A 72,089-nucleotide genomic window follows, 5' to 3' on the forward strand; every position below is an offset into this window, starting at 1 on the left:
TCTTAGTAATTCTCAGGAAAAAATTGGAAGAATATCAAACTTTAGCTATATTTCTTGATAAATGGGAGAGCAAGCAGGAAGGAGATATTGCACTCATGTCCTATTTGTGGGTTTCCCACAAGCAGCTGGTTGGCCATTATATGGACAGAAGCCTGGTCTAGATGAACCCTTTGATCTGATCCAGCATGGCTCTTCCTATGTTCTTGCTCCTATTCACTTCTTGCCTCACATGTGATTACCAGACCTTAGTTCTACCTATCAGTCACAAGGCATTGTGAGAGTAAGGCCAGGCCAAAGCCGCGGTTCAACCTTTCTTGAAGCTGGGATTAGATCCAGAGAACCTTAATAATTAAGAGGGTGGATTCACATAATCAGGCTATTTACAAGACAATCAAGTTCTAAGAGCTTCCATTAAGTATGGAACTTCTCATTATCATACATATGTCATATTATGCTACCCAAGAATCAGTGATTATTTTTACATCTTCCAAACAATAAGCTTGAACACAGTTTACAAAATGAGCGCACAGAAACTACCATTAAATTATGTTATATTTTAACAGTGAATGTTAAAACAGAATTAACAATTTGTATGTTAACTTTGTATTAAAAACTTCGTTTCCAAAATGTTTAGACGTATGAGATGCTAGGAATACAATATTAAGGATTTCATTATCATGTGCTGTATTTTGGCATGAAGCATGTAAAATTTTCACGTCCACAAGTATCTCTTTTTGTGTGATAACACATTCTAAGGGCTTTTATCCACAAATACAGGTTGAATAGGTGTACACTGCCATCTAGACAAGGTTTTGAGAGCAGCATTGAAATTGAAAATAACTTGCAATCATCAATGCAATACATCTAATTCTTATTATTTTAAAATGCATCAAGATGTAGGTTATCTTCTTTAGAACCATGTGTTAGTAAGTAAAATGTAATGGTTCGAAGAGCTGAAATGAACCAATTTAGAAATGTTACTATTTTTCTTAACTAGATCTCAGATCACAGAAATATTTTTGTGACACTTTCCAATATATTAAAGACAAAAACCCCGAGTATTCTTAATTATACACATCCATAATTATGCCTCAAGGAACAAGGGAGAGTATTTTCCCAAAACAAATAGAGAAGTACTCCTTTTCCTGGACAGCAGAATCAGAAGGAGCATTTCAAGCCTTATACAAACCACTGGTACTTCAAACCAGGTCATCTGACATTTCCAAGATTACTAGTGTATTAGTTTTGACATATAGTGGCTGTGTTCATACATGCCAAGTCTAAAATCCTGATTAAACTAGGATATGCATGAGTGGCATGCATCCACACACTGCTACTTCGGCTCTCCGTTCACACAAATGGCAAAATAAGCATGATTTCAGCACTTCACCATGGATTCCTATGATGTGCAAACCTGGAACTATGGTCAAGTGCTTGCAAACAAGCCAGGATCAGAAGCCGGCTTTTTCACTACACTCTAGACATCCTCATACTTGACATATGTAGCCTGTCAGAGGCCTTTCCAATTCTAAAATACTTATCCTTTCTTAAAATCAAGACCCTAGTACCGTATTTCTTCGATTGTAAGACGCCATCGATTGTAAGACGCACAGTAATTTCAGTACCACCAACAGAAAAAAAAGCTTTGATTCTAAGAAATAATAATCGCACCCGCGATTCTAAGATGCACCCCGTTTTTAGAGATGTTTATATGGGGGAAAAAGTGTGTCTTAGAATTAAAGAAATACGGTACTTTTCATTTATTTTTGCCTATTTGAATCTGTCTCGAGTGTTACTTTCTGTTTGTTAGATGTTATATATAAGTGCTGTCACTTCCCATATTCCCTTACTATGTTCCCTGCTGCTGAATTTGAACTACTTCTATAGATTTCATTTTGAGTTAAGTCCTGTTCTCTGGTTCGGACTGTGTGTGTGTCTCTAGTCTCTGACTACTGCAATTCATCTTTCTCTCCACCTCTGTTTTTGTGGTGTGTGAGAGACTGATCCACACAAACACTATTCTTTATAGAGTGGTCATAAGAACTATTGTTAACTCACATCAAGTGTCTCTAACTATTTTATTTATGATAACCTGTAGCTACTGTCCTTCTGAAATGTTTTTAAGTTACTCAATTAGGGGCACCTCCACAATGTTCACATACAATTTTCCCACAAAACCATGTGTGAGAGGGCTCAAATCCCTTTTTATTCCTTCCCCCCGCCGCCCATTAACTTTAAAGGTACCTAGTACATAAAAACCCTGAACCCATCGTTCCGAATTTGCAAGCTATTGGTATGTATGCTATTTTTGCCCAACAGAACAGGTGGGTACTTACATTCTTTTTCTGATAACCCTGAAACTGGAATGGCTGCTCTTGCACAATCCCCCAAACCCACCCCGCACCTCTCTGTCTGGAATTTGGCAGGATTCATCACATCAGAAGAGGCTACTCTGTTTAAAAATGTTGTCTAATTTTATCTAAAAGCAAAGATGTTATAGGTGTTGGTTGATTTCCCAATGATGTTTGATGGGGAGGCACAAAACTTTGGATTTCATGAACTGAAGTTTTCATTCAGACCTGAGGCACATCAGGTGGCTTCTGAAGTGCTCCAAGCCAAATCAGGCTGCTTCCTGAATTGTGGAAACAGCATCTAAACTGAATCTTCGTTTAGTGCACATCCCTATTTTACATGCAGCAAATAACTGTAATAGTCAGCTCCCCAACTTATCTACATAGTGAAAGGAGTGGGGATTGTGTAACCACTATTTCAAGGCACCCTGTAAACCAAAGGTAGGGAGCTGAAGAGAGTTGGGGAGGCGCACTGAATACTCTGAGGGCCATACCCCTGCCCTGCCGCATAGGCTGCAACCGTAAGTGGCCACACAGCTGCATTCCCAGTCATTCTACTGAAATAAGGTGATTGGGGAACGTGTGTCTTGTTTTCCAGCAGAAAACAGCTGTTTCATGGGGCTTTGGGGAAGACAATTGTATTTATTTATTTATTTATTTATTTATTACATTTTTATACCGCCCAATAGCCGAAGCTCTCTGGGCGGTTCACAAAAATTAAAACCACAATAAAACACCCAACAGGTTAAAAACACAATTACGAAATACAGTATAAAAAGCGCAACCAGGATAAAACCACACAGCAAAATTGATATAAGACTAAAATACAGAGTTAAAACAGTAAAATTTAAATTTAAGTTAAAATTAAGTGTTAAAATACTGAGTGAATAAAAAGGTCTTCAGCTGGCGACGAAAGCAGTACAGTGTAGGCGCCAGGCGGACCTCTCTGGGGAGCTCGTTCCACAACCGGGGTGCCACAGCGGAGAAAGCCCTCCTCCTAGTAGCCACCTGCCTCACTTCCTTTGGCAGGGGCTCACGGAGAAGGGCCCCTGTAGATGATCTTAAGGTCCGGGTAGGTACATATGGGAGGAGGCGTTCCTTCAGATAACCTGGCCCCAAACCGTTTAGGGCTTTAAATGTCAATACCAGCTCTTTGAATTGGGCCCGGACCTGGACTGGCAGCCAATGAAGCTGGAAAAGGACTGGCATAATGTGATCTCGCCGGCCAGTCCCTGTTAATAACCTTGCTGCCCTATTTTGTACCAGCTAAAGCTTCCGGACCGTTTTCAAAGGCAGCCCCACGTATAACGCATTGTAGTAATCCAAGCGAGAGGTTATCAGAGCATGGATAACTGTATTCTTCTGGGAAACAAGGTACGTGCTCCCCACGTTGTCTTGGTTCCCAGCAGAATTGCTTGGAATCTGGCAATGCAGCACTAGTGTGAGTTGAGCCACAGTGGCAGTGTACCCAGTCCTCTGGGGGGCTGCATGGGCCACATGTCGTCCACGCCTGTCATGTACCTATTACATTTGTAATTTATGACGATCCTCATTAGTTGTGCCAGCTCCCATATACTTAAATAAGCTTTGAGCTAGCAATCTTACATAAAGACATTGGGATCACAGGTCGTTTTATAATTCCAACTTAAGTGTGTTGGATTTAAAAAACAATGTAACAGTTTATATCCACTGATCACTCAATGGTGTCTTAATGCCAAAGTGTACAACCACAGCCAGTTTTAGGTTAATATACATAGTAGGTTTATTGTGAAGTAATTGTAAACATACATTTATCAATTAAGGCAACAAAAAAAAGCAAAGCAAAGTCCTCTTGATTGCAGAATGTTTATTGAGTGCAACCAAAGGCTTAAATGTATCTGTTAAAGTATTTTAGCAGTCTCATTAACATGAAAAGTGCAGTGAAGGAGGGGGAAATCAGTCAATATTGTACAGCAATCACCTACCCAATCTTGATTCCACAGTTGGCAGAAATTTTGAGCTTTTGACGAATAGCCGAAATGAATATCCAGAATAATAAATCTGAGAAAATAATCTCACATAGTTCTTCTTTATAAAAAATAAAAAACCCAGTTTAATGCTAAAAGCTCCATTGATGGCAACTGCAATTTCTTCTTGTTCTTCTTACCTATGTAAAAACAGAAATAGAACATATTATTAGTGATTAGTAATTGCAGACCATAAAACATTTAAGTTGCATTCCTATGCATCCTTCCCTAAAAGTAACACCATTGAATACCCCTGATTGTGCAAGATATAACCTATGAGTAAAATGCATATAAGATTGAACTGTGTGTCTTACATTTCATATATACCACTGTATAAACATATGAAATCCTGTTCACCTTCACAGAACATTATATATATATAGTTTAATTTAATCCCGTGTTCTTGTAGAAATACCAGGTAACTCCAATTCTAGGTTCCTTTGTGGGGAAGTCTAACTTCACTGAAACATCCGTTCCCATAGCCAGAGAAACCAGGTGAAAAACTCTGCTCCTTCAAGCCTGCTGGTAAGATGTTGCTTGGTTAGATGTGCTTCTCATAGTTGCTTCAGTGTGCTCTGCTATGTAGCCAGCTGGTTATAAGCAGACCTCCATATGCTATGTGGCAATGAATCTATGTGCATCTAGTAAACTTACTTATCTATGTGTCTCTTGTCATTTTACCAGTTGATGCTTTTATCATGTTTTATTGGTTTGGTATCCTGCTTTGGGGTTATTTTATAACAAAAAGCAGGTAATAAATATTATAAATTTTAAAAAGGAAGGAATGGGCTGAAGTATGTTTTACAAAATTAAGCTACCATCATGGATGCATCCACTACCCTAGACCCTGAGAGTGAGATAAATAAATAGATATCCGCTTGTACAACAGGGCCTCCCCACTGCATCCCCCAAAAGCCACTCCTGAGGGTTGACAGACCCTCTGCATCTGCATGGGATGGGGCATGGTGGCTGCAGAATACAGAGATCAGAGGAATTTGGGATTGCTGACTTGCACAATCAGGGGTACTTTTCTGCTCACGCAAGATATTTTTCAATCCAAGCCATTGGCAACAACGGCCATAGCCAGACCAGGTCTATATCCTGGTATTGTCACAGGATCATCCCTGTGCATCCAAATGATGCTTGGACAAGTGGAGTTCACTCCAAATAAATCCAGCTGACAATACAGCAGTGCCATGACAAGATACCATATATGAGATATATCATTTTTAAAATGGCACACAATTAACTATTCAGTAAATTAACAGAATAAAAGATATGAATCACCATGGCTTGACAACGGGCAGCAAGGAAGGTTTTAAATGAAAACTAACATCAATATGATATATAAACAGTAATGATCCAAAAGGGAAATGTATTAGTTACTAAAAATGTCTTGATGTAGTAAGAAAGAATTCAGTGTATCAATTACCACAGCAGTCTGACCTAATTTTAATGGACAGCCAGAATAAAATAATTACAGATAGATTAAAATAATTACAATTTTGGCTCTAATTCAGGAACCAGAATCTCTTCCATAGCCACTTACCTACTTATATTTTTTCCTTAGCTCAAACGTTAAGAAATATTTGATGACTTTGCTCATTTGGCAATCCAATACTAAACATGTTTTCTAAACAGTTAGTCCGGCTGGATTCATTGAGACTTACTGCCTAGAAAGTTGGTTTCTGATTGCAATCTTAAACAATTTTTAGTTTTAAGAGATGGAAGGATTTAATCCTAACACTTTGTAGTCTTGCCCCAAAACTATCTCGACAGATACTTTCCCCCCCTCACCTGCATGATTAATACTTAATCATTTTCCGAAGTGCATCATAGCATTTCCATTTGTCTGGGATATAGAATGGCTCAAAGATGTGAGGAAATGGAGTATCATAACCACATATTCTTGAAATAGGAGCCTCCAGATTCAAGAAACACTCCTCCTGTTAATAATAATAAAAAGAACATGAGTAAATGTTAACAGTTTCAAAGGCCATTCTTCATATGTTAATACTTGCTGAACTATGCCAGTTTGGGAGTCGTGGGATTTGAAGCACACAATTAAGTGATGATGTCCTTGATGTGACCACTGGCTGGCTATTATGATATCCATTGCCACAAGATTCAGTGATAACCATTTGTTCAAATGGCCTTTAAAAACCACTTCATGGAGAAACAGATTAATGACTATTATAAAAAAAAACCTAATAATGGAACTTGCATATTCAAAACCAATACATTTTTTTAACCAGATGTTAAGAGCAAACCAAAGGCGGATGGCTACTGCCATCTTGCTTTGCTTGCAAGCTTCCAAGAACATCTGGCTAACTTTTGTTGGAGACAGAATTCTGGACTAGATAGAACTTGGGCCTGACCCAGGAAGGCAATTCTCACATTCTTATTCCTTACATCTGTGTTGTAGTAAAATATGAGCAGGTTTTACTTAGTATAACCAAACAAATAATCTGCCACTAAACAGATATTTCAGGAACAAACAATTTACATTCCTTATGATACATTTAAAGAACAAACACACGAGAGAGCATTATTGCATGGATACATTATATTATGGGATTATAATAGGATGCACTGAATATTAATTCTGAGCATTGCATTAGCTGAAGTTAGCATTCAAAATTAGTAAGATAAGCAGGTGCTAAATTTTTGTCTAGTTATGTACAATGATAATTTTTTTCTCCTGAATGGGTTAAGAAGTTAAGCAGAAGAACATAATTTATTGTTATTGCAGACAATTCATTTGTGTAATCACAAGGCATTGATCCACCTCTGAAGCTAACCAGCTTTGGAGAGGTCACTAACTGGCTGGAAGACTCCCCAGTAACTGCTCTACACTCACTAGAATGATAAAGAATGGGGTACAATTGAAACACAAGAGATTATTCCAGAATACTTACTTATGTTTTTGCTGGACCTATTCAGTGGAATTTTAAGATGTTTTTAGAACGTTTTTAGGATGTTTTAACAATGTATATTATGTCTTAATTCAGTTTTATGTATTTTATATTGACTGTTGTTCCCCGCCTCAATCAAAATGGAGAGGCAGGTAAGAAATTATTATTATTATTATTATTATTATTATTATTATTATTATTATTATTATTATTATTATTTTGTAAATCCATTATAAACTGACTTAAGACTTCATCTTTTAAGTGACTTCACCTTTTATTGCTTTCATTACTTTCATAAAGATTGTAAATGCCCCAAGGAATGCAATCATCTGATTTTGTTCTTCTTCCTATTTAATATTAATGTTAAAAAACATTAAAGTAATGCATGCAATGTCATTTCTATTGGCTTTGTTCCATATGGATTTACATATGCATCTAAACCCAACTGTATGTGTGTTATCATTTTTATCCTTTGCAATTACATACAGGGGAGGTTCAAAACTCACACTAAGCCAGGGTTCGTACAGGTACCTCTTCCATGGTTCCTCTGGATTCCTAGCTTACTATTGCTCGTAAATGCTGTCTGATCACTTAAAGCATGATGCGAAACTCGGGATCTCTGGTTTGTCTCTCACACAACAAAAAACCCAGTAACAAACCAGGGATTATTTCTTTAGTTTATTCGGGGAGAGAGAAGCCAGAAGTCCTGCTTTGCATGTCACACTTGCAGCAGGAATGATCAGGCAGTGTATATACACAGTTTCTCGCTTTCTCATAACATATTTGTTAGAAGACAAGCAATACTATACTGCAACCAGAAAAAATAGCAGATTATGCTCCCTGATATACCTATTATCCAGTTTATTAGCTTTCACCTTTTCAGTCTAACTACAGAAATTATCTTAAAATAGCTAATTTCATGCCTACAATATACCCACATCACATTTTAGTAGAGAATTTGTATTCCTCACATCAGAAAAGTCATAGCCCAGATAGTTGTTTATCAGTTATAACACCAGAGAAAGGCAGTAGGAACCATACATTCAAATGTCACATTTCGATGACAAAGAGATAGAAGTAGCTATATCTAGCTCCTTATTCAAATTCTTTTCATAGAATAAACTAAAGGAACTATAAAATGTACTTATAGTCCTTCATTTATTACAGGATGTACATGAAGAATGTTTATTTCATAATGCATATTATTAAATTATAGCTTGATAACTGCAAGTTATATTCTCTACCATACTGTAAATCTGGCTATAGGGGAAATATTCCTTTAAAAAAAATGAACACCAAGCATATGAGGGGATCAACAATTAAACTTTTTTTTATTATACTAATGCAATCTATCCAGAGGACCCTAGATAATCTGTAAGTCTATAAAAGGAAATCAGATAGTGACATATTTGAGACAATGTACACCTCTTTCTCAGAAGAACACAATGCACAGTAAGGTCCTGATGTTCACCTTAGGAGTACTAATAACAGAACATTTAGTGTTGCAACACCCGCCGTCTGGATCACACTTCCAACTGACATCAGACAGCTATCTAGAATTTTGGCATTTAGACATCTCTTTAAGACCTAAGCAGGCTTTCCCTGAGGTGTGGCCCAGCCAGTTACAGATTTATTGATAAGTAGAATGCTAATTATTTTTATATTTTAGTGTGAAGTAATTATGTTCACCACTTTCATAATATTGTTGGGAAGTGGTATATACAAATTCTGAAATAAATACAAAATATACAAATCATCAACATTATTCTGCCCTCTGGGAAGGGGGTGCCAATTTTGTGGAACAACCCATAAAATTATTTCCCACTTATGTAGCTGGGACATTCAATTGTTTCCCAGATTCACAGTAGCTGTTTACAGAGAAGCAATTCCCATACCACTGAGAGAAAGTCTAAAGAGCATCCAGGTATCTTCACTAAATATAGAAGTCTAAACAATAGGAATTATCAGTCAATTTAAGGTATTTGACCTTCAGAGCTACCCTGTTACATCCACTTCTCTTCTACCATTTCTTTCTTTGCTCAATGGCAGAGAATGTACAAAGACAGCAATAGCAAACTCATTTCTATCTGGGCTGGTGAAAATTATTATTTACCTGACACTATTAAGCCACCAGTTCTCCCATTTATGTCAGATGGGGAACAGAGTCTCTGTGCCTTGATAGGCTAAGGCAGGAGGCAATCCACAGGCAGTTCGTGCTGCTTGCATCTCCCACTTTTCACTATCTGAACATCAATTAGGATTTTAAGACACTCCAGTGAAAACGTATTGGATAGGTGTTGTTGTTTTTAAAATCCTTGCCAAGAAAGGTTAGGAAAGAGAGAAGACTCCAACATTCTTGGTGAAAATAAATGTACTAGCTGAGTGATGTCTTAAACCTCAAACTTTTTTTCAGCAAACAACCACAAGGACAAACAAAGAAAAGGTGGCAAATCAATGAGACAGACAGGGATGAGTGGAGGAACCAAGATGAAAAAAGTAGAGAGTCAACAAGCCACATGGAGAGAAGAGCACTGGCTTCCCATTCTTCAACTTCTGCTCAGTCATCAACCCTTGCCCCAGATCAGCCTTCTCTAATTTGATACTATTCAGCCGAGGGGCATGGCTAATTTAGCACTCCAAGACATTATGGGAAATTTTAAATTGTGGTTCATAGCTGCCCAGGGTGTGCAGGAGGTGGATGGTTAGGAAAGCATCAACCGTGGTGGGCCTACCAAGCTGCTGGGGCCCTGGGAGCTGCCCAAGGATGTCAAGATGCTAATGCTGTGTCTGCACAGCACACCATTACACTGAAGATTTCAGTTTAAGCAGATGTTTTTAGTGTGACCTCTTATACGGTACGTTCTTAGACTTTGTTCACACAAGAGTTTCTGAGCGTTCAATACATTATTTAGGACTAAACTAGAAGCACAGAAAACACCAAAAAATGAAAGTACCAGATTATTCCTTTGGTGTGTGTTGCACCATATTCTCTGATCCTCATTCTGTCATACAGAATAAGAGGAATCAGCACTCTTATCTTGTATGAACATAGGAACGGAACATCTGAGCATATGAACATGACCTTATGCTTAGGGCAAAACTTTCTTTTAACTTGATACAAAAGGAAGGGAGACCTTGCATTCCCATGTTACGCTCCTTCACAAAGAAATAAAAAAGTATCTATTTGAAATCATTTGTGCCTATGCTTAGCATTAATACAATGGCTTTAAATTACAGATTAATATAGAATTACACTTTCCTTAAATATTTTACCACTACTTTTTCCTTTCAAACAAATAAAAAAGCTTATAACACTATGCATTCTGCCAGTTTTTCTTTTAATTATTTTCGCTCTGCAGTTAATAAATCTATTCAATATGATTTTGGTTTTGCTTCAGTTTTAGAGCTATATTTTCTTTTAACCAATAATATCAATGTGAAACCCACATAAAACCAGTTCTGCTGACAAAGTGAAATGAAATTAGAAAGTAAATTGCTACTTGTATTTTTAAAGTATATAATGAAAATGAAATGTATAAAAAATCTAAAGTATTAATATCTGTTCGATATAATGCAGCATACCCATATAAAAAAGCAGTTCATCACCAAACTGTTTATCAAGGCTGCAATGCTACACAATTTCAACTAATGTTGGCTAATTTTAAATATACAGCATATTAACAAGGATAGATGGATGATCGAAGAAAATTAGAGGCTGAGAGAGTAAGCTGTGAACCAGGAGATACCTTGTTCCGATCATACTTCTGCAATGAAGTCAGAAGTTAGCTTTAGGCAAAACATCATCACAAAGGCTCAATCCCTCATTTAAAATGTGGAAATAACTGTTTCAAAGATAACTGAAAATATATATATGCAATACAAGAAACCCATCCTGCTGCAGCGCCCCACTCAACACGCTATTCTGTTCCTAAAGATCCCTTGCTGTAGAGAGAATGGAGAGTTGAAAAATGCACATTCATGGAACAAAAGTTACAATCTCATCATTGTATGTATGTGTGTAAGGGTACAGCTGCACAAATTTAGTGTTATTTTACAGGATATGGGAATTAAAATGTGCCCATAATTCCCATGAAAGACAAAGAACATTGTGTGGGAAATATGCAAAATTAGTACCAGTTTATAGAAGGTCATCCTCAACTGAAATGCTATCAATTAAAAAGATGGCTGTCAGTACATAGCAACATATACTCCTGCCCCTCTCAGAATGCATATTTATAGTGACATTACCTAGAATTTATTATCAAGTATTCACGATTGGTTTCACACAAACAAATAATGTTCCCTGATCTTGAAGAAATCACAACTTGTACAACTAGGGAAAAAAGATTAATACCTTCAGACAGGAGAAGGTAGCCTGGTGCTCTCCAGTTGTTTTGGACTGCAATTCCTTGACCATTGGCCATGATGGCTGGTGCAAATTGTGGTCCAAACATCTGGTGGACATCAGGTTGCCTGCTCCTGCCTTAGGAAAAAGAATAGCAGGAGATCAAATCAGAATAACTGATTTAAAGTTCAGCAGGATAGGTGTATAGTATTGGGAAAGAGCCAGTAATACCTAAACAAGCAGCAGTGGAGATGGGTGCTTGGCTCAGCTGACTATTGGTGTTAAAGCACACATTTCGGAGCAGGGATACATGGAAGGAATGGTCTACCATTGCATTAACTGACATGGTATTATTTGCAAGACCCACTCATCCAGCTGTTTAAACACTCCAGGCTGGATCCAGACATGCCATCCCGTGAAGAGAAGCACACCCTTCCATTCTTGGGACTCTGAACTGGCAAAGGTTATCTCTGAAAAATGGGCAGGAAACAATTTCTGTGATTCCTTCTATTCCATCTCCAACACTGTTCTAGAAGATCCTCAACCCTTTGAAGGATATTTTCAGGAAGTGTGCAATTCCACTGGTAGGACTTTCCCATAATTAGAACTCCACTCAGGAGAAGTCTAGATCCAAACATTATTTCTTTATTTACAATATTTATATACCACTCCCTATTCAGAATTTCGGAGGGGTGGACAAAATAAAAACGGAATAAAAACATATTAAAATATATATTTTTAAAAGAAACAAAGTATAAAATAAACCGTGGCTGGTCATTAAGGGAAGACTTCCTGGAACAATTACATTTTTAGAAGGTGCCAGAAGGAATACAAAGCTGGCGCCTGCCTGACCTTCAGAGGCACGGAATTCCACAGCCACCACACTGAAGGCTCTTCCCATGGTGAACTCCAATTGGACGATAGGTCTATGTGGAAGGTTAGTAAGGAAGAGTCTCTCAAACTGTCAGTTTCTCAAGTACTACATATTGTGTGTAAAGAATCCATGAAACATGGAAATGGTTAGGATAAAGGTGCCAGATTGAATCCTGTACAAGCTGAGGTTCAGTATATTTTAATTTAGCTCTTGTAAAAATTGTAACTCTAATTCATCTGAAAGCTCTGTCTATGTCCCTTTCTTATAATGATAATCAGGTTAAGTGTTGAAAGAGAAATCAACCATGCTAGAAAAAAAAAGTTCTTTCATGCTTTAGAGGCTAACCATAGCTCTACAGTGGAATTTGAATATTAGAACATTGATAGTTTACAGGCATCTGGTAATAGCTTTGTCAATTTAATATAGACCCACAGACAGTGGCATAAAGATTTTATGTATTTTCAATTTTAAACGAAAATGTATTTGTAGCAAAAGCTATGCTTTTACATAAACAGGCATATGGCATTCTAACATGCACATTTCTAAAATGAAATGTGATACTAGCCTCCTTTTAAGAATACACCATTCATTGCTACCCACCCAAGGGGCCTTCCAGGAATTAATTGCAGAAACTTGGGCTTGCAGATAGCTCCTTTGTGTGACAATACCAAACAGTAAAAGTTTGGCTGCATTCGGACAAAAGGCCAATCTTTAAATACTTCTAAGATTCATACATTTCAGCTTTCCAATAAAAGCATGGAGCTTTCAAATTACTTTCTTTTTTCAAATTCACCATCTGAATTGCACTTGGACTCTCCTATATGCAAGCTGTTTCTTGTATTCCTTTTGGATTTCACTGATGCTATACTTCAGCTGTCTTGTTGTAATAAATTATAAAACTTCCGACTTGAATTAAGGTGATTAAAATAAAATGAAAAGTTCAAAACTATTCATTTTCAGGTACATCTGAATCTAAATTCCTCGCAGTAATATTAAAAAAGTTACATACACTCAACATTTGTTTGCTTTATTTTTAAGTAATTGTTTCTTACTTTTATATAGGATACACTTTATTTCATAAAGAAGGCATTTTGAATAATTGTGAATTTATATATTTGTTAACAGTTTGCATTTATTTCTGAACAATAGTATGGTTTTAAATACTATAAAGATGAAAATGAAAAAAGACTGTGCATCTTTTGGAGTTGTTTTTAAGGGCATCTTGAGATAAATTTCCTTATGCTTCATATTTTCCCCCCTTGGGGAATCCCACTTTCTCACATCAAAAGGTTTATTTATGCAAACCAGATTTTGATTCAACATTATTTTCCTCAATGCTTTGATCAAATTTTCATTCTCTGGGGTAAAAGGAGAGAGAGAGAGAGCTTCAAATGTCAATTTACTGAATCTTCGATGAGTAAGTGCAACAGTGCCCATCCAAATGCATGTGTTCTAAAATGCAGAATAATATTCTTGCTAAGCTTTGATCATCATTTTCCGAGTCTTACAAATGGAAAAAAATGTTTACTTTAAAAAGTGATAGAACAATCAAGTCAGTAGGAGTTGTCTATACCAATAGTGTTTGTTATATGACATTTGATTTAAATATGTCTAATATACTTACATGATATTTAAATCCTAATACTTTTAAAGTTCTAAAAAATACATGGTATTGTTTTCTAGTACTAACTTGAACATATGAAAATAGTTAAATACACATAATAAATGTCTTTTATACCCTACCAAATAAAATCCTGGTAAAGAATGCAATGGAGGAACAGGAAAGGAATCTCTTTTTAGTATTAAGCAAAGCCATGAGGAAAACCTGTGTATGCACAATTAACGCTGAACTTCAGCATAGAAACTAGAAATTCACTTTTTCTTTAACTAATGACAAAAAATAAAATGCTAGACTGTAATCTGGTGCCCTATTACACACATTCCATTAGAATAAAAATCAATCAGACTAAACATGCAAAAGTGAATGCCTGAATTCAGTGTGAAATACCCTAATTTTCATGTGAAACTCTTTCTGAAATGCTTGAAACAATGGTTTGGAACGAAGCATTGGAAGCAATTTCCAAAGTTTGGAAACATGGTTTCTAAATTGATAAATTTGAGTCACAATCAAGTACATTACTAAGTGCAGGCACCTTCTAACAGCTTAAAAAAGACCTGATCCTTTGCTCAAACATTAAAAGATATGCAGTAATATATTCATTATTTTAGTCTTAACCTCTTTTGTGCAGGAGTATACAATTGTTGCAGATGTTTTAGAAAACAACGTTAAAATAAAACCAGTAAGATTAAAGTAGTTAAGCACAGACTATTAGAAAGACAATCAATAGTGACAATATTTGGTGTGTGATGTAACCGTAAAGTTGTTATTCTACTCACATCTACAGAATCATCACAGAATTATTTTAGAGTACTTTTTACAATCCCAAATTTATGATAAAGTAGTAAATCAATAAGCAATGGCATATTAATACAGCACGATATAAATCAAAGGAAGTTACTTAGAAACTAAACACAGAGCCAAAAAAGTGCCATGTAGAAGGTCTAGAAACTCACGTCCATCAAGAGGTTTTACTGTGAAACAAAGTACAAAAATAACAGTTGTGCAGCTGAAACATTTTTTACAACGTACTTGCATATTAGCACGCGCAAGATCATAAAAAATGTTTATTTAATGTGATTTATATTATTACTGATTAGTTTTCTATACCTAGCCACATAGAACATTCTTCTCTGCTTCACTGAATTTGTTAATATTGCCATAAATTATATACATCAGTTTGAGGGATGCCGGGGTCCTGTATTGACAGAACTTACCATTAACATAAGAAAGGGAATTTCAAACCTGCAAAAGGCTTTTTGAATTCCTTTTCTTCACATGATTAGACCTGACCAAGACTTAACGTCTTGATTTTCAAAAGACTTGCAATCCTGAACTGTGAAAACATCCTGCACAATCCATGTAGAGGTAACAGAGTTTGAACCTTACGTATAGCAAAACGAATATAGATTGAGCAAGAATAGAATGACATCATTTAATGTTTACTGCTAGACTGAAACTGATTGCAGAACAATTTTCTATTCTACATAGAAAAACTATCAAGCAACAAGTGGTTAACAGCTAGGGGCTTAAGAATACATTTTAAAGAGGATCTAAAGTGCTGAAACACAAGAACAAATCCAATTAAATTGCCAGTTGTCTTTTTTAAGGGGAAGTTGTGTACATATTTTAGCAAACGATTAAATTCATAATTAAAGCCTCAATCAATATTGTCAGGCGAAACCACCACTTCGAGCGCAAAAAACCCAAAACAAAACCCGCATTTAAAGCCTAGCTGCATTAGATTCCTTGTACATGTGTCTTAAATAAACCACATGAAAAACGAAATAAACTATGCTGAAGGGCAGGGAGGTCTTCATTTGTTAAAAAAAAAAAGTAAGCAGTTTTACTCTGATTATACCTTGCATTTATTTTAATCTACTATTCCCACAAAAGGTAGTTTAATCTGTTCCTGTAATCTCTGTAGTTCTCAAAATGTAAATTAAAGTTTCTCTGTTGACATAATCATAATTTTCATCTAACTTTTTTTATAACACAGATGCCTCAATGTGGATATTGCTACTTTTTCCTAACATACAGCATTTGAGTACATAGCCTGTTGACTGTATGCATGCAAAGATTGATACTATCTCTTTTTCTCAATTTCTGCACTAACTCTCAGTGCCCGTCAATCAAATATAAAGTTGCACTCTATTCTGTTTCATGTAAACATATTAAATTCAACACATTTTAAATTCTCATTACAGTAAATAAATATACTATTCTTTAGAAGGAGAGATGAAATTGTAATTATCATTACAGAAAGATAATGTACGAACAGACAAGGGTCAACAGGGGAGAATTTGTAAATTGAGATTCCTAACTGTGAATAGATCTGATTGTGGGTTGGACCCCAACATCATGTACATGTCAGAATCATACTACATGGGCACCAATGAAGATTCTCTTGATAGTTCTCCCTCCTCCACCACCAAAATGGAAAACTTCATTGAAGTAGTGGAGGATTAAAAAATAAATAAACTGGCTTTTGGCAATTAGAGGCAAAGTGGAAGCTAAGTTTTGAATAGTGATTTTCTTCTGAAAAATAATTTTTAAAAGGGGGTTATACCTCAAGAGCTCATAACACAGGCTACAGGTTCAATTAAAATTAAGTCAGCAGCTTTGTCAAATTCATATCTTACAAATTTAATCTTAGAAATTTAATGTTATGTTAGTATTATGATGAGCATCCTCACTTTGCATCATCCACATGCTTTTGAGAAAACTGCACTTTTTAAAATAAAGAGCTTTTATCATCATTTCTTCCAGTGTATGAAAAAAACTCTATAATTTCCCCAAAGTCCTAAAAATACTACGGCTGAATTGTTTATGTGCTGTTTTATTACAACTTATATTTTAGCTTGAAAAATAACACAGTATACTTCGTATACTTAGTATATGCGCAAACTGAAGAACCCAGGTCAAGACTAACAGCTATTTTCTGAAATTTGTCAATGCCCTTCCCGCATTCTTATTGAAGTTAGATTGTTGAAAGTTGCAAACAGAAGTCCAAAATGTTTCTCTCTTCTCATGCTGAGTGACACTCTCTATCAACTTGCCAGGAATTCCAAGTATATACCATCTGGACAAAAAAACTTATCAAACTATACTCAACCTCAATTTTATAGCCATTGTAATTACCAGGGCTGTTCATACAACACCATTTTCTCCTGCTCAAGGATGAAAAGCTAACCAACAGCTATCATAGCTTTAGGTTTCTATAAAACTGCCCATAGAATTATGTAAGAAGATATGAACGAAACAAACCATTATCTTTGGTAGCAAGTACGACCGCTGGCAGTTATCCACTTATCACTGTGATGGTTGAATGAATTACACGACGAGAGAAGTGCTGTGATTCATCTGATAAAGCATAGAACTACAAATATTTGCCATTTGATACAGACCAAATAATCTCAGAAACACTTAATCCACACAATTGAAAAAAAAGCATTGCTCCAGTCACTGACCTCTGTTTGTCAATATCAAATGACTTTGCCATCTCTCCTGGGCACTTATGAACATTCAATGATGTCACAGCAGCTCAAACAATCCAATGAGGGTAGGAAGAGAACTTACAGGAAATAGCCAAGTTAAAATATATTCTATTGTCTGGTGATCAGTGTTTTTGGAATAGTTGTGCTGTTATACAAAATCAGTTGTGAAACAGCTCTCATTAATGTCTTCAGAGGTAACTGGAGCTTCCTAATAATCCTTATGGTTAAACTCTTCACATGGTGTGTGCCAATATTTCTAAAAATCCACAGATCTTATAGATAAGTGACTAATGGAACAGAATTTTGGTAATTCCCTCTCCTGCACAAAATGCAATAAATCTTTGTCAATGACTGAAATGCATCTTTTCTCTGAATTACAAATTATTGAAATTACATCAGCCAACCTTTCCACACTCAGATATGCCCTTACGTAATTATAAAATCTATGAGTTCTTTTAATAATACTAAAAATTAACTACTTTCATATTGTGTGTGTGTTCGAGCCACTGACATTTGGCACCTACTTTGGAACAAAGATGTTTCTGTGAGTCAACTCTTTCTAATATTAATCCTCCATCCACTTTTAATCTGGCAAGATAAATGTAGTGGGTTTCCCCACCCCACCCTCCAAGTATGACTGAAGCCTATCTTTTTATATATGCTTCATGTCTGAAGGATATATATCTAAATTTAATATTTTGGATCTTTTGGCATTCCAAATGAACTCTCAGATTGTAAGGAACCAAAAACAGCATTTGCAAACACTGGTAGTAATTGTTGCCAATGCATTTCGTATTATTCTGCAGAATTTGGTATTATTCTGCAGCTCTGAATGTAGATAATAAGAATGTTACTTCTCACAACGTATCTTTAAACATTAGAACTGCACTCTCCAAGATACAACTAGAGCTCCCTATCAACCCACTGCTTCGTTAGGAAACTATCCCTTTTTTATGGTGTAAGATGATATCATGGGATGTTACCTTTCCAAACTGGCAGATTTAACACTAAATCCTTCAGTTTGGCATTTAAAGCCAATTCTATGTTTCGTTTTAAATAACACTGCCAAACAAAATAAAATATGCTTTTAAGCTTTACTTTTTAAACTTTGACATGTTAAATGAATGGTGTTTTAGGTTTTTACAGAACATTTTCACAGCAAAGTCCAGTCACATTCAATCTATGGCAAGTAAAAGTCTGAAGCCAATTAAAGTAACTTTTTTTTTCCTTTACAAAACTGGAATTAAACTTATATAACACAGTTTGTGTATGATTATCTAATATAAAATAAGACATTAACTATAAATGAATACTATAGTTGATAGGTCAATCTGAGGCTAAACTATCATTATTTGCGAATATTAACAAACTTTTATGTATTTTTGAAGATAAAAGGAAAATATATCACAGTTCATAAAACATGTGTTGTATGTTGAGAAATAGTATTTTGAACGAATATCTTCTAATTTATCTAGGTTAAATTTATGTCTAGAAGCATACTTCCAATCAAACTGGTTTGAATTGAAATTTTATTTTTGCAGCTGCACTTAAAAGTATAACCCAAAACACACTTTAGAGAGTGAGGTTTAACAGTAGGAGAGAGACATGCGCTAAACGAACTAAAAAAAAACCCCACACAATTAAATATGAAGATCTAAATTTATTAAATTTCAGCTTTGGTGGAACATTTTTTGGTACTCCTGAGAATTACTACACAGGTAGCCAAGAGTTATAAATCATAGTTGGTAAACATAAACTCAACAGTACGACAATACTTCTGCTTAAGACAAATAAAGCCTATGACAAACTAAATACCACGAGAGATATGTTTGCGGAAAATATCGGATGACTATAATTCACAATTTACACTCTATTGATCTATTCAGTAGCCAAAAAATGTAGCAAGGGGAGTCTGTGGGGACAGATGAGGACAACCATTGAGTTCACATTGTAGAGCAATACCCCTTAATGTTATTCTCACAAAAAAGCTCTTTCAAGCTCACAAAAGATTATGAAACAAAGTTACTTTCCAGTCCTCTAATAAGGATGCTAATTTCAGTAATTAGGTATATCTTTTTATTACAACAACTAACAATTTCACTGGTCTAGTCTGATCTAGGTGCACAATGTCCTATCGCAATGCATTATACATGGTGATGCTGTTGAAGATAACTGAGACGCTTCAACTGGTGTAGAATATGGACGCCAGAGTTTGGCTGGTATAGCCAGGTTGATGCATATTACACCCTGTATTAAAGGAACTTCACTGGCTGCCTATTTGCTTCTGGGCACAAAATGCTGTTACTTACCTTTAAAATTAAAATGCTTGGGTGCGCTAAAACATTGTTACTTAGCATCAGAAAGATTCTAACATGGCTGATAGGTGAGCTTCTATAATGAGGGCATTACATAGTCAGGGTGCCACTTTCCCTTGCTGACACATAGTGATAAAGGCATCTGAAGAATAGGGTGACCATATGAAAAGGATAGGCCTCCTGTATCTCTAACAGTTGTATAGAAAAGGGAATTTCAGCAGGTGTCATTTATACGCATGCAGCACCTGGTGAAAGTCCCTCTTCATCACAACAGTTAATGCTGCAGGAGCCTTGCCCTCTTTTGTATTTGGTCACTCTAGCTATACTATACTAGAGCTATACTAGAATGACCAGATGCAAAGGGTGAGATACTGGCCGTAGCCTGGATGACAGCCTTGTGTTATTGTATTATTGTGGAGTGTTGTTCGAGGAGGAAAGTAGGCCTGTTCTAATTTTAGGTTGCTGCTTCACTCTTTTACTGCCCTGTATGGATATATTCCAACGATACTCCTTTTATAAGTAAAAAGGGGAAGCAACAAATAGATACAAGACCTGGTTCTAAGAGTGAAAGAACATGTAAATTAACATGGGTTAGTCGTCAGATTTGCACCGCATTTAAGAAAATAGATGACGTATCAAAGGGAAACTCTGTTTAAATCAACCTTTTTTCTTGCTGATTTAAATCATGATTTAAAATGCCTTGATTTAAATCAATCCACTTCAACAGTGGCCCTGTTCTTGTTATTTCCATCCCAGAACAGGAAAGACGAGGGCTGTCAAGCAAGCATTGCACAGCTGGGATTTAAATGTCTAGGTTCAGAAATATGCAACTAAGCCCAGCAGAAAACACTGCACTAGGATGATTTTGGCAAACTTGCAAGTGCTCATCCCAACACCCTGGTATTACATGATACCAAATCTCAAAAAATACTGTTTGACAGCATTGATAATTTCACACATATTCCTATTATCTTCTACAAATAAGTATTCTGACCCAAATATATTCTTGTATATAAAGTCTTAACATTATGCTTTTAAGGGGCATCTTAATCAAAAGCAGTATTATCAACATGTAATTTTTATTTGGTTAATTTCTTCTGAGTTATCATCTCTCTAGCCACATTTTTCACACTGTCATAAGTTTTATGCTTTCCTATTTCCTTGTTTTCCATTTGGCTATTTCATCTTTCAAGCCTATTTTATTGTTCTACAGTTCATTAATTTTGTCTGCCAACTCAAGAACTCAACCTAATACTATGATCTATGGGAATGTGGCAATCTTTTAGAACTTGTGATTATTGCCAGCTGAACTGCAAGAGATTTTTAAAAAGTCAGGAAAATGGCTATATGGCAAATTTTGAATATCTGGTTATGTTTTAGAAATTAATATTTAAGAAATGTAATGTATTTCAAGTCATTCCGTGTCAAAAGAACTGAAAATCACTGATGATCAGAACAATTACCTTATCATGTCAACATAAAATTGTTGGCCAAGTCTATGAGAAGTACATACCAACAACAACCATTCTTTTAAAAACATTTGAAGAGTGAGAGGGAGTTATCAAACTCTTTCACAAACTGTAAAAAGCGGAGTCATTATCGCTTTCTATTCTAAAGTATCACAAACTGACATAATTATGTCCAGCGAATCCCCTTCTACCCTCAATGAACTGTGTGTTAAGTGCTGTCATACATGTGGAAAGAAATTTTAAAAAGTCTTGCCAGCCACAATGATCACACAAGTTATGGCTGATTATTACCTGTGTTCCATTAGTGCCTTTGACAGAGTGCTAGGACTGCTCACATGGACAAACGAAAAAGGTTATGTGGATTAGCTCTTAGCACCTACATTTGAAGCTTTATGAGATTATGGCTTTTTCAGCTGCTGCAACCTATTGGATAATTGTGTGAAGAAACTATTTTCTGCATCACTTATACAATGCATCATATTTCAGTCTAGAGGGCTTTGTTTTTTAATGACATGTTAATTTCTGTCTTTGTCGGGAGCTTCATTGAATAAAACCCAAAATTCTCCAGGACAAAACCATATGAAATAAAATGACAGAGCACAAGGAAAAACTCCTAAGTTGACAAGAAAAGAAAAGGTAGGCTTAGCATAGTTTCAAAAATCATACAATGCTATACTCACTTGCCTAGGAGTAAGTCCCACTGAACTGAATGAGACTTACGTCCAACTAAACATGCAAATGATTGCACAGTCAAGCATCTTTCGGTTAAGGTTCATTCTGATTGCATGTTCCTTTATGAATATAACACTATGAGATGCAAAATGATAACACCCTTATAATAACCTATATATTGTTATTCAGTTTCTTCTAGACCTCACAGTAAGGATGAAATAACTATGTGTAAATAGAAATTACCATCCATTCCAACTGGACTCCCTTTATTTAAGTTTTATTACTTCCATGTGCAAAAAGTAAAAGCCTGCTCTGATCTCTGAGATTTTTGGCATCCCACTATGAACTTAATCCAGCAAAAATGGATTGGGGGGGGGGGGTTGTTGTTTTATTTTCATGGTACAGACATGTCAAGTACTGAAACCTTTCTTTCACTGTGAAGTGAATATGTGTTTGAAATTAATAACAAAACTTAATCTTTTGTGTGCCTAAAGCAACATTCTTCCTACATTTCATAAATCACATCTTAAACAACATCTGATTTTACATACGAATTTTATGAAAAATGGGCTTGATGACGGTGAACAAGCTGAGATTAAAACCAGAGAAAACAGAGGGCTATAGAAAGCCTGACTCAGGGACTGGGATTCAACCTGTTCTCAATAGGGTCCCGGCTCAGTTTTACAGTTTGGAAGAACTCTTGGATCCTGTTCTGCCCTTAGAACTTCAGATGGCAGCAATGGTGAGGAGTGCATTTCCACAACTATGTCTAGTGCACCAGCTGTGACCATTCCCGAGTCAGTCTGATCTGAAAACACTTATGCCTGGGTTACATTAGTTAGACTATTGCAACGTGCTCTATGTGGGGCTACCCTGAAGAGCATCCAGAAGCTTCAGTTGGTGCAAAATGTAGCAGCTAGGTTGCTAATTGGTGCACAGTATTGTAATCATATCACTCCAATATTGAAAGATCTGCAGTGGTTGCCAAATGTTTTCCAGGCTCAGTTGGTGTTTAAAGCTCTAAAGGTGCAATCCTGTTTGCATCCCTCCAGCCAGCAACAGGAACCTCCTATCTTGATATGAACCTGCTCAGTTATTAAGATCAGCAGGAAAGGCCCTTTTGGAGACAACTTTGCTTGTGAAGGCCTGTTTGCCAGGTACATGGGGAACAACTTTCTCCTGTGTTGCTCCCAAACTCTGGAACACACTTCCGCTGGAGTTATGATTGGACTCAACTCCCTTTGCATCCAGGAAGGGGGTCAAGACACATCTTTTTAACCTGGCTTTTAAAATCATTGTAATGGTTTTTAATGCTTTGCTGTTTTTATTTGTCTACGGTTTTTATTTTTTGAACTCTTTGTTAACCACCTTTGTTAACCACCTTGATCTCAGACAGGCAATACAGAAATAAAATAAACAGGATTTTTTCACCGTAACAATTTTCACTGCCCTGGAAGAAGCTATTTTTAAGCTGAACAGCAACTTCTTCCTTTAGCAGTGGTGATGCTGCAATGAAAGCACAAAGTGCTGCATGGGTTCCTGACCCAACAAATATCAGTTTTAGAATCCAGCCTTATAGTGGCAGAGTTGTGGGAGAATTCTGGGAAATTGCTAACAAACAAAATCAAAGGTTTCACAATTTTTAAGACATGCAAGACAGCACAATTTCTCAAAATATAGTCTTGCATCCTCCAAAAGGGCACCTTAAATGCTGTCGGATCACTTAATTCACCAAAGCTTTCTTTTTTCTGAAGGTATTTTTTGTTAGAATTTGGAAGAGCAAGAAATTTTGATAACTTAGTATAAGTTCTGTATCCCACTAACGATGCTGTACAGGTGTCTTTCCATATGTCCCACGAGTTACCCTTTCAAACCCTAACTACCAGGCAAACCATCATTTTCAGCAAATAATCACCCCAACAGCTGAACTATTTTAATTTAAGAATAGAAAAGCACTTTACTCTCCCACTGAAATCAATGGCATTTTAAAAACTACTCAAACTTTGGCTGGTTCATACCCAATTTATTTTCAGTTTCAATTAATTTTTTTTAGTGTTAGTTTCAATTTAAATACAGGGGAACAATACAAATAAATGTTTCTAATCAAGCAGAAACTAAAGTAGAAACTAAAAACAATACATTTATATTTGCATTTATCAGCAAATACTGCACATTTTTGAGGGACTCTTTCAATTAAAATGCTTTATGCAAAATTTCCATCTGCAACTGCCATTAGAAAACAATTTGGATGCAGTATCTATTCTTTGATGAACAAAATTTATTAACATCGATCTCCACAAAAATGTTTTAGACTCTAGACAAGGGCTGTGATGTTAAGGTTACAACAATGTTAAACAGTGCTGTGCTTTGGATATTTGATTAGATATTTCTGGCAGGACGATGTGAGGGATCTAAACTGACATTAACTAAAGTCTACGAAAACAATTATAGAAGTTGTTTTACTCCCCCTCCTCTCACCCAGTCAACAGTTTAACTATAGTCAATGAAATACAGTTGGGAGATTACAGTTCAGTTTTTGAAAAACCATTCTTTAACACAGTAGATATTCTTCTAGAAAGCACTCAAATGTGATAGTATCAAAAACTGTATGTTACCTGAACTGTGGAGCTAATTTCAGATGCAAAACCTCCTGTAATAGGGGCTTCATGACTGATCAGCAATCTTCCAGTCTTTGCCACTGACTAAAAAGAGAAAATACTTTTTAGAACAAACTTTTTATATATATATATATATAAATTTTATATTGGGGTGGGAAATGCGTAGCCATCCAAGGACTGTTACTCCTATCAGCGCTTACCAGAATAGCCAATAGTAATGAAGTTGGGAATTGCAACCCAACAACATCTGAAGAGCCACATGTTCCCCATTCCCGACATACATAATATGCAATAATTTTTTGGCAAATACAGTATGCAAAATACACATATTTTAGTACAGAAATAGTATTAAAGACAAATTATTATTGCCAAAAATAGACCTTCATATCCAAAGTGTATCTGTCAACAGTTCAATTAAGAGTTATATGTAAATGTAACATGAACCTAATAGAACACAGAACAGAAAACCATGTAGATTTATCGGCATAATGTGTGACAATTTTAATTTTAAAATATACCTTCACACACATATGTTTTGGCCACTTCACCCAAGGCAACCCTATACATGTTTACAGAGAAATAAAATCCATGGGGTTCAATAGGTCTTACTCCCAGGGAAATGTGCACAGGATTGCAGCCCAAATATCCTACGTAATATGCACATTCATTCTTCTGTGCAAATGTGAGGCAGGAATATACCACCACTTGTAGCTTTCCACCATATATATGAATGGCAAAAACGGAGAAAGGGAATCAAAGTTGATAGATTTTTAAAGATTTCTTTTTTATTATTATTATTATTATTATTATTATTATTATTTGTAGTTCTGTGAGATGCTAGGTTTTTTCTTTTTTGCACATGCACACTATGGCTTTCCTACTTTCTATTTCAAATGCTATAGATAACATCCTTCAAATTTTCAGCAGGTTCTTCCTTCACATTTCCCAGTATGCTATTACAAATCACATGTTTAGCTGCACCGCCATGGAAACAACTGGTTCTGATTTCATTTGTTAGAGGAATTTAAGAACGTTGAAACAGAACCTGCTAATGTGGAAAGGGAAAGCAATCTCGGAAAGAAGGAATAAAATTCCTCAAGGAGGAATAACGACCCATCTGAATTAGCCAATGCAATAATACACTGACACCACATGTGGTTGCTGCTGCAAATATGTACTCTAAAATGTGCAATGAGCAACTGTATACAAGAAAAACAACAACCACAAGATTAATTGCTCATTAGAAGAGTAAAGTGTAGTAGCTGGACAGAGCTACAGCAATTAGTAACAGAACACATAGTTCTATACTTGGACAACTTTTACTTGCTGGTGTTTCCTAGTCCATTTATTTTCAAGCATCTGGAAACACATTCATTTTAAAATAAATAAATATTAATCATGAGGGACATCCCACAGCTGAAAAAGTCACACTCATTTGCTAAGTGCTGAGACTGAAATTCATAAGTGGTGGGACATATTTTTTAAAAAAAATCCTAATATTGGCCCAGCCCACACCTTTTCCATCATGGCTGACCCAAGCACAAAAACACAAATGTTCTTTGATCAGACCATAACACAACATAGACGATTCTACTCTCCAGCCCTAAGCCAAGCACATAAGATCTGAGTCTCACATTATTAAAACCTTTTTACAGGGCAAGAATTAAAATGGCACACATCTTCCATTTTTAGTCTAGATTAATAATCTAAAAGAACTATCTCCTCTTACTTTTCTACTCAGTGACTAGAATATATTCAAATCCCCACTGAAATGGTTTGCCTGTAGGTGCGAGCCCATTTTTCTATAATTCTGAGGATGTACGGTTTTGTTGAATCTATTCCATCTGTGTTTCACAGATTGTCAAGCGTCTTTAGTTCTGTTATCCATTCATTGAGGGAATCAGACTTTTTTAACCAGAATTTTGTTCTACTTCTCCTAATTTACTAAGAAACATTAATGCAAATTAATTCTATTTTTGGAGGTGGGAGATTTGCACTAATTTGCATTAGCACTGAAAAGGCGCTCCTCAACGGAATCCTCAGATCTGATTTGTAGAACTCCGAACTCATCTGAATCCATTGCAGATTTCTCCAGCATCCCTAATTCTAACCATGGAGATTGACAACCACACTGTAGAGTGTGTTAAGATACAACTAACGTACATTAAGGTGCCTTCTGGAAGCCCTGATTGAAAAGCTGCAATTTCCCCAATCTATTCTATCCACTATACCCAATTCCAGTATCACTTTCATAGTATTTAACATCATAAGCCACTATTCTTAAAGTTGCAATATCTATTCCTCTTGATTCTTTCCAGAGATACTTAGGTGGCAGATAGGGGATTGTATTATTGAATTCTCCCCCTGGCATAAAAATACCCCTGCCATCCACCCAAACCATTAAAAAGCAGTGCACAAAGAACCTTAGCCTAGACTTCTTCATAGCATGCAACCTTTTCTTCATGCTCACATGTTTTTCCCATGATATAATACTTCACACTTCTACAATTCATTTCAAATATTCAAGTAGATCCATAGTATTATGTCTATAATACACATCAGTTGCGCTTTGGGCAGAAAATATTGAATACTTAAATTTATAGTATAATATTTTATATCCATAAAATATTCAAAGACATGCCATGTCATGGCTTGTGCTGGGCACATTCCACAGTCTTTTTGAATATTCAACCCCTGATCAAGAGTTGCTACATGATATTTAAACTCAGACACTATAGATTAATAGTGTCTGGGTTTAATTAAACAACCCACAGTTAACCTAACTACTACTTGTGAGTTGTTTAACCCACCATTAACAAGGAAGCAGGATGTTAGCAGATCAGGATTTGCTTACTTCCTTGCTGCTGCAATAAGTGCAGAGATAGGCAGAAGCAGCAGCAGCAATGAGAGGAAAGGAAATCCCAAGCAGAGGAGGAAGAAGAGCAGGATGGTAAGGTAACCGCCCAGAGAGCTTCGACTATTGGGCGGTATAAAAAGGTAATAAATAAAATAAATAAAATAAGTGGCAGCAGCAGCAGAGTGGGGCAGAAGCAGCAGGCTTGAGGAGAAGAAAAAAAGAGAAGTGGGGCAAGAAAAGAGAGAATCCAGGGAGGGGGGCAATGCGTTTGAGAACCCTAGACTCTGGCTCGTCTTGTTACACATTCTCCCTTCAAGGAGCATCCATTCTATTAACACACACCAAGACTCTATGTTAACAATCCCAAGAAATGTTGTTTGGGTTTATGTGTGTATTACTACAGATAGATAACAGTACATTGGTTTTTGGAAGGTCGAAGGACATTCCTCAGTAAGATCAGTAACGTTGGTCAAGTTACCAAAAAGCAACTTGCCCATCACTATCCTTCTCCCCTTGTAAAATGCTGATGCAGGGGAGCACTGGGTAGTTCGAAATACATTCTGTTTCCCCAACGTGATGAGGCTCCATGAGCCTTATCAGAGCTGTTCTACATCCAAAAGGGAATCCATGGCAGACATACACAGAATCCTGAACAGACAGGTTGATGAGAAAATTATTCCTTGGAGGTAGAAAATTTGAAATCCACTGTACTATAAGATGTATACTAAAAGATGCATACTAAATAAACATTCAAACAAGTGGGGGGACTTTACAAAGATGCTTTAGATAGATGCTAGTTTATATGAAATTAAAACTTAACAGTTGAGCATCTATGCTATTGTTATTTTTACTGAAAGTCAGGGCAATCCAATACATTACACTCCCCCTATACAGAAAGAGACTGCCTGATGAAAGTACTTGTACCATACCACAAATCCATTCATACTTCAGAACTAAATATGCATTTCCCATATTAAGGTTATCTCCATTGAGCAAAAGCCTAACAGATGATGTGGCCCTTATTTTGCAAGCAGTGATGCGAATTTTCCAGAAGATTTCAACTGGAATTTTTTTCCAATGCAAATTAGGTTAATGAGAAAAAATTCAGGTTGCATCAGAATTTTTTGGGATGCCCTAGAGCAGTGGTTCCCAAAGTGAGCGGTACTGCCCCCTTGGGGGCGGTGGGATTGCATAGGGGGCGTTAAGAGGCAGGGGGCGCTAAGAGGCAAAGGGGGGCCTCAAGGTGGTCTTTTCCGTACCAGGAGTTTTGGTTACAGAAGGAAATTTCTGATTGCTATCCTGCACTATGGAGAGTGATTCAGAAGCTCCTGGTTGCATTTCCAACATCATATTTGGTGGAATGTGGTTTTAGTGTGGTCTGCCTACTTCTCTCCAAGCAAAGAAATAGACTCCAGATTACTAAACGTGGTGATTTAAGACTCATGTTAAGTGACTTTAAACCAGACATTGGGAAACTGGTATCACTTTAACAAGCCCATCCATCACATTAAGAATTTATAGAATAGTGAGGTACTCTACCCTAGTTACTAAATGTGATATCTAATATTCTTGCTAAATGACTATCAGACTTTGAAAACATGATATCACTGGATCAACTTCATCAATTATGTTTAATTGAATAAACTAAAATATGTAATTGGATTTTGAATAAATATTCAATTAATTGTTACTGATTTGAATTTAATTGTTATTATCTTCCTTAGTGGGTCGTTGGAAACCGCTATTCTGAATAATGATTTTTATAGTGTATGGTAGGGGGCACTGGGCATGAGTTTGTGGAACCAAGGGGGTGGTTACCTGAAAAGGTTTGGAAACCACTGCCCTAAAGAGATCTAATTTAGCATGTTTATTTTATTTGTATTTAGTAAACAACAAAAGTAAAAAAGTACTCCATGTAAATTTGTGGCCCAATACATAACAAGCATTTGACATTTTAGCAAACCAAAGAACAGTGCATAATATGCTGACAAACACTCATCTATCTCGAAGAGTTCAACTCTCTTTAAATAAGACTGTTGAGGCTTCAGTTGCACTATCACTACTTACTAGTTCTACTTCAATTGTGACATATATGTATTTAACATCTCCAATCTCAGAGGCTTCCACGTATCCAATGCCCTACTGGGCTGCTGCCAGAAGGGTGGGAGGAAGAACAGAGGCAATTTTCTTCCCTCTATCCTTCGAATTTATTTTCCTCTATATGGACACATCTATAGAAGGTATGTTGGTGGGGGGACTAGAGAGGCCACAGAATTTCTCGTATCCTGGACTTTCCTCTCCCCCTCCCCACCCACCAGAATGCCCCCTTTTCCTCCTTCCAAGGCCACATTTGTGACCTTGGGACGCAACCAGTATGGCTCTTCCCACAACAGCTGCAAGGTGGTGGGGGATTGGCATTTTCAGAGTCCCTCACCCGAGATCGTAACAGTGTCTATGACCTTGGGAGGGGGACTCCAAACAATCATATGGTTCCTGGAACGCTTTCCTAGGCACCATGGAATTCCTTTCTCAAGGACATATATTTATTCTCTCACATACTTGCTAGGGATAATCACCTGGAAAACATCCATTACAACTTTGAGGTTGCCAAGTTTACCTAACATTGTATTTGCAATTGGCATACAATCATCTTTTACTAATGAACTTATGAAATGGAATATTTTCCATATAAAAATAAAGCACTGGAAAAATTTCCACCCCCCTCATCACAATTCAAAACTGCAAATATCCAACAAGTTCATCCTTGCATAAGAATAGCTCCTTTGCTTCATGTTGCACACAGCTTCTGAAACTGCTGATTTTAAAAAGAAACTGGCTCAGTTCAGACAACACATTTTACAATGTTGGTTTTAGAACTCCACGGTGGTGTTTTTACACCACCGTTGAGAAATTTGTTGTCTGGCAGGAAAATTCCACACAGTTTTTTTGGGGGGGAAACACTCCATACAGAATATTCACGCTGCGCAGAAGAGAGTTCCTGCACAACCGTTGTGTTGCGTAGCGGGCTCTGTGGAGTTTTCCGTTGCATGTAGCGCCTAAAGTGTGGCGTAGTGGCAAAAGTGTTGGACTGAGAATTGGAAGATCTGGGTTCTAGTCCCCACTCGGCCATGAAAACCCACTTTGGGCCAGTCACAGACTCTCAGCCAGGCCTACCTCACAGGGTTGTCGTTGTGAGGATAAAATGGAGAGGATTATATATGCCACCTTGGGTTCCTTGGCGGAAAAAAGGCGGGATATAAACGCAATAATAATTCAATAATAATAATAATAATTGTTTTATGCTTTTTAACTTTTAGATTACATAGGAGATATTCATATTCTTGAGACTGTTATCTTTACTAATGATGGCTAGGAAGTCAACTTGTTTTAAACCTACTTTCCACTGGAGTAATCTACATTCAATTTGTATGAGAGAAATGCATTGGGATAACTGGATTTTTTGAACCTTTGCATTAGTTTGTGGGAGAGAACTGGAAAATGTGTCATAGAAGGAAGTATTGAGATTTTTATTCTTTTGAAAAAGTAGTCATTAAATGTGGAAAATATTCCATAAATAGCTTTCAATGAAATCAAACCAACGGTAATCTTCTTTCAAGTTTATATTGGAATAAGTATTTTGAGATCGGAATGTTATAATAGCTGTTACTAGCATTGGGAAATTTGAGTGGATACTCAAATTTGAGTTTTTGTATAATTTATTTCACGTTTTTCCTACTGAACAGCTTTCAGACTTTTGGAAAAAGACATTTGTTATGGCTTAAAACATGTACTATATAGCATATTTTTAAAATATTTTATGCATTCTAGTTTGCAACAGTTTTCCATCCATTGCAGTTTATAAAATTGGGTCTTGAAGGAGCCAATAATTCTTTCTATCTAGACATTTTATAGATACGAAAACTTAAAAGTGCTGAAATATCTGAGAGCATTTTTTAAATAAACCTCTGTAATATATGGTTTCCATCCATGTAGTTATCTTTATCAGCAAAATCTGAATTTTAAACGTGTCTGTATTCACGCACAACTTTATAATATAGGGCATTCTAGAGGCGGATGGATAAAGCAGGGTCAGACATTATTCAGCCAGGCTCTTAATCACTGTTCCAGCAACATCAAATCTGGTTTTTGTTTTTCCTGTTCCTTGGCACCTTCAGTATATAAGGTTGAAAAGCAGGGATATAAAAACTAAACATACATAGGTTACTTATTTATTTATTAAAACATTTATATCCTGCCCTATATCACAAGGATCTCAGGGCGGCATACAGATAAAATCATACATATAAAACAGAATAAATATACAATTCTAAAACAAATAAAACCATTAATATGTTAAAACCAATGTGAAATTTTAAAACAGTAAAAGCCAATTAAAACAAGACAGTGTGCAGGCTGGTGGATTTAGCCATCAAAGGCTTTGTTAAAAGGCTATGTCTTAACCTAGCATTGAAATAAAGCCAATATCAGCGCCAGTCAGGCCTCTGGGGGAGGGCATTCCACAGCTGGGGTGCCACAACAGAGAAAGCCCTCTCCCATGTCCCACCATAGCGTATATCTTGCGTTGGTGGGGCACAGAGAAGGGGTCCTCCGACAGATCTCAGGTCTTGGGCAGGCAGATATAGGGAGAGGCGCTCCCTCAAATATCGAGGTCCCAAGCCATTTAAGGCTTTAAACGTCATTACCAACACCTTGAATTCGGACCAAAAACGTATAGGGTTTTTACATCATAACTTGTCCCTCCTGTCCTTGATTTTCTTCTTTTTTAACATTGGAATGTAGCATTAACAGACTGCTGTGTTTCTGAGATGTAACCGTCAAATACATATCTAAGGTCTGTAAGGCCACTATCAATTAGTCAATTGACTAACTGAAACACCTGACTAACCGACAAAAAGCACTTATGGTAAACAAGCACAGAAAACAATGATAGCCTTAGTTGACCACAAAGCATCAAATGTATTAGAACCAAACCATAGGAATATGTGGAGTCTTTCCTTGTGGTATCTAGAATCAGGAATGCCATTATAACTACAAGGCATGGTAAGAATTCCAACTAATATGCACTGAGTAATCTAATATGCACAAAACTTGCAGTATTAATTGAAAGTAACAAAAGCTGACTTAATTGTCCGTATTCACTGTCTGAGATCCTGCACTTAAATTCTATGTATTTGTGTATACCTTTTAAGATGCAATCCTATACACACTTACCTGGGAAAAAGCCCCACTGAATACAATGGGACATACTTCTGAGTAAACATGTATAGGATTGCACTGTAAGTCTGAAAAGGTTTATCATTTCAGCTATGAAGTACAAAAGCAAAAGAAAACACTCAGACATCTCTAGACAATAAAAATAGTAGGGAAAGCAATAACCACCATTATAGTACATGTTCTAAGAGATCCATTTATTCCAAAAGTAATAGATTCATACCCATCCAAAAATGTCCAAGGTAAGAGAGAAAAATGCACGTGTTATTTTTATGAAAATGAACACAGTACTCTGAACACAGGCCGTAGGTACTGCCACAGTTAAGATCTCCAGACAGCCTTCTCACTACCATAATATTAAATTGAAAAGCAACTATTACCAACAACAGTTCAAAACATATTTACACAATTTCAAATTACTCAACAATAGAGATGACCAGCCCTTTCCATCCGGGTGCCTTCCAGATATTTTTGACTACAACTCCCATTGTATTTTACTATTGGCCATATTGTCAGGGGCTGATAATCCAAAACATCTGTAGGACATTACTTTAGGGAAGGCTGATGGATACTCAAATTATTTTGGAATGAAATGTAATTCTGCCTTCATAGGGCAATAATCTGTAAAGCAGAGCCAAAACTCAGTTCAACTTGAGCTAATAGAGGCCTCTAGTGTTGGCTATTCTGTAATGACATGTCAAATGGAAAATAGTACACAAATGACATCTAAAAATTCAGATTAACTAATTAATCATAAGACTTGTTTTTATTTGTCTTCCTGTTGTTTTTAAATCAAAGGGATTAAATTAAATTAAATACAGAATTATTGGACTGTGGCATTAATCTTTTTTCCTTGTACATTGTAATTTCATTTTACACAATTCATCCTATATATTGTATACTGCATAGAAATGGTCAAGTTGGTGTATGTATACTATATTAGCAAATGTATACTAGGAAATGTATACTATATTAGCAATCTTACAATATTAATATTAATATTCCTTGGGTTCTTTTCCCTCATGTAAGCTAGGAAAGCATAACCTTTTCTCTTGGTCCTTGTTATATTATATATTACCTTCGTTAACTCAATGCAGAAGTATATTAATGAAGCAACCTCAAAACAGTTATTAGTTATAACCCTTGCAGTACGTGAAAGGGTTGCTTGTGCATCAAAGACAAATTTTAGGCTGTGTCACCCAAAATGCTCCTTGCCACTCAAGAAGAAATGCATTTTTTTAAAAAAAAAATACTGAATATTACCCATGAGAAAGAAATGGCATCACATAAATGACAAGATACACTGGAAGAGATTCAAGGGCATCTGTTCATCTTCCCCCACCCCATTCCCTATTCCAAAGGGAGAATTTTGAAATTCCTTCTAAATATTTTTTTAAAGTAACATACCTGACTTGATTTTGGAGAATAAATACCTACTTTAAGATACATGTCATACGTACACAATGCATCTAACCAGTGCTTGAATGTTTTAAAGACTAGAGAACTCTGGAAGAAGTCCTATGCTTACAATTCATGTAATTTTCTTTTTGACCAGGCAAAAGATGGATCGGTCATCAATTAAAATCAAGTTTGTGTTAGCAGGGATGAAGTCTTTCATTTCGTTGTTCTGGAACTCCCTCCAGGGAAAATCTGAGAGGCCCACCCTCTTGCCATCTTCAAACATTTACTCTTTTAAATTTCACTAAGGGCAGAATCCAATGGGCCGTTATGGCTCCACCAATTTTTTTCCACCCCTCCAATTCCCTTCCGCAAGCAGTGGGACCCTGCCAATTGTGTTGTGCAAGTGGGACCCACTGCTTATGCAAGGAAGATTTAGTGCTTCCTAGGGAAAGCCCCGAAACAAGTGGAAATGCTCATTTCTGGAAGGAGGCAGGTCGGCAGACTTCCCTTAGGAGAGCTACACCAACCTGCCTCCTTCCAGAAATGAGCCTTTCTGCTCATTTTGGATTGCCCCCAAAATGCTAAATCACCATTACACAACCACTGGGGGTTACTTGCGGAATTCAATCAGCAAGACAGAAGAGAAGTGCCCAACTGGATTCTGCCCTAAGTATTTTGGACTGCAAACTTGTTCAACATACGTCTATTAAAATATAAACTAATATTACATAAGCAATTAAGTATATGCATGCCTAAACAAGTTATATGTACCTACCTTGCATACAGTCTCTGCATCCCAAGGCAGAATTGTTTTCAGATCAATTACTTCACAGGACACACCAAGCTTTTCTTGAGCCATAAGCGCTACCTCTTTGATAACGTGAACCTAAATATAGCAGGGAGAGGGGGAGACACATGTAATAGTATATTGCATGTACAGACTATTAAAAGTTGAGTTTCATCAACATTTTGGAAGGGGGCACATCTAAATATTCCTCATGCAACAAAATACTTTAGCGTTGTATCTGACGTCTTACATGCCCTAGAATTCTATGACCCTAGGATTATCTATAAATATTTACAATGTTTGGTTGGCCTTACTGACCAAGCCAGAAAGTGTAGTCCCTCCGCCCACCATTCCTGAAAGAAGGGCAGGGAGAACATGCTGACCAGTGCTTGGAGCAATTGAAGTCCCTTTGCTAAATCTGGATGCAACCCAGAATTTATGGTGTATGAATGCATCTATGCATAATTTTAAGGCATTCACTGCTGCTAAAACCCAAATGAACAGAAATATCAAAGCTTTACTTGTTATTACTTAAAGACAGCTCTTGCATGTTGGATCCACTGAAGTCATTGAGAAAAGTTAGCCATGAATTAATTTAAGTCCAATTGATTTCAGTAGAACCTCAGTGCAACTAAATCTGCATCCAATCCTGTCTATTTTTCCGCTCAGTTTGTGTTTCATTCTCATCACATTTTTCAGGAAATATTCTAATATAACATTTGCTTTAAAAATCCACCAGTATCTCACAAATCTTACTGACCTGGGTACCCCAAGCCACCAGTGTAACATCACTTCCATTCTGAAGCACTTCTGCTTGAGAAAGTGGAATGTAGTACGGTTCCACAGGGACTTGCTCCACTGAATGAATGCAAAGCAAAGAAATTGAGATTCTTAATTGTAACACATTTAGTCTTACAGACAACTAAACTCATGGAGCAAAGATATACCTATAACCCACCTTTCAATGGAGGTGATATAAAACCTTAACTGTCAAGACCTCAGCCTGAAACATCGCTGCATAAGACAGGTGCCTTAGTTCTATGAAACAAGATTCCTGATTACCTTAAGGTCTCACTAATGACAAGCCTTAGCAGACTCTAGTGGACCATCACATGCTACATTCCTGTCTGGTTACACTGTAATGTGAGCAGCATAGAAGAGAAGCTCTCAAGATGATAGGAGATACTCTTCCATTACACTTGCCCAAATTAAACATCCATAACTAGTACATTAAAGTAGGGTCTGATACTTAACGGGCAGACTAGGGCAGCTTATTTTCATCAAGTGAAAGTGAAATGCCTTATGAGTTGTATCCATTGGTGGCTTTCCCTTAGGTAGAAAACACTTAGGTAGACTCACCACATTTTTGCTGATTGCGCCAAGCACCCACTCAAGCCCCTTTCCTTTCCAAAATGTTGCTCCTGAGGATTGGGAGACCTTCCTGAATAAACTTATAATGTCACACTAATAGCCTAACAAGAATGTGTCACTGGAATAAATACAGTTATATTAATCTACCAGCAAACTGTATTTTGCTCCAACATAGTTTTCTCCCTATATGTATTTCTAGGATCCATACTATTCAAGCCCATTTGTAACAATTCTGTCAAATTGTGAAAATCAAAACAATCTTAAGCCTAGGTTTTCTACTCAAAATCTTATTGTTTATAGGTTAACTCTACAAAGGCAACACCAAAATTTCAAGGGAATAGTTATAGTTGGGGAAAGTATTTCCTAAAGAGAGATTTATCCTTGAATGGGTAAGTAGAAGGCTAAAGGAGAAATTCTGCCACCTTTCATATGTAAAAATTATCATGCACAAAGATTTAAGAGAAAGATGAGGCTATGATTTCAGATACACTTGCAAGTTTTTAGAAATGCCCAATATATGGTAAAGAGGTGGGCAAATAAGATTTCAAATGGTGGGTGGGAGAGCTTCAATATCCTACATAATTCCATGTCCCTTCCAACATACAATAAAAAACAGAATTATGCATAATAAATCAATGATTTATACAACAACAAAATTTGGATTGCATCAGAACAGTATTCTAACCTTTTTGTTCAGAATACACCCAGCCCAACCAATAAGGAACATTCTGCATCCCAGCTCTAAAAGCAGAATTTTATAAATGCTGTTGTTGTTGTTACAACAACTTCTGCCACTTTGCAGTATAGTTTTCAAAGCTACTGATAATCATATTAAAAACAGCAAAGTTAATTAAAAACAGTGCTAATAATAAGAGCATCCAATTGAATTAGACAAGAATATAACAGCAGCCCTGATCAGATCATAGGTCTAACTTGTTCCTGCAGTGGCCAACCAGCTGCTTGTGGGCATGGCTGTAATAGTACACTCCCAGTTATATTTCTCAGCAACTGGTATTCAAAGTCATAACACTTTCCAACGCCAAAGATAAAATAAAGTCATCATGACTAACAGCCATTGATATATCCTCCAAGAAATTTGTCTAAGCCCCCTTTAAAATCAACCAAGTTGGTGGCCAATACTACATCCTGCTGTATCAAATTCCATAATTTTAACTATGTGGTGTGTGAAGGACTTCCTTTTGACTCTCCTGAACTTCCCACCATTCAGTTTCATTAACTTTTGTAAACCGCCCAGAGAGCTTCAGCTATGGGGTGGTATATACATGTAATAAATAAATGACCCTGAGCTAAGAACTAAAAAATGTAAGAAGAGCCATGCTGGATCAATCCACTAGTCCAGCACTCTGTTAACACAGTGGCCAACCAGCTGTTGACCAGGGACGCATAAGCAGGACACGAGTGTTACAAGCACCCTCCCACCCATGTTTCCCAGCAACTGGTGTACATAGGCTTACTGCCTCAGATACTGGAGGTACCATAGAGACATCAGGACTAGTAGCCATTGATAGCCTCTTCCTCCAGGAATTTATCCAACCCCCCTTTAAAGCCATCCAAATTGGTGACCATCACCACATCTTGTGGTAGTGAATTCCATAGTTTAACTATGTGCTGTGTGAAGAAGCACTTTCTTTTATCTGTCCTGAATGTCCCACCAAACAGCTTCATGAGATGACCCTGGATTCTAATATTATGGGAGAGGGAGAAAAAGCTCTATTATTATGAGAAAGGATGAATGTTGGCTGGCATAAAATTTTAAAAGTTTCTTTTTGCCTCCAGACAAATTAGCTGAGAAAATATCCAGGGATTATTATTATTATTATTTTTTGCTGATGTATGTTTTATGGCAAGTAGAGAATTAGTAAATCATTATTCACACTTTCTTCCACTAGTATCATATATAGCATCAAATATTACCCATCTGTACTATCTTCATTTAACATCTTGACAGAATGTTATTTTCAATATTATAACACACAGTGAAATCAAAATTCAAAATTTTCTGGAAAACTGATATGACTGGTTAGGCTGAGAGATTGTGACTTGACAAAGGCCACCTAATCAATGTTGTTATACGAGAGTAATTTTCAGACAAATCTTTGGTGAAACATATTAATAGTAACAGCAGTTTATCAACAGAACCAACCACTGTGAGTGGTGGCCTCTCTCTGGCTAGACACCATGAAGCACAGGCTGGACAGCCATCTCTTTGAAATACTCCAGCTCTGGATTTCCTGCATGGAGCAAAGGGTTGGACTACATAGCCCACAAGGCCTCCTCCAATTCTGTAATGCTATGGACAATGACTCACACATTTTGCAAAGGAGGAGTTTTAATTTTGTTTACCATTAACTGCAATAGGAAAACATGTGTACAGCTGTGTGACAGTACATTTTGAACACTGATTAAAAACAACAAGTTTTTCCATTTTACCTGCCCTGTCACTATAACAACCACTGATGCAAATCATTTATTTCTACACTACTCCTGTCATATACGGTAGAATTAAATGGAACTGAAAAGGTCATAAGACATAAGAATAGATTTTCCACATGATAGTTAAACCCGATAATGTCAAGATGACTCATTTTTTCCTTTGAATTAGCACTATGTGCTTGACCCATCAAGGCAACACCTTTTTTAAAAAACACACACCAAAACCTCTATTTAAATTTCAATGTTTTCTTATAAACTCCCACGTTTTGAATAAAGTCAAACAGCATTCTAAATTTGCATGATCAAAATCAAGCTCTTTATGATCATCTTAGGACACAATACTAGGCATGTTGAGACAGAAAAAAGCCCTTCAATTCCCAGCATTCCCCAGCCAGCCGTGCTTAGTGTACATCATATTGCTTCCTCCCACAATTACACTTCCATTAACAATTCTCACTCAACAAAGAAAACCCTTTGTTATTCAAGAGTATTCAAGAGGGTATTCAAGTGTATTTTTACCATTACCATAAATTCTGCACCTTAATGTTAGAAAGCCAACAATACTCCCTTAACCTGCCCCTTCCCTTCTATTCCTCATTGTAAGCCTATGCGGCAGGGTCTTGCTATTTACTGTTTTACTCTGTACAGCACCATGTACATTGATGGTGCTATATAAATAAATAATAATAATAATAATAAAGCAAGAATATATTTTACCTGCTGCTCTGTACAGTATTTTAGGTTCAAAGAATATACAAGGATTTTTATCTTCTATGCATGATAGCAACAGTCCTTTAGCTTCAACAGGACCTCTTGGAACAACAATCTACAAAAATTGAATAAATTAACGATGAATAAAGAAAGCAATATTTTACTTATTAGGAGGCTACTAGTAGAAACAGGTCATCGTGGGTATCACCTTTTTGTTTCATTACAAATTTTAAGTATCACAATTATTCAGTCAAACCTAGCTCAGAAATAAGTGTCCAATAGTGTTTGTTTCCCCCCATTTCTGATATACATATCAAAAAATGAAAAAGTAACACTCTTGGATAAACTTGTCACAATACAGAGTAGTTGTTATATATATATATGCAAGTCGACCACACAGAGCAATTAGAAGTGTCTGCAGTTTTCTTTAAAGGAGAAAAATAATTAATGGCTCCAGCTACCTTTTAAACTCAAATGTAGCTTGTTGACAGAACTGGTGTGGCGCAAAACAAATTGCCAGTGTTTCAAGGAAGTGTGATGTAGTAGTGATGGAGGACTTCAATTACCCTGATAACTGTTGGGATACAAATACTGCCAAAATACTTGGCCCTTCCAAGAAATTCCTGACATGTATGGGTGGTAACTTTCTCCTACAGAAAGTGGAGAAGGAACTAAAGGATCGGCAATCCTTGACTTGATATTGACCAATAGGGATGACTTAGTGGATAAAGTGGCAGTTATGGGAACTCTGGGGGGAAGTGACCACGTCATACTTGAATTCTTGATTATGAAGGAGACAAAAGTCGAGCGTAGCCATACACGTACTCTGGATTTTAGGAAAGCTGATTTTAATAAACTCAGAACTATGATAAGAAAGGTCCCGTGGCAAGTGAGCCTAATGAGAAAAGGAGTGCAGGATGGGTGGGAGTATTTAAAAAAGGAAATTTTAAAGGCACAGTTACAAACAATTCCAACAAGGAGAAAAGATAGAAGACAACAGAGGAAACCAATGTGGCTCCACAAAAAGCTTAGAGATGACCTGAAAACAAAAAAGGATACATATAGGAAGTGGAAGGAAGGCCAGGCTACAAAAGAAGAGTACAGACAGGTGGCACAGAAGTGCCGAAATGGCATCAGGAAGGTTAAAGCTGTGAATGAGCTGAGATTAGCGAGGGATGCTAAAAGCAATAAAAAGGCTTTCTTCAGATACATGAGTAGTAAAAGACAGAGGAAAGAAATGGTGGTTCAACAGCTTAATGAGGATGGCAAATTGATAACAGATGACAAAGAAAAGGCTGAAGTGCTCAATTCCTACTTTGCCTCAGTCTTCTCCCAAAAGCGGGTCTATGACCCCCCTGGAAAAAGTGAAGCAGAAGTTGAGGGGGCAGGATTGCAATTTGAGATTGATAAACAAATGGTCAAAGAACACCTAATTTCCTTGAATGAGTTCAAATCTCCAGGGCCCGATGAACTGCATCCTAGAGTAATGAAGGAGCTAGCGGAAGAACTCTCAGAACCTTTGTCTATTATCTTTGCAAAATCATGGAAGACGGGTGAGGTGCCGGACGACTGGAGGAGGGCTAACGTTGTCCCTATCTTCAAAAAGGGCAAAAAGGAGGAACCTGGAAACTACAGACCAGTCAGTCTGACATCCATCCCTGGAGCAGATTATAAAGAAGTCAATCTGTAAACACCTTGAAATCAATGCAGTGATTACTAGAAGCCAACATGGATTGGTCAGGAACAAATCCTGTCAGACTAATTTGATCTCATTTTTTGATCAGGTAACCTCCCTTGTGGACTGTGGGAATGCTGTGGACGTCATATATCTCGACCTCAGCAAGGCTTTTGACAAAGTGCCCCATGATATTCTGATTAACAACCTAGCTAAAAGTGGGCTAGATGGAACAACTATTAGGTGGATTCACAGTTGGCTACAGAATCGGACTCAAAGAGTACTTATCAATGGAACCTTCTCAAACTGGGGAGAGGCAACGAGTGCGGTACCACAGGGCTCAGTCCTGGGCCCAGTGCTCTTCAACATTTTTATTAATGATTTGGATGAGGAGGTGCAGGGAACGCTGATCAAATTTGCAGATGACACAAAATTGGGTGGGATAGCGAATACCCTGGAAGACAGAAACAAACTTCAAAGTGATCTTGATAGGCTGGAGTGCTGGGCTGAAAACAACAGGATGAAATTTAATAGGGATAAATGCCAAGTTCTACATTTAGGAAATAGAATCCAAAGGCACAGTTACAAGATGGGGGATACTTGGCTCAGCTATACTACAAACGAGAAGGATCTTGGAATTGTTGTAGATTGCAAGCTGAATATGAGCCAATTATGCGATATGGCTGCAAGAAAGGCAAATGTTATTTTGGGCTGCATTAATAGAAGTATAGCTTCCAAATCACGTGAGGTACTGGTTCCTCTCTATTTGGCCCTGGTTAGGCCTCATCTAGAGTATTGTGTCCAGTTCTGGGCTCCACAATTCAAGAAGGACGCAGACAAGCTGGAGCGTGTTCAGAGAAGGGCAACCAGGATGATCAAGGGTCTGGAAACAAAGCCCTATGAAGAGAGACTGAAAGAACTGGGCATGCTTAGCCTGGAGAAGAGGAGATTGAGGGGAGACATGATAGCACTCTTCAAATACTTAAAAGGTTGTCACACAGAGGAGGGCCAGGATCTCTTCTCGATCCTCCCAGAGTCGAGGACATGGAATAACGGGCTCAAGTTAAAGGAAGCCAGATTCCAGCTGGACATCAGGAAAAACTTCCTGACTGTTAGAGCAGTACGACAATGGAATCAGTTACCTAGGGAGGTTGTGGGCTCTCCCACACTAGAGGCATTCAAGAGGCAGCTGGACAACCATCTGTTAGGGATGCTTTAGGGTGGATTCCTGCATTGAGCAGGGTGTTGGACTCGATGGCCTTGTAGGCCCCTTCCAACTCTGCTATTCTATGATTCTATGAAAACAGTGTGGGGAAAATGGCTGAACAAACTTCAGAATCATAGCACTAAAACATCACGTTGTAACAATATTATATCAATGGTCAAAAATCAATTACTTTTAGGTCAGATCTCACCTAAAAATGTTATTCTGCACCTATGCTATATCTTTTACTTTAAATACTGCTTGCGCCATGCCAATGCAGTCTCTAACACAGATATCAATTACAAATTGACTAGCGGCCATTTTTTAGACTGACAGCTTGCCATATTGTGACAATTCTGTGAGATCCTGGTACACTGGTCTTTGATGGAAGCTCACATCATGACTCCTTGATTTTGAGAGCACTAAAGGGGGCTTTGTGAAGAAGTCAGGATGGCAAAAGGTTCTCAGATTATCTCCTTAGGATCTACCTGCAGTTTCCATATGTTTATCTCCCAAACATGCTGGAAGGTTTTTTAATGGCTGAATCAAAGTTGTGATTTGTTACCTGAAGTAAAATACCCCTAGCAGAGCTGCACTGAAAGGCAGTCTGTAAATGCAGAAATAAATAATTTTGTTAAGGGTAATTACTGTACCTTTAGTCCTGGACAATGAGCAAAAAAGGCTTCCGGGCACTGAGAGTGATATAATGCACCATGACCCACACAACCCCAAGGAGCCCTAATTGTGAGGCTTCCACAATTAAAGAGATCTCCAGAGCGATACCGATACTTTGCTGCCTCATTAACAATCTGAAAGAAAATGCATGTATTTTTAATATTGCTTGTACTTATCCATTCATATCATGCTTCCAAGACAACTGATGTTCTATTATACAATATTAAGCAAAAACAAGACCTCCCAAATCTCAAAACTAACACTGTGTGAGCAGAAGGCTAGTCACACAAGGGAGCTTCTCTTTCCCTTCCTCCCCAACCCACTCTAGGGACCTGTACATTTCAGGGTTACCTACCAAACATTATGGTCTGCAACAGGAGAGTAGAAATCAGGTGGAGGAATCTTACACTGGTCACACAGGGTTCCCAATTTTGTCGCTTCCCCCTCCCATTTCAGCTCCATAAAACAAAGCCCAAATGTTTGGAGAAGCTCCTGTCCTGGAGTAGCTTTTCAGAGGTAGCAGTGGAGAAGGAAAGGGAAAGATCCATTGCACAGGCTTACCTTCCTTCATACAACATTGGACATCACCCCAAATACTAAGGTATTTTGACACTGTTTTTTGACACTCTTAAATACCTAAAAGGTTGTCACACAGAGGGCGGCCAGGATCTCTTCTCGATCATCCCAGAGTGCAGGACACGGAATAGCGGGCTCAAGTTACAGGAAGTCAGATTCCGGCTGGACATCAGAAAAAACTTCCTGACTGTTAGAGCAGTACGACAATAGAACCAGTTACCTAGGGAGGTTCTGGGCTCTCCCACACTAGAGGCATTCAAGAGGCAGCTGGACAACCATCTGTCAGGTATGCTTTAGAGTGGATTGCTGCATTGAGCAGGGGGTTGGACCAGATGGCCTTTAGGCCCCTTCCAACTCTACTATTCCATGATTCTATGATTTCCCTAAGCCAGCTACAGATGTACAATAATGCAGCGAGGAGGAGGAAGCACAAGCTTCCATAGAAAAATAAAGCATTGGAAAAATGTCCAGTTTGGAAAATTTATGCCCTCACATCACTGCATTTCATAACTTCATTAGTAACAATGAATGAATCCCAATTTCAAATACAGTATTAGGCAAGCTTGGCAGTTTCAAAGTGGCAATTAAAGTTGTTCAAGTGAATATTCCTAGCAAGTATAAGGAAGAATACATATATGTCATTAATATATATATATTTGTGTCAGTGTGAAATAGACCTAATAAGTACTGAGAGTGAAATGAATTGTTCTGAACTGCCCAAAGAGCTTCAGCTATTGGGTGGTATAAAAATATAATAAATTAATAAGCTGAAGGTGCCCCACCAACCTTAGTGGAGGAGCTGAATTCTGTTAGAATAGATGAGTGGTTTTCCGCTAATCATGCACAGTCATGTGGTCTTTTTTGTGTTTGGTTGGTTGGGTTTCAAAGAGGTACAAAAATATTAATAATGATAATTACCCTCTTTGACATTGGTGCAAACATAAATTACATTGTATTAGCATAAGTAACTTCTCGTTCACAACAATTGAGTTTTCTGGTTTGGGGGAAACTCATTGTAAAAATGCACACTACTAGTGTGGCATTAGAAGATGCTTATGCTAGTGCAACGTAATTTATGTTAGCACTAGTGTCTAACAGGACACTGTCTTTATTTCTTTACGAGTATTTAAATAAAAAATCTACATCATACATCATTTAACTCACATTAAATGTGCTTTAATTTCCCCCCTTCAATATTTCAGATCAAATACTTGTGATGTATTGAAACAAAAAAATAACATGTGGTACTTTTGTAGTTTTGTGATTTACTAAATGAAAATAAAATAAACATGCTAAATTAGATCACTCTCTAAGGCATCAGAAAATTTTCTGATACAAATTACCCTAAATTCAAGTTCCTAAAATATCCACTAACCTGATCAAAGGCAGGGAAAATATAGTCGGCAAACTGGATTTCCGCAATTGCCGTAGCACCAGCGACTGCAACTCCAATGCCAAATCCTACAATTCCTTGTTCACACAAAGGAGTATTGAACACTCTGTCTTTACCTACAAAAGTAAGAGATTCTCTTTACAAACTTGAAAAAAACATGCATATTGTGTACAGCATAACATAATTTTTGGAATACAAGGTATTCGATGAAACACAGGGGCCTGCAAGGTGATCTTTTAATGAATACGTTTTAAGCTAGAAGTAGTGGGAGCAGAGAAGGTCAATTTCTTGACATTTTGAAGCCACGGGGACAATGTTTTTTCCCCAAGGGAGAATTAAAATGTGGGGCAAAATTAAATACATGCAATAACTACTTTCTTATCAAACTCAAGCTTACTTTACTAATTTTACACAAAAGGTATTGCGTTGGATCCAGACTTAGTAATACTTACAGTGGCAGCATAAATTTATTTCAATAGGTCAATCAATCAATCACTTTATTACGGTCCAAGATCAACACAACATTAATCCAGCAACAACAACTATACAAAGTAATATAGATCCTTAGTTCCCATCTCCCAGAGATTTAACATTCTCGAAGGTTAATAGGTTATGACATGTCCTCTTAGCCAAGTGGCAGAATTTAGCAACCTTATAAGTAACTGAGGGGTTTCTATCGGCAAGGAGAAACTTGGTATATTTTAAGGATGGTTAAGTCTGGATTCAACTCATGTATAATTTGGCACATAAAACCATAGTTTGATATATTTATGAAAATTTAAGTTATGAGTGCTTTAATTTTATTAAGGTAATACTAACATCCAGTGTTAGAGATAGGCTTAGAAACAATATGTGGACTTCAGCATAATGAGTAGTACAGATATATATTGAATAACTGAACAATCATATAGAAAAAGAACTCAATTTTTTAAAATAAAAGGAACACATATATTAGTAATTGTTTGTTCATGTTGCAATTATAAAATACTTCTTTCTTGTTACTTGGTGGCCCCATTTTAGATCCAATCCTGTTGGCACTCAACAACTGAATTTGTTATTAGAGGGAGTTATGATTATTGATTTCTGACTGAAAATGGCTTGGCACATTACAAGATGCTAAGAAAAAAGAACGTGCATGGAGGAGACATATGCAAGTTCTGCTTTTTCAATGTAACACTTACAGTGAAAAACAGAAGCATGCACACATAGTTGCATATCCATTTTTCTCTGTATGTTATAGAATACAAACCATTACAAGCCAGTTATGACACATCAATATATAAAGTGTCAGCACTAGCCATCTATGATCTCCCCCTTGTTTGGTAAATGGGACTGTTCTTTTCTCTCATGTTATTGTCACAGACCCTAACGAAAGCTATGCCTATTCTGTTTCAAAAGCATATTTTGCTTCTATGACAAGTGAAAGCATTGTCCTAACAACAGAATACAACACTCAATAAAAATAAGCTACTTCCACAGAAACACACAACAATGAAGCCAGATGTTTCCAATGATACCTACCAAAAATTATCCTAGATCCTACATCCATGATATTTTTATTATACTACAAATGTATATCATAATTCATCTTGTGCCAGTCTACATCTGCAGAATGTTGTTCTAAAACTGGTACCTGGATGAGATTCACAAGAATCCCTTATTTGACATGTATTTTACAAAGCACATTTCTAAGCCAGGCTCCAAATTTTGTATTGAATATGGTTCTAGAAAAAGGCATGTACATTTAATAGCTTCATACAAAATAACCAAATGTATTTAACTACTACTGATATAAAACTATAAGTCTCAAATACGTTGGTGGAGAGAATGAACAGTACTGTATACAGCCTGCATAACTGCAAACAGATGTGACAGCTACAACACTGTCACAGAGCCTTAAAATCAGGAGGCATAATAACCCAATAACTTTCGGTAATCTCCTAACCAAGGTAATGATCCTAGCAACTCAGTCCATTTTTAAACTTTGCAGTCAGCTGCTGGGTCTTCTGATCACTTTTACTAAATGTAAATAGCAATTTCGCAAGTGAAATCTTCCAATACATTTTTATTATTATTTTGATGCAAACAGCAAAAGAGAAATAACTATAGCAATATGACAGATGATAAATCACTTAAACTGTGGACTCACCATATTTGTCTCTCAAGCCAACAGTGCACCTGAAGACTCCACCAAAGGATACATCTTCACCAAATATTACTGCAAATGTACAGTAAAGAATAAAGCAAAATGGGTTGTTAATCATGATAAACAAAGGAATAGTATGATATACGGTCGTGTGAAAAAGAAAGTACACCCTCTTGGAATTGTATGATTTTACATATCAGGACACAATAACAATCATCTGTTCCTTAGCAGGTCTAAAAATTAGGTAAATACAACCTCAGATGAACAACAACAGATGACATATTACACCGTGTCATGATTTATTTAACAGAAATAAAGCCAAAATGGAGAAGCCATGTGTGAAAAAGTAAGTACACCCTTACTGCTTCCATAGGAATTAAGATGCTAAGTAGCAGACAGGTGCTGCTAATCAAATGCCCGTGATTAATTGATCATCAGCAAGTATGGCCACCTCTATAAAAGCCAAAGTTTTTTTCAGTTTGCTGGTCTGGAGCATTCAGGTGTGTGTTAACACAATGCCAAGGAGGAAAGGCATCAGCAATGATCTTAGAGAAGCAATTGCTGCTGCCCATCAATCTGGGAAGGGTTATAAGGCCATTTCCAAACAATTTAAAGCCCATCATTCTACAGTGAGAAAGATTATTCAAAAGTGGAAAACATTCAAGACTGTTGCCAATCTTCCCAGGACAGGACGTCCCAGCAAAATCACCCCAAGGTCAGACTGTGCAGTGCTCAGAGAAATTGCAAAAAAACCAAGAGTTACATCTCAGACTCTACAGGCCTCAGTGAGCATGTTAAATGTTAAAGTTCATGACAGTACAATTAGAAAAAGACTGAACAAGTATGGCTTGTTTGGAAGGGTTGCCAGGAGAAAGCCTCTTCTCTCTAAAAAGAACGTGGCAGCATGGCTTAGATTTGCAAAGTTGCACCTGAACAAACCACAAGACTTCTGGCACAATGTCCTTTGGACAGACGAGACCAAAGTGGAGATGTTTGGCCATAATGCACAGCGCCACGTTTGGCGAAAACCAAACACAGCGTATCAGCACAAACACCCCATACCAACTGTCAAGCACAGTGGTGGAGGGATGATGATTTGGGCTTGTTTTGCAGCCACAGGACCTGGGAACCTTGCAGTCATTGAGTCGACCATGAACTCCTCTGTATACCAAAGTATTCTAGAGTCAAATGTGAGGCCATCTATCCGACAGCTAAAGCTTGGCCGAAATTGGGTCACGCAACAGGACAATGATCCCAAGCACACCAGCAAATCTACAACAGAATGGCTGAAAAAGAAAGAATCAAGGTGTTGCAATGGCCCAGTCAAAGTCCAGACCTCAACCCGATTGAAATGCTGTGGCGGGACCTTAAGAGAACTGTGCATAAACAAATGCCCTCAAACCTCAATGAACTGAAGCAACGTTGTAAAGAAGAGTGGGCCAAAATTCCTCCACAACGATAGAGACTGAAAAAGTCATACAGAAAACGATTACTTCAAGTTATTGCTGCTAAAGGTGGTCCTACAAGCTATTGAATCATAAGGTGTACTTACTTTTTCACACATGACTTCTCCATTTTGGCTTTATTTCTGTTAAATAAATCATGACACGGTGTAATATGTCATGTGTTTTTGTTCATCTGAGATTGTATTTACCTAATTTTTAGACCTGCTAAGGAACAGATGATTGTTATTATGTCCTGATATGTAAAATCATACAATTCCAAGAGGGTGTACTTTGTTTTTCACACGACTGTACTGAAACTAATATACTCAAATTTACATAGCCACATTTTTCTTTTCCTCGTTTTGTTGAATTTTCACAATAAAAAATTAATTTAAAAACAACGTAGCATCCAAGTATGAAGTGGGGCATACTAAGATTCATTTAAATAGCACATTGTTTCAGTTGTCCATTGTTATTACTAAAAGGAAGGAAAATGTGATTAGAAGAGAAACCACAGTAGTAGTTCTCTAGAAAACCAACAAGGTATAATGGAGGAACTTTTTTTTCCCTTTACATACACAACTTAAATGCTTGTAGATGACTTTGTGACAAAAGATTACCATATTGTATTTTTATTGTATTTTTTCTAACTGTCCAACATGACACTCTACAAATTTTGGGATTCCACACTATTCTTTTGTTATACAGAGATCAAATTAATTCATTTTAATATATGTTTCACATGATTTCAGATTTACAGTTTAAAGAGTGTGAACTTAACAGCAGAGGCTTCTAACAAAATGCTATCTCCAGTATTCAAGACAATAAGCCTGTGTGCACCAGTTGCTGGAGAACATGGGCGGGAGGGTGCTGTTGCACCATGTCCTGCTTGTTCATCCCTGGCTGATTGGCCACTGTGCGAACAGAGTGCTGGACTAGATGGACCCTTGGTCTGATCCAGCATGACTGTTCTTATGTTCTTATATCACAGTATAAAATGATACCTGCAGTTGGATCTCTGGATAACGCATTATCCAAGGCACTTGTTATAGACTGGAAAAGGTTCATTTTCTGTGTCTGGCCTGTCCAAACAGATTACATAGTTACACAAAGCATATTGTTCAAGTACATTTATCAAGTTCTTAAAAATACTCAAAATATTGGCTGATCCATGTGGAAAACTTCTACGATTGTCACAACCCAGTGTCTTCACTATGTACAGTTCTTATTCACAATCTATACTTCGCCAAGTGTCCATGAGATAAGGAGAAATATTATCTTGCTGGTTAACAATCACCATTCTGCTATGCTACTGTCTGTAGTTAGATGCTTCACAGATGCAAACTAAATGGGTCAAGTTCAATCCAGATTTCCACTCAGTGGAATTCCACGGGCACAGAAGGAAGGGAGCAAAGTGGCCATTTTCTCTTATTCCCCTCCCCCTGCAGCACACAGCACTACCTCCTACATAGAATCATAGAATAGCAGAGTTGGAAGGGGCCTACAAGGCCATCTAGTCCAACCCCCTGCTCAATGCAGGAATCCACCCTAAAGCATCCCTGACAGATGGTTGTCCAGCTGCCTCTTGAATGTTCAGAAAGCTTGGAAGACTCTCTTCCTTGAGTGGGAAAGCCTCTGCTCTATCCTAGTTCCCTCTACTAATGAAAAGCACCTTCTTTTTGCAGACGGACAAGTCCAGCTCATCAAGTGTAGTTTGGCCCTAAGTGTACAGGTATGCTGTGCTCATCAGTCATCTATAACTGATTTTTCTTTTTCTACATCAAGTAACTTCTGCTACATCAGGAATCTTAACACTTCATGCTGGAATTCTGAACAATATTTAACAAAAAAAATGGAAAATTCAGTTTTGTTAAATAACCTTGCTAACTACTAAATAAAAAGTTAACTTCTGCCACTACAAATAAATTAACCCTGGGTTCCTGCACTTAATTGAGTTATTCCCATTGACTTCGATGAAGGCCCTTCTCATTTATCCACCCGTGGGAGCAGTTAGGTGGGCAACCACACAAGAGAGGGCCTACTCTGCAGTGGTCCCACAAACCCTGTAATTGCAGGCTTTTAAGAAGGCCCTAATATATTACTTTACTCTGGCCTTCTCCTGCTTATTTTATCAGACTGGGTTATGGCTGCAGTTGTCTGTTGCAAGTTTTATTTTATGGTGGAGTTAGCTTCTTCTTTTTTTTAGAATGTTCACTGCTGTTACTGTTTTTATTTTATTTTTACCATTTTTATTATGTGTTTTATTGTTGTACACCCCTTTGGGGAGGCTCCTGCACTAAAAGGCGGCCAAGAAATAAATAAAATAAGTAAATAAATAAATAGTCACTCTGTTCAACGAAGAACACAGATCGAAGGAAGATTGCACTTGCTTGTGACTAGACGCAAAAGCCAACAGTGCATTTCAGCAGGTACAGTTTGTCTCACCTGTACATGACAAGCTACATTTGCTCAAATTCCCTCTTCTACATAGCTATTTCTAAAAGTGTGACAAGCCTTCTTAAGTTCTGGTAACCCTACTACCCTGCAATCTGGAGGGGGGGGGGAACACCTGAAATTCAAGAAGGGAGGAATGTAAGTGCCAAGAAAATAAACAGGCTGCTTATCCCCTTCGCAAGACAATCACTATCTCGTTCCACCCGACAGCAAACCGAGTCTGCGTCTACATAAGCAGCAGGATCAGGTGGGAGGTAGGAGAACGGGCTGTACCACTTCAAACTATAAATGGGGGGGGGGTGATTCCATTTTAAAACGCTTTAAAAAAGGCTTCTTACAAACAGAAAACCAGTACGTCAGGCAGAAACGTCTTAACGATATCCTACGACTGGTGTGCTGGGAGGGGTTGTAAGGGAGGTGTTGAAGGAGACCATTCGGAAAATATTATCTTCCACCCACCCGCCCACTTGCTGAAGTGATGCAACCCTGTCGACAGCCTCCGACATTTGCCAGCTCAGTCCAGCCCGAGAGCCGAGCTGGTTCACTGAGTCGCTTCTCCTCAGCCCCAGAGACTGGCACGGGGCCGGTGAGGAGGAGGAGGCGGCGGGCGCAGCAGCGTCTCTATCGCCTCCCTTCCCCTCCCTCTCTCACCATACTGGGTGGGTTCTGGGTCCGGCTGGAAAGCGAAATGCGCCGCGTGCCTGCGGACGGGAGACCCCGTAGCGAGGCGCAGCAGCCGAGATTTTGGCGCCGCCGTCACTCTGCGCAGCGTGAGCCCGAAGAGCGCCATGTCGGCCGTTAACGTACAGCCGGCCTCGCGCTCCTGTTTAGGTGACACGGAGCGCGAGCCTTTGAGGAGCCGCGTCGGGCATTCTCATTGGCGGCGGTGCGAATCGAGAAGGGACCAATAGGAGCCCTTCCTGCTGGGGCGGTGGGGTGATCGATGGGTCAAGACGAAGCGAGCACAAGCTCGCGAAAAGGAGGGGTGGTAGTGTACTACGCATGCGCAGAGGGTTCTTCCAAGGGGGCAAAATCAATGACAAAGGAAGAATAGACAGATGGGAAGCCAAAGCAGGCGTTTGTGCACTTTCTCAGGTCTTACTTCCTAAAGAAAATGTGATTTATGTATTTAAAAACAAGTAAGGAATTGCCCTGCCGGTACAAAAGGAAGGGCGGTAGCTCAGGTTTAGAACACCTGCTTGGCATGCAGAAGGTCCCAGGTTCAATCCTGGTCATCTCTAGGTTTAGCTGGGAAAAGCTTGTGGCTGAAACCCTGGAGAACTGCTACCAAGCAGCATAGAAACCACCCTAAACCAGATAGACTAATGGTCTGATTTGAGCTAGATAGGCTAATGGTCTGATTTGGAATACTCCTACCCAGGTACACTACTATAAAAATGTAGGCCCTGTTCAAATATAGCAGCAGCATCCGGCAGTAATTTGTGGGTTAATTAAACAACCCCCAAGTTAAACCAAGAATAAACCATGGGTTAATTTGGGGTTGTTTAATCCACAGATAACCCCACGTGCCCGTGCTTGGACATCATGGAAACAACCTATGAATGCCACATTCATAGGTTGCTCCTGGAAATGAAACACAACCCACAAATTGCTGCTGTTACATCCAAACAGGGTCATAGTGTATTGATAATTTCTCTGTATTACAGGAGGAGGCAGGATTGTGTCTGAATGAGAGCAGTATATAACGTCCCTGCATTGTAGTCCAGTGCTAATATTAGAGATTGGTGCGCAGTCAGCAAGAGTGGCTTATGAAGCCCAGGGTTATCGCCATACTGCAAACCAAGATATTTATTTATTTATTTACAATATTTATATACCGTTCCATATCTAAAATAATTCTGGAGCAGTAAACATAGGAACAAAACAGTAAAAAGAAAGAAGATTAAAAACAGGACATTAAAATTGTTCAATTTAAAACAAAGTAGCTGGTCAAATAATACTTTACAGCCAGTCTGTAATGTAGGGAAGTGGTTATGTCCAGTGTCATTACCTACAATACAAAAGTCCTATATGCATTTTAGTGGGAGTAAGCTCCATTGAATGTGGGGATTTATTTACTTATTTATTTAAAATATTTATATCCCACCCTATATCACTAAGATCTCAGGGTGGCGTACAGATAAAAACACAGTATAAAACAATAAATATACACAGTTAAAAACAAATTAAACCATAATCCAAGTTAAAACAATATATAATTTAAAAGCAATAGATGCAGTTAAAACAATGTGCCAGTGAGTTTAACCATCAAAGGCTTTGTTAAAAAGCCATGTTTTTACTTGGTGTTGAAATGCAATCAATGTTGGTGCCAGTCGGGCCTCCAAGGGGAGGGCATTCCACAGTCGGGGTGCCACCACAGAGAAAGCCCTCTCCCTTGTCCCATCATAACATATATGTTGCATTGGTGGGATGCAGAGAAGGGCTCCTCCAACATATCTAAGGTCTCGGGGAGGCATATATAAGGAGAGGCGCTCTCTCAAGTATCGAGGTCCCAAGCCCTTTAGGGCTTTAAACGTCATTACCAGCACAGGTAATGGCACCAAGAATGGGGTGGGGGGGCAGATTCCCCACCTACCCAGCCCTCTGCAGGCCAAATAACATCCAGGGAAGTGGTCCTGACATCAAATGGATGGGGTCCCACACCCTGACATAATTTGGTCCCTGTCAGGCGCATTTAGAAGATGTTCCTTCAGACTTGTGCCACGAGCAAGCTTTGCTGCACATGGATCTTCTGCCATTGAAGAAGGCCCATGTACTTCAAATGCTCTTTGCTTGTCCCATGCCTTGGAGAGAAGATGCAGGGCAGGTGATGCTGCCGCTTCCCCAATTCCCTTGTTTTCTCCAATCATCCTTCCCATTGGGAAGGGGGACGGCGCGCAGGGAAATCTCCTTATCAGAAATCTGAGAAAACAAGGGGATTCCTTTCCCTGCTTGCCCAGGAAGCCCCAGTAGCCTTCTGGTTACTGGAACGCTCTTCCAGAACACTTGAGAACTACAAACTCAATCACAGCTTTTAAAACTCAGCTAAAAACTTTTCTGTTCCCTATAGCTTTTAAATATTGAGTTTGTTCTGACTCTATACTGTTTAGCTTCACCCTACCCAGTGCCTGTTTACACTTCCCTGTGCCTGTTGGCATTCTCTTTCCCTCCTTATTGTTTACTACAACTTTATTAGATTGTAAGCCTATGCGGCAGGGTCTTGCTATTTACTGTGTAATCTGTACAGCACCATGTACATTGATGGTGCTATATAAATAAATAATAATAATAATAATAAGGTCAGGGCTTTGGGCTTGGGGTGGGACTCAGAGGAAGCCCAAGGGCTGTGGGCTGGATGGGCAACTCTACAAGTCAGAGGTTTCCCTCCAATGCAATAGTGCTTTCTTTTGAGCAAACATGATTCTTGCTCAAAACACAAACCAGGGTGTGCCTGCTATTGTATATGTTTATCCCCAGGAGGAAAAGAAAAGTTGGTAGGAGTAGGCATGGAAATTTTCCAGGAAATAAATTCTCATGTCAAATTATTTTTAAGAAAAAGAATGGATCACTGAAAATAAGACTTCAATCTTACAGACATTTGCTTGGCAGTAAACCCTGTTGAACGTGGTGGGACATGCTTCTGTGTAAATATGCAATGGCTCAAGATCCCAGTATGTCTTGAGGGGAAAAACTTCAACTGAGAAATATGCAAAAAAAACGTGGAATAAATAAGTTATCATTGGAAGGAAGACAGAGAAACCAAAACTTGATGCTAGTGGTCAAACTGGACAGAAATGTATGCACAGGATTGTGTTTTACTCCAATCTCCATTTATTGATTATAACTTCTGCACAAGGACTACATACGTATATCCAAGCAGTCAGCAATTATTTCAATGTTATTAATATGGATAATAACATTTTGCCAATCATTTACATTCTTCATAAGCTGGAAATCATTCAATTATACAGAGCCCTTTCTCCAGCATGCATATTTTTCAGTTTGGTATGGTTGCTATAGTTCTGGCAGCCTGATCTTTCCATTTCTTAGAAATCAGTTCTAATTTGATCTCAATGGAATACTCCACATATATGTTTATCATGAGCATGTAAGTCACCATGTGCATATAATAATTTCTATCACTTAACATTGACAGTTATTGTAAAATACCTGGCTAAGTTGCCTGCTATTAGCAAATTACTATGCAAGAGAAGAAATCATATAAAAAACCAACACATATGGTTTTTCAATATTTATTATTTACTGTATTTATTTATTGCATTTTTATACTGCCCAATAGCCGAAGCTCTCTGGGCGGTTTACAAAAATTAAAACCATGCAGGAGCAGTTTTCCCCAACCTGGTTCCCTCTGGATGTTTTGGATAGTGACCTCTGTCTTTCCCAGCTAGTGTGGCCAATTCTGGGGTTGATGGGAGTTGTAGTATAAAACATCTGGAAGTCACCATGCTGGAGAAGGCTTATTTAGATAAAAAAAGGATGGAATGGTGCCACAATCAAATATGGAAGCAAGCATCTTTCCTCACTTCCTGAAATAATTATTTAAGCATGCTTAACCACATCAGTGTGCAATTATATACTGGAATTACACTGGCTGAGGGGCTTTAGGGTGTAGCAAAAGCCCTACTACACCAGTTCAAACCTAGATATATTGCCACCATAACAGCTACATGGGTGGAAGTCCCCCATACAATCTTGGAGGGCTGAAACAGGATGACATGGAGGACGGGGGAACATTTCTGCCCTATATTTCTTTGATTCATAGCTGTGCCCCCATCAATTTTGGGTGCAGGACATTTCCCTCCTGTTGACTCCAACAGAAGGGGAAAATACATTTTAAAATAAGTAAAACTATGTTGATGACTACTTGCCGCACAGAGGATAGGATATGCTGTATCTCAGCACCCAATCACCGTACAGTACCGTCAGCAGGAGATGATAAGGCAGATGACAGAGGTGCAGCATGGGGCTATGTCTCTCTACCCTGTGCTGTGCACACTTAGAAATTACTGTGGAACTCTGGTGATTGGAAACTATGGAAAGGGAGCACTTTGCACACGGAGCATTTTGCACAAAATACTCTGGCTTCAGAACACATATGGGATCCTGTCCACATTGCTTACAGGTATCTAGCTTTGGGACCAACCTGTCACAATACTTCAACACCTGGGGGCAGAGGGTATCCAGAGCACCCTACATTGCGAAGTAAGCAAAAGGAATGCATGCTATAATGCATAACTGCTCTAATTGTCTCCCCATCCACCTCCCTTTGCCCAATGTAAATAATACGTGGTTCCACAGAGGGGAGGCACTCTTACCACCACGACCTCACAAGTAAGCTCTCTGCTAGAAAAAGCCAAACACGTCACTCCCAACAATTGCCATATTGTGTTATTTTTGGTCTCCAAACTATGACTTGGATGCTTGGAGCAGAACAAAGTGCCTCTGCATATGCAGGGTTCCACTACAGTCCTTGAGAGGATAGGGGTGAATAAGGGCACAGTCCCTCCCCTTCCCAAATCTCTAGGGAGAAGGCTGAGGCATGAACATTGGAGGAACACATGGATGACACCTCTCCCTCTTCTCTCACTTTATCCCAAACATAAAGTAATGCATGTTGGGGCAAAAACTCCCAACCTCAAGTATAACCTGATGGGATCTGAGCTAGTGGTAACAGATAAAAGGAAGTTCATCATACAGCACATAGTTAAACTGGGATTTGCTACCACATGTCGTGATTAGCCACCAACCTGGATGGCTTTAAAAGGAGGTTGGATAATTTCCTGGAGGTGAAGGCTATCAATGGCTACCTCCAGTATCAGAGGCAGTAAGCCTGTGTACACCAGTTGCTGGGGAACATGGGTGGGATGGTGCTGTAGCACTCGTGTCCTGCATGTGGGTTCCTGGTTGACAGCTGATTAGCCATTTTGTGAACAGAGTGCTCGAGTAGATGGACCCTTGATCTGATCCAGAATGGCTCTAACATTCTTATGCTATTGATATTTATATTGGATGTCCTGAGGTAAAGGCAGAATAGGATTGCTCTGCCTGTTTTTTAAAAGTGTGTTTCTGTTTATAACTACAATGCCCTTTTTACATCTTCAAAATCTCTGTTGATAAGCTATTTGCCATTCAGATGTCAGACTTGCAGGATCCTATGCATGTTAAGGCAGAAAAACTTACAATTCTAAGCATTCCTCAGCCAACCATGCAGGGTGGGGAATGCTGCGAGTTGTGGGGGGAGGGGTTCTGTCTAAACATGCATAGGATTGCAGCCTTAGAATTAAAGAATTCTCTGCACAGGGATTTGTTTTTAGTACTAGAACTGAATGCAGCTCACAGGCCCTCCACGCACAAAAAATCGGTTCCTAGTTAGTCGAAGCTTTCTTCAGTTTAGCAGTATCATTTAGAGAGGGGCGTCATTTTGTTGGTGCTATTGTTCAACAATTCAGTAGATCAGTGTCCCAGCCTGCCATTTAAGGTCTTCGGAGGGTCATCTGCTGCGATGCCTAATGTGTGGTTGGCAGTCACATGACAGAGGACCTTTTCCTTTGCCATCCCTCAGCTGTGGAATGACCTGTTGGTTGAAATGCATCTGCTGACTTCTTTAGGCAGGCGTTAAAGACTGTTATTGTGGCAGGCTTTCCCTTTTTAGAATCTTTTTTTAAAAAAACAAAAATTGTGAATATCAACAAACAGAAGAGAAAATACATCATGAAAACCGGGGGGGGGGGGGACCATACAGTGTGTATATAGAATTATCATTTCCATCGTAGTTCCCTCCCCCAAAAGGGGGGAGATTTATACAAAGAGCCTTTATGACAGCCAAAAGACTTCTATTATCACATTGGAAAGACAGATTTACACCTCCCATGATGCAATGGATTGAGGACCTAATAACATGATCAACTTTTGAACAAGTGTTTTATAGACACAACTTGCAAGTGGATAAATATATGGAAATCTGGTCTGCTTTTCTTGAAACCTTTGTATAGCTCTCTCCCTTTTTAGAATCTTAATGCTGACCGTTACATGATGTTTTTATGCTGTATGGTTGTATTGATTGTTTTATATTTTATATTTAAAATTATTTTTAACATTTTTATGCTACCTATGATATTTTATTGATTGTTTTATCTTGTTTAAATTGTTTTAACCTTGTATGCTGCCTAGGGTATTTTGTAGATAGGCAGGATGTCAATTGAATCGATGGATGGATAGATAGATAGATAGATAGATAGATAGATAGATAGATGATATATAATTTATTGTCATCCAAGCTCAGCACATGGAAAACATGCAATGATTACAGTGTACATAAATAGACTGTAGCAGCAACAACACTCAAACGGACTGACCCTGAAGTATTAGCTAATTAGAATATTACTGTTTTGTCAGACGTTTACAACATTCTAAAAAAGAAGAAGCGAACTCCACCATAAAATAAAACTTGCAACAGACAACTGCAGCCATAACCCAGTCTGATAAAATAATCAGGAGAAGGCCAGAGTAAAGTAATATATTGATCCGTTTTGATTACGAGCTGAAGCTTGCTTAAGCTCTGAAAGAATGCTTAATTTTCATCTTCTAAATACTCAACTATCTAAAGCTACTGTAAACACCAAACAGTAAGGCCATAGCTAGACCTAAGGTTTATCCCTGGATCATTCAGGGGTCAAACCTGTTCATCTAGGTGACACACAGGGGACCCAGTGCTCAGGCAGGGGCGAACCCTGGATGATCCCAGGATAAACCTTAGGTCTAGCTGTGGCCCAAGTCTTAGCCTTAGCTCCGCCTCCTTATCCTGATAAGTTGTTTATTTTATTTCTCTCTGTGGCCAAAGCACAAGAGAGCAGAGAATTTAAGAATCAAACAGCTATTTAACAACACTACAACTCCAGCTGATATAAACTGACCCGAAACTGACCCAGAAAAGACTTTAAAAGACAAACAAACAACCTCCTCTGAAGCTTTCTCTGCAGCCGTTTTATCAGCTTATCAGTGTTGTCTGCATTGTTGTCCTGACTTGGCAAGACCCAGTGGAACAGTTTGGAAAACAAATGCAAGCAGCAAGTCTGAAAGAGCTGCAACTTTAGGTGGCTAGGTCTGAAGGTGGAATCCGAGCCCATACATTTGGGGACAGTTTTTTTCTTCCCCACTTACTTTCCTTGGCCCATGCTGACATTACAGGTAGGTTCTCCTGGACATTTTTTATTAAAAGCATTTCAGGATTCTTGTCCATTTTACTTTATTAATATTATTCTTAAATCCAAGTTGTCTGTCCTGTTCAACAAAACTCTAAACGATATTTTAAATATAACTGTTCTGGTGACTTTTTATTATCACTTTTCGTCTCTTGTGTTATGGTTTTCACCAGAGGACGATACAAACAGCTGGGCTTGGAGCCTGTGACTGAAGACATTATGTCCTTTGTTAAGGCCCACAAACAATTTAAAATTACTGATTTTTTCTGCCCATCTGCTGAGGAACAAGCAGAGCCAGACTGTAAGTCAAACCCAGCAGCTGGAGGGGTTCCAAACTGGTCTCTGGATCCAAAATGCCTACAGATGTCTATGGACCCAGGAACTCAGACGGGTGGTAGGGACAGTCTAGCTGCAGAACTGGCCTATGCAGGGGACGCCCTTTTCAGCCCAGGAATCTCACCTCACCACCCAGAAAGCAATGGACTGAGTCCTAAAAATATTAACATTCTGACTCTCCCATGTAACTCCATAAACAGGAACGGCAATGCATTAGTAGAGCAATCTGCCTTCCACCCTTTGAATGCCATCAATACGTCCGAAGATTGTCATTCTGAAAAGCAGCTGTTTACCTACCAGCAAGATCTGCTTAGGAGCCTTTTTACCTGCTGGTCAGATGACCTATCTCAGATAAAGACATTCTTAACTGAGTGTAAGGAACTTCTGTCCACCTTAGTGAACTTTGTGCTAGTTAATTTAAGAGGGGGAATATCCTCACACAATGAGAATCATACACGGGCATCTGGCAACAAGTCTAAGTTAAATGATGACAGCACAAATAAATCCCCTACCCAAATGTCCTCCAGCAGGAAGGTTAGGAAAAACCTGTGCAGCAGGGATAAGGAAAAAAAGAACAAAATCACACTGCTGAGAAACAATGCAAAAAAGAAATAAAACAAAAAACAAAAAAGCCTCAGCAAACACTGAGAGACCACTTAAAATGGAATTTAATTCCCTAGCTAAGCACTTGGAGGATGTGATTATGATCATGAAGTCAAGCTATCCGAACTACATTCATCCAGTGAGAACAGTCCACCATGCAAAGGTCGGAGGAAAAATGGAACCAACTGAGCTTAAAGCAGAGTGTGCCCACTCTAACACCAAAACATCTGTTTATCTTCAGGATCCTCAGTCACTACCACAGCTCTCAACCAAGGGAAACACTACATCTTTGATGCCCCCTGCACAAGATCATGGGGCGATTTCTCTTCTGGTGAACAATCCCTGGCAGCTACAACTAATAAAGCAAAACCTGGTCTTCTCCAACTACCCTAATAAGCCTAAGGGCTCGCTGACACAGACAGAACGCATAAAACATTTCTTGCAGTTCATATATGATGACTCAGAGATTCAGATTGACTCTGGCTCCATCCAAAGGATTGAATATCTTTTCTATAACTATACTAATGCTCGTGCTATTGTAACCTTTGATTCCTGTGACATAGCTGCATAAATCCTAAGTGCCAGAGAGGTACTACTCAATAAGGATGTAATTGTAAATAGACACTTTGTTAACACCATCCCGGCTTTCTACTTACGAGGTTTGAGAAGAGGTACAAACCTTGTCAATGCACCTAGCAGAGAACCTCCTGTTGGAGACCTAACTGATCTCAGCATGCCCTCAGATTCTTCTCTTAATCCCCCATCTCAGTCATTCAAAGATACTCTAAACCTTGGAATGCCCCATAAATCTCCAGCTGCTGAGAATCCTCTAACAATCAAAACCAATGCCCTTTTTGCAGAGGGGAGATCGCTGATTGAAAGTTTTGGAGCCCTCCCTGCAATGCAACAGAACGTGATAGTATCTAGACTCTCAGCTTTGACAGCACTATTATTGAACAGCCACCAACAGGGCTGAGCTCAATCAACATAACAACTGTCATCCCATCACCAATCCCTCAAAAGAGGAGCAAAATATCTGGACTAAGATGGGGTGCACAACTCATGTAGAAAGCTCCTCAGATAATAATCAGAGAAACCTCAACCTCAAGGGCCCCTCAGCCCTAAGTCACCTGTCTGGAGGAGCTGGTCGGTGGCATGATCCCAGCATTCTCTGGTCTGAGGACTGCCCCCCCTAGGCATAGGGATCGCCCTGTGAGGGCACTGCCTCTTACTGGGCCACAAACTGGTGGAGTGAGAGGCAGGGACCCAGCGGAAGACCTATTCCCTGGCCCACTCTGGGAGGAGGCTCCCGAACCCCCACTCCAGAGGGAGGACTCCCGAACCCCCACCCCAGGAGCAACCTCTTTGTGGCCCATCCCAGGGGGGGAAGGCAGGGCAATGGGCTAGGCAGCCCCAGCAGCTGTGGGGGCTCCGGGCAGAGCAGTGGCTGTGGGGGCTCAGGGCAGGGGGAAGGCAGCCCCAGCAGCTGTGGGGGCTCAGGGCAGGGGGAAGGCAGCCCCAGTGGCTGTGGAGGCTCAGGGCAGAGCAGCCCCAGCGGCTGTGGGGGCTCAGGGCAGGGGGAAGGCAGCCCCAGTGGCTGTGGGGGGGGGGGAATGGAAAGGCCAGGAGCAGGCACCTGGAGCCTGCAGCAGCTCCCCTTGCAGTGCCTGGGGAACCACACAGCCCCCCCCCACCAAGCAGCAGCACAGGGAGTTGCCGAAGCATAACCCCAAAGAGCGCCAGCCCTACTCCCCATGAAGGGGGGAGGTAGTATGGAGTGTGGGGTGGAGTGGGGTGGCTCACCATTCCTCCTAGTCCTGCCAGGGCCCCTGGCCAAGCACTGCAGAGAAGCACACACAACTTTAAGCGAATTAGAATAGATTTATTTTTTTTACAAGCAGTAGAGAATGCACTTATATTTTGTTTAAAAACATTATAGAATATTTTCAACTTTTTTTATAAACATTACAAAAAATCTTTATTTCTTTTTACAAACATTCTTTTGTAAAACATTTACTAAATAAAAACAAATGGCGCAGTCAGGGGTCCTGCCGCTCGTGAGCATCCTGCCTGCAGGATCTCTTAATGTCGCACACATCCCGCTCCAGGCGGGAGACCCTCCGTTCCAAGGAGCGCACTGCAAAAGGAAAGATGGTGTTAGTGATGTCTGCTGCAGCACCACCCCATGAGCACATCCAACACTGGAGTCACTACTTACTCGTCCTTCGCACCGTCCCCTCTAAGCGGGTGAATGCCCGCATGAGGTCTGGAGTGACGGCTGGAGGGGGGGCCACAGCAGCTCCATCACCTGTCACAGAAAAGAAGGGGTGTTGAGGAGGTGAGGGATGGGAGTGGGGAGTGCACAACCAGAATTGTAGTGTGGGAGTGGATGGGCAGGTGCAATGGTGCACAACCTGGTGGGGAGGAGGCCACATACCTGCTCATTTGGATGCCACCAGACTGATGTGCACCACTCCCTCTCCAATGCATGTGGCCTCTAACCCCAAGCCCCCAAGCAGAAGGTGCCTGGAACCTGCACCAACCCCTGCTTGTGGTAGGGCTGTGGACTTACCAGGTGGTACAGTGGGTGGGCTGCAGGGAGGTTGCTCTGGGGGGGCCGCCTCAGCAGGGGGGGCTCCCTCCCCACTGCCCTCCTCCACTGGGTGCTCCTCCTCCTCCTCACCTCCCACGGGCTGCTGGTGGATCACTGCCCGGAGCTGCGCACGCTGAAGCCCTGTGAAGGTAATAGGGACATATGCATCAGTTAGTGGGCAACAGTGGCCAGGACATTCATTGAGCAATGAGATGCCACATTGGGAGCCACATTACATTACATGGGCATGGTAAGCACCTCTAGGGAACACTGCCTACATGGAACCAGGATGGGGGACCTGGCTGGCAAGATGCATTATACATGGGCTGGGATGGAGAAATGACAAGGTGCCCAAGGCACTGGCATGAGCCTGAGTGCTACCACCACACAGAGGGGCAATGATTATAGCAGCTGGTGCAGGGCAGCTTCAGCATGGCTGCAGTGCTGGGGGATGGGGCACAGTGATACAAAGGGCACTTACTTGTTGGGCGGCGCTCCTCCCACGAGGGTCGCCCAGCCCGATCCCACAGCTCATGCAGGAGGACGTAAAAGGGGGGCTGAGCTCTCCTAGGAGGGCTACCCCAGTAGCACTCTAGAGCCTTGAAGAAGACCGCCTTTAGGCCCTTGAACTTGCTCCTGCACTGCTCAGCAGTGCGGGAGTAGCCTGCGATGGAGAGGCTCCTTGCAGCCCTCCTGAAAATATCAATTGTCTGGAGGCTGGAGCTCCTCATGAGGCGCTCCGACCTCCCCGACTGCAGGAGGAGCTCAAGGAGCATCTCCAACTCGGGCTCCTGCCAGTAGGCGACCCTCCTAGGCTCCATGTTCACCGGGGTAGGCCTGACGTACGTGCCCCCTGTTGACGTTTTCCGAGATTGCATACGTCCGCAAATAAGCGGCCAATGCCAATAAGCACGGTTTGCCCTTCGGGCTAGATTCAGGAAGATTACACGTTGTGCAGTTTGACTGGATTTTATTGCATACATGTGGGTGTAAGGCTGTTACACTGGGGTAAAGGACTGGAAGGACTGCACAGGGGAAGAAGCACAGTCCAATTTGATGAGACAGTCTGTCAGCGGCGGTTAGCCCACAGGAAGTCTCTGACAGCATCCCGCACCCTGTGCCCTTCCTGGGTGTGGCGATTAGCCTCATTGACGTAGGGCTCGCCCAGAGTAGCCAGTTCAACAGAATTGTGCTCAGCCGCCTCAACGAGCCCCTTGGTTTCGCAGATGTTGTGCAGGATGACGCAAGCACTGATGACCGAAGGGATGTTTTCTTCCACCAGCTCCAGGCGCACGCCTATGCTCTGCCACCTCCCCTTGAGGCGGCCGAACGCCTGCTCCACCACAAGGCGTGCTCGCCTAAGACAGCGGTTGAAGTGGGCTTGCTGTGGAGTGACTGCCCCACCATAGGGTTTCATCAGCCACTCACGCAAAGGGTACGCGCCATCCGCAAGTAACATGATTACTTGTCTTTTTAATAGCTAATTGTATGCTCAGTACTTTTGTATGTATTTTTGTTGGAATGGTCTATTGACTGCAATAAACTGTTGTTGTTGATCCATTTTGGGCTGCTTCAGCCTGAATCCTATTTGAATTTGGAGCCCTACTTCTGCTCACCTCTGCTGCGAAGTGCATTATTCAGGTTGTAATTCTCTGACAGACCATAAGATGGCAAAGAAAAATAAGGAATAGTAATAAATACGAATCCTCTTGCTTTCATTCTTCAGTGCTGTGTCTGAAGCACACAAAAACAGCATGCTAATCTTGTTTCTAGGTCAGAGACTGGAACCCTGTTCGTTACTATGTTCTAAATATATTAAGTGCCTCGAGTTTCCATAATTCTTTAAGTCTATAATGGAACTTAATAACAGCTACCTTGCCATTTTGTCACAATTCATTGCCCTGCAGTAATGACAGAAACCAGTTTTGCTCTAGATTTTGAACTGGATGATCAGCATAAGTTGCCCTTGGCACTAAGGTCATAGCAGTACTCAAATGCAGAGATCTATTTTAAGCCACAGAGCCTCTGGCAGGAAGGAAAGGTGGCAACTCTAGAGACCAGGGCAGGATCTACACTACTGGTTTAAAGCGCTTTATAACAGTTTTGACAACTGTTGGGACCCAGGACACACTCCATATACAGTTGTCAAAACTGTTATAAAGCGCTTTAAACCAGTAGTGTAGATCCGGCCCAGCATATGATACAACCACAAGCATGGTTGTATACTTAAGGATGCTGAATGTATCATTGTTCTGCCATTATAATGTGAGAAAATTATATTCAGAAAAATCAAGATAGTTTCCCATAACAGTATGGAAGTTGGCAAGGCAAATCTATATAGTAGGAAGTATAATCTGGCCAAATGTTAGAAAATTCCAATAAAAGAACAGCTGAGTATAGTGATTTAAAATTTGCATTGAAATGCAAGAGCTCCCCTATTTCTGACTCGATTTATCTCCTTGCATCTTCCTTTTTCCTTTTGTCAGTTTCAATTAAGGCAAAAATCAAGGATATATTGATGGGTTCTCTTTTCACTACTTTTAGGAGAAAAACTACATTCCTCAAGGGATGTGATTTCAAAACTTCTTTCATGGGATGTAAATAAGGGCCAATGTATGTAACTCCTACGAACCAAAGCTTCTGAATACTCTCAGACAGTGAACACCAGAGGCCTATTAACCAGTTTATTATTTACTAGCTGTACCCGGCCACGCGTTGCTGTGGCTCAGTCTATGCGGCAGAGTCTTGCTATTTACTGTTTTACTCTGTACAGCACCATGTACATTGATGGTGCTATATAAATAAATAATAATAATAATAATAATAATAATTAAATGGAAAAGAAAGAAAAGAGAAAGTGCACGTTTCTAATATGTTTAATTTCACAATGCTTGTGGGTATACAAAATTTGTTGTTCCATTGTCTGTGCAGATATAGAGATTGTCTGGTTTGCCGACTCTAGAACACACAACATATAATTGTCCATGTGAGAACCAATCCGTGTCTAGATCTAAACCGCACAATTCTAAAGATTGGCCCTGAGCTTTGTTGATGGTGATTGCAAACGCCAATCGAATTGGGAATTGCAATCTCTTAAATTGAAATGGCATATCCGTTGGAATCATAGGAATGCGAGGAATGAGGACATCTTCACCTTTGAAAGGTCCTGTCAAGATTGTTGCTTCTACGACGTTGCTTAGTAATTTTTTTACTGCAAGCCGCGTGCCGTTGCAAAGCTTTGGCTGGTTGATATTTTGCAACATGATAATTGGCACGCCAATTTTCAATTGCAGTACATGCGGTGGCATCCCTGGCAGATCGAGTGAATTCAAAAATTCTGTTGGATAATTAACCGCTTCATCTGCTTCCACAACAGTGTCGACGGACTTGTATGTGACTGCCTCGCTTTGAATGTTAGACTGAATAATATTGTTAAGTTCGTAGACGTCTTTGTTCTTGGCCGCAAGAATAGCTCGTTCACTCAGCCAATCATGATTCTTATAATTGGTTTGAATATTGGGAAATACTTTTTCAACGAATTCTTCTTTTGACGTCACTAAATTGCAGAAGTTATGAGGCAATGAAATTCGTCCTGAGGTCAGATCAACGGGCACCTTTCCGTTCCCAATTTCCAGGAATTGACGTGAGAATATCTCAGCTGATCGATCGTTTTGCAGCTGGACACGCATATTTGTAGTTAATTTTAATGTCTTTACGTGTCGCCACAAAGTAGAGTATTTCAGGGAAGCATTTATTTTGTCCGCTGGTGTCGATCGAGGAATTACAGGTTATGTTTGCCCGAAATGTCCTGCAAGCAATATTAATGCGTTCCAAAATGGTCTGATGTTTCCACGCAAATCTTGCAATGATCGATCAAGAGCCTCGAGGGATTTTTTGTGTGCCATTGTGCATTCATCCCAAACAATAAGTTTGCATTTTTGCAATACTTTTCCCATGCCGGATGCTTTGGAAATGTTGCACGTGGGAGTTTCAATGAATTGCATGTTCAATGGCAATTTCAAAGCGGAATGAGCAGTTCTTCCACCTGGTAGCAATGTCGCAGCTATTCCGGACGACAGAAGAGCTAAGGCTATGTCATTTTGGGATCGAATTGCTGCCAGAATCAATGTAATTAGGAATGTTTTACCAGTTCCTCCTGGCGCATCTAAGAAGAAGATTTCTCCAACCCCGTTATTGACAGTTTGCATTATTTGATCGTAAATGGCATTTTGCTCAAGCGTTAGCTTAGGAATATTTGATTGCACATACAACAAAAGATCACCCGTGTTGTAATTTTGTTCACGACACAATTCTACATCGAACAAAGCATGCGTCATTTTGATATAACGTAAAGAAAGCAGTTAACGTTGTAGCCAGTGGATTCAGGGCTATTTGTTGCACATTTGCAGCTGTGAAATAAACACGTTGTCCATTTTCTAGATGTACTGCTAAGTGAACACAGCTGGACTTCGTTCATGTATGGGAAATGAAAGAATTCGCCATACAGCTTCATTGCTGCTTATGTATCTTCCAGCCTGACCAGCATGTGTTCCTTTTACATCCAACAGATGGCAATGTTTTTCAAAAAAAGCATGTTTTTACCTGTCACAGGTGAGACATCTATATAATATAGGTATATAAAAACATGCGCTAGCTGTACCCGGCCACACGTTGCTGTGGCTCAGTCTGGTTAAATGGAAAAGAAAGAAAAGAGAAAGCGCACGTTTCTAATATGTTTAATTTCACAATGCTTGTGGGTATACAAAATGTGTTGTTGTTCCATTGTCTGTGCATTATTATTATTATTATTTATTTATATAGCACCATCAATGTACATGGTGCTGTACAGAGTAAAACAGTAAATAGCAAGGCCCTGCCGCATAGGCTTACAATCTAATAAAATCATAGTAAAACAATAAGGAGGGGAAGAGAATGCCAACAGGCACAGGGTAGGGTAAGCAGGCACAGGGATTGCCTGGTTTGCCGACTCTAGAACACGCAACATATAATTGTCCATGTGAGAACCAATCCGTGTCTAGATCTAAACCGCACAATTCTAAAGATTGGCCCTGAGCTTTGTTGATGGTGATTGCAAACGCCAATCGAATTGGGAATTGCAATCTCTTAAATTGAAATGGCAGATCCGTTGGAATCATAGGAATGCGAGGAATGAGGACATCTTCACCTTTGAAAGGTCCTGTCAAGATTGTTGCTTCTACGACTTTGCTCAGTAATTTTTTTACTGCAAGCCGCGTGCCGTTGCAAAGCTTTGGCTGGTTAATATTTCGCAACAGGATAATTGGCACGCCGATTTTCAATTGCAGTACGTGTGGTGGCATCCCTGGCAGATCGAGTGAATTCAAAAAATTCTGTTGGATAATTAACCGCTTCATCTGCTTCCACAACAGTGTCGACGGACTTGTATGTGACTGCCTCGCTTTGAATGTTAGACTGAATAATATTGTTAAGTTCGTAGACGTCTTTGTTCTTGGACGCAAGAATAGCTCTTTCACTCAGCCAATCGTGATTCTTATAATTGGTTTGAATATTGGAAAATACTTTTTCAACCAATTCTTCTTCTGACGTCACTAAATTGCAGAAGTTATGAGCCATGTTGTAATTTTGTTCATGACGCAATTCTACATCGAACAAAGCAGGAGGTGTTTTTGAGTTTACCTAATCAGTATGAGATGGCTGAGGGTACTGTCCAGAATTTTCTTTCTATTACACATCTCACCATTGCAATATAGCCTAACTAGGTTTTCCACCCTTTGGCTACATCTGTATGTGCTCTTGCAGTAATAGAGAGAAACTAACTCTTTATGGCTTACAGAAGTCATTATGTCATCATAAATAGAAGTGCTAATAAAGGGTTTAGTGCAATTTGTCTTCGATTAAAAACATTTCACCAAAATGCTTACACATGAACACATTTACATCACATGTGAAACAGCGTTTCCCTGGAATGACATTGTCTTCAGCATAAAGGTTTTAGCTCTCAGTTTATGTGGTGTTGGCCTCATTCAGTTGGGGGTGGGTTAGGGGAACCACTACAAGGGCGACCATAACATGACTGCAGAACCACTTGGCGTCACATGGTTCCTGTACCCACCCACCCCCAGTGGTTATCTTTTTATCATCTGCATGCATTATCCAGGCATCCACCGCTGCAGGAACAGGTTCTGGTGGCTGCTCCATCTGGTGCGTGGTGATCCCAACCATGTAGAAAGTCCATCCTGGCAAGAGCATCACTGGAAGTGACTAGGGTGGACACTCTGGCCATCTCTATGGTCAGCCATTTTTCCGTCCATGTAACATGAGAACCATCCCTATGGCCCCTTACCTCCACTGCAGAAGGTGGGCATGGGGGAGATTATTTGAACCATCATGAGGGGGAACTACGCACACAGACACAAATGACACACTAAGCCACTGTCACTTGCCTACTATTACTTATGATCATTTGATCATAAGTAGTTTTTGTGAACCACCTGAAGAGCTTTGGCTATTGAGTGCTATAGAAATAAAATAAATAAAAGAGGTGGGGTTTTTAATTAGATTCTGGATTCAATTTTGGATAGGAGCAATCCCCCTCACAAGTCTGTAATCCATTCAATGTTGAAAGCCTTTATGTCTGAGTTAGGTTTGATGGACACATGGCATATGTTGCATCCTTTGGGCTAGGATTACTATGCATCAAAACTGCTGTAGGTTAGACTATTTTTGGTCACTTCTCCACTATTTCAATATGTAGCAGTATGTAATATTGATGCAATTGCTATCTCCAGTCCAATTATGAATAAAACTGCCTAATGGAATTAAATCCCCTGGCACTCGGTGCATGAATGTTTCATTGCTTGATGGTGATAATTTTAACAGAGAGATGACTTCTGTGCTTAATAAATATTTTGAGATTAACAAGGGTACAACCACATCATAAACTGTTGAATGGGAAGCCTTGAAGGCTTATATGAGGAGAAAGGTTATTGTATTTGTTTCTTATAAAATGAACTTTAAGATTATCCAAGAAGCAGAATTAGATAAAACAATGAAGTCTCTCTTAAGTTAATTTGCACCCTGTCCCTCCAAAGGCCTCTTTCAAGGACTACAATGTGCTAAATGTGAATTGAGTAGACTACATTAATCTAAAGCAGAATTTGTGTTGACTTGTCTGAATCAGAAGTTCAGAAGTATTTTAACAGTCTATAAATTAATTCAATAAACAAAAAACCTACGGTTTACAAAACAACGTTAAAGGCTCAACAGTTTTCAACCAAACTCCAAAAAGCAGGGAAATTGGGAGTTAAGGCTCACAGGCCTATAACACCACATCCTCCCTAAGGAGGCAGAAAGTGCCAGTGAAATTCTCATTCTCCCGAAGCAGATATAAACCACAAGGACAGGATGGAGAATAGGATATGCAGAGGTGACTGTAGGGTTGTGGAAAACTGATGACAAACAACTTAGGGCCACCTACTTCTCCTTTTTTGTTTAGAGCAGCCCTTCCCCAACCTGGTGCCCTCCAAAGGTGTTGGACTACAACTCCCATCATTGCAAGTCAGAATGTCCCATGGTCAGGAAAGCTGGGACAGCAGGATAGGGAACGCTGTTCTATATCCTTACCAAATACAGGGGCTGCGCAATATTTTTTTCTCACTCACATCTCACATAGAGCAGCACGATTGATAACGGAAGGGGCACTATTTGTTGGAGATGTAGAACCAGAGCAAGGGCTGGCACTTTCAGCTTTTGGTAAATACCCTGCCCTTCAAAGAACCAATATTTTTTCTTAAAATGTGTTCATACAAAATATACTGTTCACTCCCCACAATCCCTCCACAATACATCATCTCATCAGAGTGACAGAGGAAAAGAAAAGGTTTAGTTTGGGTGTCTTGAACTCCTTTCAGATGAGATTAGTTTGCAATCCTATACCACTTGGGGGGAAGCCCTAGTAAAATCAGTGGCACTGGCTTCTGAAAAGACATGTATAGGATCCAAGTATAAACCATCCTTCTCCAGCCTGGTACTCTCCAGATGTGCTGCGCTGCAACTCCCATGTTATGGTGAGGACAAAAATCATTTTCATCAATAGTTTTTAAAATAATCCTTCCTTACACATGACTCTATTAGGTGGTAGCTCTGCCTTTGATCTCACACTGCTGAACACGTATGAAAAATCCTCTGCGGTCACAGCATTCTTGATCACTGTCCATGTTGACAGAGACTTTTATGAGTTGAATGCCAAAACATCTAGAGATCTACATTTTGCCTGCACTTGCTCTAGAACAGCATTCCCTGATCAGTTTTCTAGAACCCCACAGTCACCTCTCCACATGTTTGAGAGTACAAGTCGCAGCATTCCTGTCCATGGGACATACTGACTTGCAATGATGGGAGTTGTAGTCCAACACCTTTGAAGGGCACCAGGTTGGGGAAGGGCTGCTCTAAACCGCCCGGAGAGCTCCGGCTATTGGGCGGTATAGAAATGTAATAAATAAATAAATAAACAAACAAACGAAGATTAGTAGGTTGCCCTAAGTTGTTCGTCATCAGTTTTCCACAACCCCACAGTCACCTCTGCATATCCTATTCTCCATCCTGTCCTCATGGTTTATATCTGCTTTGGGAGAATGAGAATTTCACTGGCACTTTCTGCCTCCTTAGGGAGGATGTGGAGTTATAGACTTGTGAGCCTTAACTCCCAATTTCCCTGCTTTTTGGAGTTTCTTTGAAAACTGTAGAGCCTTTAACATTGTTATGTAAACCGCAGGTTTTTTGTTTATTGAATTTCATGGTTTTGTGTAACAGATGACCACACAGGAAAGAAGCCATATAAATGTATGGGATATGGGGAAAGCTTCAGCTGTACTGGGACCTTGAGTAGACATCAAAGAACCCACTCAGGGAAGAAAAAATTATTTTTTAAATAATTTCCCAATTTACACTATTTAAACAATTTAAATTATGACACTATAGTGTAATTATTTAAAAAAATACACTAAAATTTATAATTTTTACTATATTGACATTAAAGAATCCACTTAAACCAAGGTTCAGAGTATCTAGCATTTTTCATATAACTGCTTGATAACCCACATATCACATAACTTCCAGATGTTAGGCATCACCAAATGTTGCTTCCTTGCTCATATTTTCTTGCTATGTCAATAACTGGAGATCATGGTTAACAATACATTTAGGTATTTATTGCAGAGCTTTGGCTATGGGGTGGTATATCAATATAATAAATAAATACACCCAGGCTATGGGG

The 72,089-nt window shown here is 39.1% G+C and overlaps 1 protein-coding gene across 3 annotated transcripts; it reads right to left on the reverse strand.

The window, feature by feature from the left end:
* Positions 1-4,128: 4,128 nt before the first annotated feature.
* On the reverse strand, positions 4,129-51,818 carry BCKDHB (branched chain keto acid dehydrogenase E1 subunit beta). 3 transcript variants are annotated; one of them, XM_063125791.1, is made up of 11 exons: positions 51,713-51,818; positions 49,612-49,689; positions 47,166-47,234; positions 44,999-45,132; positions 43,026-43,181; positions 39,500-39,608; positions 35,718-35,815; positions 34,946-35,056; positions 24,678-24,764; positions 6,148-6,303; positions 4,137-4,499 (listed from the first exon to the last, which is right to left on the reverse strand). In XM_063125791.1, the coding sequence occupies exons 2-10, from the start codon at positions 49,673-49,675 to the stop codon at positions 6,163-6,165; spliced, it is 969 nt and encodes a 322-aa protein (XP_062981861.1). In that variant the 5' UTR covers positions 49,676-49,689; positions 51,713-51,818; the 3' UTR covers positions 4,137-4,499; positions 6,148-6,162. The 3 variants fall into 3 exon arrangements, with proteins under 3 accessions (XP_062981862.1, XP_062981861.1, XP_062981859.1); XM_063125789.1 differs by having other exon boundaries at positions 4,138-4,497; positions 6,155-6,303; XM_063125792.1 differs by lacking the exon at positions 24,678-24,764 and having other exon boundaries at positions 4,129-4,497; positions 6,155-6,303.
* Between the last annotated feature and the right edge of the window lie 20,271 nt (positions 51,819-72,089).

This window comes from Elgaria multicarinata, chromosome 4 (assembly GCF_023053635.1).
Source record: "Elgaria multicarinata webbii isolate HBS135686 ecotype San Diego chromosome 4, rElgMul1.1.pri, whole genome shotgun sequence".
In the NCBI taxonomy this organism is placed as follows: domain Eukaryota; kingdom Metazoa; phylum Chordata; class Lepidosauria; order Squamata; family Anguidae; genus Elgaria; species Elgaria multicarinata.

Bases quoted from the DNA above. Each gene is read 5' to 3' on its own strand.
- BCKDHB (XM_063125791.1), bottom strand. From the start codon at position 49,675: ATGAACCTTTTCCAGTCTATAACAAGTGCCTTGGATAATGCGTTATCC. The intron at 45,133-47,165 runs GTGAGTCCACAG...TTACTTTTGTAG, and splicing joins TGGCTTGAGAGACAAATATG to GTAAAGACAGAGTGTTCAAT. The intron at 35,816-39,499 runs GTAAAATATATT...GCATTCATTCAG, and splicing joins AATACTGTACAGAGCAGCAG to TGGAGCAAGTCCCTGTGGAA.